Raw genomic sequence first — 72,089 nt, 5'->3', positions numbered from 1 at the left:
TGATATATTCATTCATTAGTTCTGCAAATATTTATGAGGCACATGCTATGTGCTGACACTAGATGAAGTTGTTTCCACTCAACATCAAGCTGGTACTGGAGATAGACAACTTATAATACACTGTGATCATGCTATGATAAACCAAGTATCACAAGGTTCTATGAGGGTGCAAAGCAGAGAATGAAAAAAAAAAAGAAGAGAAGGAAGTATAAAATTAGTATGTCTTAGAAGAGCTTTTCAACTTAAGTTATCAAATGCACAAATTGCTTTGCTGTCTTGCTCACCTTGTCGTTTTACCAATAATCATATATTATGGTTTATGCCTTTCTTAACCACTTAGAGCTCAATTTTGCAGGTAATTGGGAGCTGGTGAGCTGTTCTCTAGAGAATGCTTCACAGCAGATACTCTCCCTCTGTGAGACTCTCCCTATGTGAGAGTCGTTGGTCATTTCACATATTGCTGCTGGGGCCGGGAGAAGTTTGGGTTGTAAGGTATTACATTTGTCACCATGTGCCCCCCAAAGCCCCCTCCTCTTCTTGCACCACCTTATTGCAGCTCAAGGTCTAAAAATCCATTAATTGTGCTATCTTCCAACAGCCCCCTTCTGTAACACTACGACCTGTGCAAAATTAGAGCTAGTAATTCATACCAAAAGGGATAAAAATCATAGATCAACTGGCTTGCTTCCAGAGGCCATGGAGAAGCAAGCATCTTTTTTTTTTTTTTCGTCTTTTTAGGATAGCACCTGCAGCATATGGAAGTTCCCAGGCTAGGGGTCGAATCGGTCAGCCCACGCCACAGCCACAGCAATGCTGGATCTGAGCCACATCTTTGCCCTATACTACAACTCATGGCAATGCCAGATCCTTAACCCACTGAGCAAGGCCAGGGATCAAACCCGAATCCTCATGGATACTAGTCAGGTTAGAAACCGGCTGAGCCACAATGGGAACTCCCTGAATCAAGCACTTTAAGCAGTGCCCTTTGTGAGGCAGAATTCAGTCTGTTTGTGCCTCAGTCAGGAGCCCTGGATTCTAGCTGTGCTTCTGCTGCAGACCCAAGGCAAGCATGAGGCCCCTCTGGAACACAAGCCCCTCATTTCTAGATGTAGGAGGCCTGGATGAGGAGATGCCCTAACGTAAATGTCAACTCCAATATTCTGTACATAAGTATTTAAATAAACTAGACAAACTTTTTGCTGTTTTAATGTTCAAATCCTTCATCTATCCAAAGTCCTTAAAGAACATTTTTGGTAGAACCTCGTGTATCATTCTAACCTATGCAAATGGCTGAGAAATAGCACACACTCCACATTTCTGAAATAAAAATTCTGAAACCCAAAGAGATTAAGCCATTTTCCTAAGAATATATAGTGACTCAGAAGAGGAATAGAGAATCAAATCCCTATGCTCTCAAATTTTAAATGAGACCAAAATATTCCATAAGAAAAGGAAATGTTTTTTTCATAATTTCCTCTCATTCAATTAATAATCTGACCCTCGGTATGATTAAGTAAAATACTAACTATATTTGGCTTTCTGCAGATAAAGTTGTTTCATTGGCCAAAATGCATAGTTAAAGGAATTAGACATTCATTAGAGAGCCAAATGGACCATGCAAAAGACACAGATTGAAGCTCCAGTGTCTATATTTGATGATAACAGGCACCACTGGCAGGCAGGAAAGCCAGGCCAGAGGTGTTCTGTACTAGCCCCTCTCTCCTTCCCTCTGAATGCTCACCATACAGATATCACCATTTGGTCTGCATGCTTGGAAGTTTCCCTGGACTGCCTGGCAAAGAAACAACATATCTTCCTAAAGATCAATAAGTATACACTCAACTTGGAGGGTCTCTAGCCCTCGGTGAAACACGGGCTATTTTAAGTGTCGCAACATGATGACCACAGAATCCAAAGCTCCGAAGTGGTAACACGGGTAATCTGGTAGAGTTTCCCATCTCTTTGCCTTAATCCTGCTTTCTGCACATTTTCAAAGTGCATCAATCAGTTAAAACCTGTGCTAGAAACAGACTTCTGATAAACACTGTAAAAGCTTGTGTTTAGGAAATGAGGATTATGGAGTTCCCATCACAGTGCAGTGGAAATAAATCCGACTCGGAACCGTGAGGTTTCGGGCTCGATCCCTGGCCTCCATCTGGTGTTGCCATGAGCTGTGGTGTAGGTCAAAGATGTGGTTCCGAAGTAGCGTTGCTATGGCTGTGGCGTAGGTTGGCAGGTGCAGCTTCCATTGGACCCCTAGCCTGGGAACTTCCATATGCCATGGGTGCAGCCCTAAAAAGCAAAAAAAAAAAAAAAAGGAAATGAGAATTAGATACAATATGTTTCTCTCGATGTTCTGCTTAGTAACTCAGTCTTTGCATAGTTGCCTTTTCCCTTAGTTAGAATTCAGTCATCTAGAAAAGGTGACAGCCTAGCATTTAGAAGTTCAATTTTTTAAAACATATTCTCAGTGGCAATTTTCATGTCACTTATGTCAAACGTAACCATTTTGTGACTAGTTCAAACCTCAGAGACTATTTTATCTTTTGTGATTCAATTGCTGTCCTGTGCTTTTGATCTTGCCAAGTTCCCCTCTCCTAATCTGTACCAAGATTAAAGCTTGGTAATGCTTCTCTGTAAGTGGAGACAATCAAGCAATAAAATCAAAAGAATAAACTCTCTCCACTTCAATTTTTCTCAGGTAAACAAGACAACAAGACATAAGATAATCAAATATATTAATTCTTTTATGTTAATTATATATGGGGTCTTAATTTGAAGCATAATTCTATTGTCATTCCCAGAACAGACATCAAATGGAATTTTGAGGTTTCCTTTACTGAAGTTTTTTTAAAAACAAGGTCTCACTTTTAGGAACAGAAAAATGTATATAATTACTTAAATAATGTATAGAGTATCCTACACCCTGGATACATACTATTCTAAATGCTTTATAAAATTTAGCGTATTTAATCCTCATGAAAACTCCATCTGGTTCTATAATTATCCCCATCTTACAGAGAAGGAGACGGAGAAACTGAGGTTAAGCAATTTTCTGAAGGTCAACCAGTCAGTACATGGAGGAGTTGGGATTCAAACTCAGGGAGGGTGCTTCCCGAGTCTACAGTCTTAGCTCTCAATAAGATGATTTAAATATCAATAAAAATGTAAAAACTGGAAGTATTTCTTTTTCAATGAAAACTGGAGGCATCACAGTTTACTGAACCTGATGCCATCAGCCCTGGAGCCATGCTTTATCGTGATACTTTTTCAAATATTTGAGAGAATACTCCGAAAAAAAGCCCTCTTGTTTCTCCAAAACAGTTCTACAGTCTTTCTCCAAATTTATAATTAGTACTTGTGCAGCTTTTGCCAGTTGATTTTTGAAACCAGAAAATAAGGGGGGAAGCTGACTTTCTAGGAAGAGGAAATAGAGGACCTATTATTATTTATCGTCTTAATTCATGTGGTCACAATAAGGAAAAACAAGAGAGTGACGTAAAGTGAAAGAGCTGTGCACAGCAAACAAACTAAATCCGAATTCCACCATTCTGGGACTCTGTGCTATTTGCTGAGCTTTAATTTTTCTTTTGTAAAAATATGGTTAAAATACCTTTCTCATGGGTAGGTATTGACCAAATGAAATAATGTTAAGTGCTCAACAAAGTTCCAAGCACTAAAAAGCCCTGGATAGACACTCAAACTCCTCTCTCTCATTGTAGAAATTAGGGCTTTCTATGCAAACACTTAAGGGAGAATTATCAAGCTTTAAAGATGCAGTTGAAGAAAATAACCACTCAGTAAATATTTTCAGACACCTACTATGTTCCAGGTACAATTATTATTTCGAATATAACAGGTTGGAATTCCAGAAGGTTGAAAAGGTTCTAATTTCTTTAGAAATAAGTGTATAAATGGATGATTCCTCCATCTCTAACTGCTGATTCTTTGAAAGACCTATTTAGTTTAACAAAACAGAGTATTCTATGATTCCTGTGTTTGTAGGAAACACACTTTGTAGCCACAAAGCTGAAAAGAGGCATAACATTTGGTCTTCAGTAGCAGCTATGAAGCCCTGAGAAATAACAGGCCAATGAGGAGTCAATGCCTTTTAATTTCTGTTCACTCCAGGTAAACAGTCCCTAGAGATTAACATCAACCACCTGCAAACCCCTTTGTAACACACACTGTCCAATCTGATCTTAGGTATTAAGACAGTGCCCTTCGGTTTGGATCTATTTTGCTAAAACCTCAAGAATATTTACTTCCTTTTTAAAATGATCCAGATTTATTATTTGAATTTCTAATACAACTGTTAATGCACTTTCAGTGCCTTATAAAGGAAAACAAAGCAAATGACTTCAGACTTGAGAGCTGTTTCTTCCACTTCTCTGACTTGCCCCTAAAGAAGGAGGCCGAGGCTACCTGCATCACCTACCTGTGTGGAACAGAGACAATTTGATTCTCCTGAGGTTGCGAATTCTTAGGTTCCCAGCCACAATGTCTGTTGACAGAGCCTGACACTATTACTATATTAATAGCTCAGTCCTTCCCCTCACTGTCTTGCCATTTTCCTCTCATTTCTGACTGTGCAAAAGTCAAAAGACGCAGTTCCCTTGGTGGATTCCCAGCAGCCCCTCACTCGTCACTCTACCAGTAGCTACTGGGCACCTCGAAGGTGGGAGAATGCTACAACAGTGCCACAGACAAAAGGCTAAATCCACTCTGAAGATAAGACCTCAGCAGATCCAGTTTCTAATCACAACACAAGAGGCAAATAATTAAGAACCAGTTCTCACCCACGCTGCCTGTTCTCCACTGGCCCCTCTCACTCAGAGATCTCCAAGAGTGCTCCCCAGAGACACTCTCAGGACCGGACATTCCTCAGTACATCACCACAAACAACTGCTCCCTTAGAGTGATGCTGCTTTGCAACACTTTATATTCTATCCAAATTCCTTTAATAATATAATTTCTCTAGGAGTTCCCGTCATGACTCTATGGTTAACGAATCCGACTAGGAACCATGAGGTTGAGGGTTTGATCCCTGGCCTTGCTCAGTGGGTTAAGAATCCAGAGTTGCCATGAGCTCTGGTGTAGGTTGCAGACACGGCTCGGATCCCACGTTGCTGTGGCTCTGGCCTAGGCCGGTGGCTACAGCTCCAATTCGACCCCTAGCCTGGGAACCTCCATATGCCGTGGGAGCGGTCCAAGAAATGGCAAAAAGACCAAAAAAAAAAAAAATATATATATATATATATAAAATTTCTCTCAAAGTTGAACCAGGGTTTACTACGTCTTCATCTGAACTCCAAAATGAACCCCCTAGAATTTATTCCTGCTACTAAATCTGTCAGTATTTTCACAGATTCCTTGGAGAGCTATATTTTGGTTGTACAATCGCACTTTGGGTGAAGAAGATTCTAACAGAAAAACACCACACGCGTGCGCGCACACACACACGATCTTTGATTGCCTATTCAATGCAGAGGAAAACATAATAATATACAAAAATCTAAGATGTTAAGAGCCAAGATAGGTCACAAGAAATTACCTAAAATAACTTTTTAAGAAAATTATTGGCCCTATTTTACAAAAAGAGTTTCAGAGGCTCAAAGAGAATGGGGTTTGTCCCAGTTTATAGATCTCTAGGATATTTATAAGAAAATATACTTATCTTCTTTTATGTATACTACATCCATTTTTAATATTTACACTTACCAGACACTCATAAAAGTTAAAATAGGCAAAATTTTTTCCAACCTACTTTTTGCTTTTCATTTCTAACAGTTTTCCCTGTTTCTTTGTAAATATGGAAATGTGGGTTACTGATGTCACTTCTGACTTTAAATAAATTCAATTTAGCCAAAATTTAATGATTAATTATGCTCAACCCTAAAAATTCTCATTCTATAGATTTTAAATTCCTGGTCTGAAAGATCCTGGCAAATAAAAGAGTTAACAATTTGTGAGCAAACATGAAGATGCAAATAGTCAATCTAAATGGTGCAGAAAATGCCTCTACTTACCACCTGGTCTGAGATCTTACCATATTAAAATACTCTTTCTAAACTGTACTCTATGTAGGAATTATCAAGGAAATATAAACATAGATGGCCTCAACCCCTCTGATCACCACCCTCTGGAAACTTCTATTCCAATTCTGGAGACAGGATCAAATTACTTTAAACATTAGCAAATAGTAATGGATAGCAAATAATTAAATACTGCATTGAGGGCTACAAACTATACAGTGTCACATAAATAAAGAGTGAAATGGGTAAGGTCTGGAGTTTCTGAGAAAGCTTTAAGGAATCAAGGGGACTTGAGCTTAACACTAGTATGAATAGAATAAAGGTAGGTAGAAGAGAGAGTAACAAAAACTACATGGTTGAAATCAGGATGTTTGGGAGTCTACATTTCAAAGTAATCCACTTGGAGGAGGCAACTTTTCCAAACAGTCCCTGAATTCAACCATGCTTCCAACCTTAGCGCTTCCTTTTAGAGTGAGATGATGGTTTGGGGTGCTTTTCTGATGGGGCATAACTGGCATATCTATCAAGATCTCCATGGACTCAAAATCTAATTAGAGTGAGAAAATTTTTAAAGAGAAAAAAGAAGAAAAGAGAGAGAGAGCACCAATGGGAAGTCAACACAAACTCCATAGCCTTTTAAAAAAATGTTGAGTTTTTGGTTTTTTTTTTCAGGGCAGTGGAATTATTTTTTATAACACTGTAATGATGGATCCATGACAATATACATGTGTCAAAATCCACAGAATAGGGGTTCCCATCATGGCGCAGCAGAAACGAATCCTACTGGGACCCAAGAGGTTGCGGGTTCGATCCCTGGCCTCGCTTAGTGGGTTAAGGATCTGGTGTTGTCGTAAGCCGTGGTATAGGTCGCAGATGAGGCTCAGATCCTGCGTTGCTATGGCTGTGGTATAGGCAGGCAGGCAGCTGTAGCTCCGATTCAACCCCCAGCCTGGAAACTTCCATATGCTGTGAGTGCGGCCCCAAAAAGCAAAAAAAAAGAAATTTTTAATTTAAAAAAATTTTTTTAAAAATGCACAGCCAAGCGGGAGCTCTTCCATTCCAGAAAATGCCTTCAGTTCAACAGCACAGGTATCTGTTTTCTGCTCTTAAAATGAAATGCTCATTTTATTTTTCTGTGCTCATAAAAGTAGTTCATGTTCATGGTAGAAAATTTGGATATAGAAAGCTTTTTTAAAAATATCATTTCACATGAATATATTTATATACATGAAATACATAGAATGATATATTATAGTCTAGAATTTCTTCCTAGGAATTTTAACGTGTTAATAATATTTTAAATATTTTAACATATTTGTGATCATGATTGGCAGAGGTGTGGTGGTTTTTTTAAATTACAATAATCTAAATAAATTGCTTAAAACTCCTTTTCCTTACTTTGTCTCCAGTTTCCCTGAAACTGCCTCCCAGTTTCACTTATGAGTAAGAGAGCACAAGACAAATCATAGGATAGCCTATGATTAAAGAGACTTTTGCAAATATGACAGCTCTCCAAGACGGCTAAAGTCAACTTTTCAGCCATATAAAAACTCTACAGCTAAAACCACATTTGTCTAACAAGGAACTGGCTTCTTGTATCAGGTGAAAATTTTGTTTTATGATTAGAATATTTCTTTTTTTAGTATATAAAAGCATCTTGGACCAGAGCACAATTTGGAACATGTCATTATTTCATTATTAGTTGTTACCATATTTTTTAATCCTCTAACAAAGTATCTAACCATCATATAAAATACGATACAGTGAACAAGTTTTTTTAACAAACCAAAGATAGTATGCTGCAGAAGCTGAACTGGAAATGCAGCAAGATCACCAAGTGCCACGTACATCCATCAGGCCCTAGAACAACTGCAAAACTGTTTATGATAAAGGCTATTGGGGAGGACCCAGCCAGGACCAAGAATTATCCTAGCAAGTTTTCACCATGGTGGAGTCTAGGAAGCAAAACTCATTAGAATCGGATGGTCAAAAACATTAAATAATGTGAAAAGCCAGGGAAGACAAAAAAAATGATGTTGATCATGTCCAAAATACTCCCCTCTGAGTGTCCTTTGTCTGCAGAACTCTCCCTCAGAAGGCTCTTACTTGGGAACATGCTCTTTCCCCACAGAGTCTCTGGGGAAAGGGGTGAATGGAAACATACCTTTTGCCCTTCTCTCTCATTAATACTGGTAGAGGGGGCAGGACAACTCTGAGGTATGACATGGTGTGTGTTCAATGAAGCAGAAAAGAAGTGGAGAAGGACCTTGTTCTAACTGCACTGTCATAGGAAAATTATGCAAACTCTCTGAGCTGCCATTTCTTCATTTGCAAAGGACACATCCTGCCCCACTTTTCTCCACCCCTATCCCTCGACTGCCTTCACTTTTCTACTACCCAGTGAACTACCAGGTAGTGGAAACCACCAAGTTTTAGTTTTTTTTTTTTTTGCATCCACCATCCCCACTGCCAGAAATGCTCTCTGTAACCATTCAACTCCTCCACTTAGCTAATGCTTACTTACAGTCTGTGTCTCACTTAGACATCATTCACCCAGGAAGGCATCCCTGATGCCCTGGGATTGGCTGGCATGTACCTGTTCCCCATCCCCCCACCCCAAGTACCCCTGTACTAAAACTCCATCTCCTACTTTGCTACAGACTCCTATGAACTTGGCATGGACTAAGCACTCCAAAATACAGGTAGAAGAAAGAAAAAGAAAGGGGAAGGAAAGGATAGAGAGGGAGAAAGAAAATATAAGGAGCAAGGAAGGAAAGGGCTGCCCAGGTAAAAGAAAACTGCCAGTTTTTCTTCATAGGCTTATTTTTTTTGGGGGGGGGGAGTCTATTTAGGGCCATGCCTGCAGCATATGGAGGTCCCCAGGCTAGGGGTCGAATCAGACCTGTAGCTGCTGGCCTACACCACAGCCATAGTATTGCCAGATCCAAGCCAGGTCTGTGTCCTACACCACAACTCAAGGCAGTGCTGGATCCTTAACCCACTGAGGAAGGCCAAGGATAGAACCTGCATCCTCATGGATGCTAGTCAGAATCATTTCCGCTAAGCCACAATAGGAACTCCATCATGGGTTTATATAAGGACCAAATGAGACAATGCTAATGAAGACAATACAAAAACTCTGCATATCAGAATTATTTATTAAATGGGACATTTTCTGTTCTCTAAGAATTTGGAAATTTCTCCTGAGGCTCAAAGCTGAAGACAGCAAATGACTGAACTGACCACAAATCATTCATTCAAATATGCAGCCATCCTGTATCTACATCTACGCTCTTTCCCATCAAGCACCATGCAACACTCAGGACACATATGTGAACAAAGCAAAGACCATGGCCCTTGTACAGCTTCCATTCATAAGAAGAAAACAGACAAGAAAAATAAACATGTCAAATTGGAAACCTGCCTAACATATGCAACAGGATAAGTATTGGGAAAAAATAAAGAAGAAAATGAGAGCACCATTAAGACTAAGAGGAGTGACCGGGTCTGCAGGTTTGTATTTTAAAAGGATGATCAGGGAAGATGGCCTTGGAGAAAAAAGCCTGAAGAACAGAAGAGTTAACCTGGGGATAACTGGAGGGAAGATCACCCCAGGCAGAGAAAAGAGCTCATGCAAAAGTCCCAAGGAGGCTACTGGCCTGTCTCAATTGAAGAATAGCGAGGAGGTGACTGGGACTGGATCAGGGGACTGAAGGCTTGTAGGAGTAGGAGATGAAGTCAAAGGGGCAAAGGGAGGGAGCCAATCAAGTAATGATTTGCAAGCCATTGTAAGGATGTTTGAAATTGAGAACCACTGCAGGCCTTAAAACAGAAAAGGCTCTCTATCTGACATATTTAAAAGGACCATTCTGATTGCCATAATGACAACAGATCCCAGAGGGGCAAGAGTAGATTCTGGCAGCCAGAAGGGCCATGGGAGGAATTCAGGGAAAAGATGCCAGTGCCTTGGACCAAAGTGATAGCAGTAGTGGTGGTAAGGTTAGATGTTAAATATATTTGGAGGTTGGAGCTAACAAGATTTTCTTTTCTTCTCAGAGTCTTTGATGCTGCTGAAAGTCAAAGACCTGAGACATCTTGAAAGGATTCTGCCCAAGAAGGCTACCTGGAAGGCTGCAAAGGCACCTGGTGAGAGGGCAAGCACCTGGAGTATTCCCCAAAGGATTCTTCGAAGCACCCTATATGAGAGTGACAGCATCAGACTCTTAAAGTGACAGAGAGTATCCAGCAGCCAAGAGACTCTATATCAACAGCACAGGTGAATCTGCCCCTCTCCTGTCTTCCCTTCTCCCAGCTCCACAGAAGTCAGAAGCAGCTTAAAGAGTGGGAAAAGAGAAAATAATAAGGTGGAACAACAGTGCAAGAAAAGTCAATTTCTGGTCTGCAGACTCATGGATCTGTCCCGAGTTGGGAGGCAGGGAAAAGTCTGAATTAGATAAGAGACTGATGTTTTAGATTGACGTGAACTTTTCAGTTCCTGAAAATTAGATACTTTAATACACATGAAGGACTGGGAAAGAGATGGGATGCAAGATACAAGGCGTAAAGGAGGGAGATTTATCAGAGCATGTTTCAAAATAATGGTGGAAGGGGAAAACATATTTTCTATTTATATACTTATCAATTCAGCCTGGTTAACTAAACTAGTTGGTTATATACATATATATTGTTAAGACCAGCGACAACTAACATGTACTTAAAAATTACCATGAGCCATGTTCTTTACCAAGCACATTCATGTACTGATTTTTTTTATCCTATCCAGTGGATACTACTGTCATTCCTAGTTTGTAAGTGGGGAAACTTTGGAACAAAGAAACTAAATAATTTGCCCACGTCACACAGCTAGTAAGTCACATAGATATAGATGCCTCTAGTTGATGCCTATTTTAATCAGCTCAGGCTGCTACAGCAGAATACTGTTAAGCGGGTGCTAAGACCAGTTTCAATGGGGGAGAGGGGCTCCCCCAAACCAAATGGAATTCTCAGGTGTTAGCAGGGTGTTGGAAAATTCAAATCAATTCAACTCAGTTCTGACATGACCTGGAGATTGCATCAGATTGCACAGGTTAAGGGCTCAGTCCTATAAGAGTGCCACCACCAACACCACCATCACCTCCCCCCACACATACACACAAACACACTTCAGATGCCAGTCACAAGCCCAAGCTGTGGGCTTCTGACCAACTGGCTTCTGATCCTAATGGAGGTTCCTGCAAACTGCTCCTTGCATTTAAGTAGAGCAGCACACAGAACTCAGAAGCATTTCACTTGCTAGATTACCAGTTTACCATAAAAGGATATACCTCAGAAACAGCTGCATAGGACAAGGTATGGGGAAAGGGAATGGAGCTTCCACTCCTTCTCCAGCTGGGCCACATTATCCACATATCCACCATGTTCACCAACCCAGAAGCTCCCATAATTCAGTCCTTTTGGGTTTTTCTGGATGCTTCATTACATAGACATGATGGACTACATCACTGGCTATTGGCAACTGATTTAACCTCTAGCCTCTCTCCCCTCCCTGGAGGTCAAGGAATGAACTTAGACTGAAAGTTCTAAGCTTCTAATCACAGGGTCCATTCCCCTGGCAACAAGACCCCATCCTTAGATTATCTAAGGAGTTTCTGAAAGTCACCTCATTAATACAGCAAGGCACCTTTATCACTCCTAACATAGGAAATTCCAAGGATTTTAGGAGCTATGAACCTTCTTGGATACGGATGAAGACCAAATACAGTAGTCCCCCCCAGGCCCCACTTTGCTTTCCATGGTTTCAGTTACCCTTGGTCAGTCATGGCTCAAAAATATTAAATGGAAAATTCCAGAAATAAACAATTCATAAATTTCAAATCATGCTCCATTTAGCGTAGTGTGACGAAATCTTGTGCTGTCCCACTCCATCCACATCTGGGATGTGAATCATGCCTTCGTCCAGCCTTTCGAAACACCCGTTAGTAGCTGGCTTGTGTTTGAGGAGTTTATTTTACTTAATAATAGCAGAGTGATGATGCTGGCAAGTTAGATATGCCAAAGAGAAACCCTGAAGTGCTTCTTCTAAGGGAAAAGGTGAAAGTTCTCCACTTAATAAGAAAAGAAAAAAAATGTATGCTGCTCTATGGAAGGAACTCATCTTCTATCCATGAAATCGTGAAGAAGGAAAAAGAAATTCATGCTAGTTTGGGTGTCATACCTCAAACTGCAGTTACTGCCATGGTGCATGTAAGTGCTTAAGATGAAAAAGGCATTAAATTTGTATAAAAAGATATTTGTTCAAAAAAAGAGACCACATTCACATAATTATTACAGTAAGTTGTCATAATTGTTCTACTTTATTATTAGTTATTGTAGTTAATCTCTTATTCTGCCTATTTTATAAATTAAACTTTATCATAGTATGTGTAGGAAAAAAACGTGTTTCAGGCACCCACTGGTAATTCTGGAATGTCTTCCACATGGATAAGGGGGAAATACTATACACGTGAGAAATATCTTTTGGTCATCTGAATGACCCAATACATATTTCTTATAAATCACAATGTTATAACCATAGACTGGATGATTTATAAACAGCAGATATTTCTCACAATTCTGAAGGCTGGAAAGTCCAAGATCAAAGCACTAGCGGATTCAGTGTTTGTTGAAGGACAAGTTCCTGGTTCACAGACCGCCATCATTTGGCTCTAACCTCACATGGTAGAGGGGACAAGGGAGATCTCTGGGGTCTCTTTATCAGGGCACTAATCTCATTCAGGAGTGCACTGCCCTCATGACCTGATCATTTCCCAAAGACACCCCTCCAAATACTTCACCCCAAGTAAGGGTGGGGACCATTTTCATTCTATAGCAATGCCTCCAGAATATTTGTTTGGCTCAAAAAGCAATTTTTGTCTGTTTTCGTTTAAATAACTTGAAACTTGACCTGGTACAACTTTCCAGGTCAGCACAGTCCCATCATTCCTAACTGCCTGCCCACTTCATTAATTTACATCACCTACCTCACTCATAGAGACTTAAGGGTTTGCAACTCCTGCCAATCAACCTAATCTCTTCCTGTCCCTGACCCCCACCTTTACCCATCTGCCTATACTCGTCTTCCTCAAGCTGGAACATTCTGCATAGCCTCTTTTCTAGATCAGCTATCATAGTCAGATCTAGCTCAAGACCTAGTTCAAACACTCTCTAGATTAAACTCAGTAAACAATAGCTTTTCAAATCCTCTGCATTCCAATAGCACTCGCCAGTTGTGGATTATCCTCTTGCTCAGTTGCTTCTTGAATGCATACCTTATCTCCCCCTCCTCCCAAGCAGAGTGTAAGTGTAGTGTGATTGCTTTTTTGATGTGTCAGCTTTGCTAGGCTACAGCCCCCAGTTATTCAATCAAATGCTAATCTACATGCTGCTGTAAAGGGACTTTGCAGATGTATTTGGTGTCCCCAATCAACTGAGTTTAAGTAAAGAAAATTATGCTGGATAATAGTCTAGATGGGCCTGAGTTAATCAGCTGGGAGGCCTCAAAATAAGAGCTAAAGATTTGGAGAGGGAGGGGAGGGAGAGAGGGGGAAAGAGAGAGAGCCAGGGGTGGGGGAGATTTTGCCTGTGGATAACAGCCCTGGCCTGTGCCCATTGAGAACCATCCTGCCCATAAGCTTCCCCTCCTGACTGCCTGCTCTGCAAAATGTGAACTTGCTTAAGCCAACCCTCACAATCATGTCAGGCAATTCTTTGTTTTACACGTGTACACACACATACATCCATCCTATCAATTTTATTTCTCTAGTTTAACCCTGACTGATACACACAGTAAGTGGAAGCAACCATCCCTTCTTTTTTCAGCTCCCACCACACGAAAAAAACAAACACACATACACATAAACTCACATTTGGGCACCTACTTGATAACAGTGAATAAACCTAAGACATTAAAACTGTGACAAAGTACCACAGGCCCAGAGAAATACATAGGATAAACCAGATAAACAAAAATGCTGATGAGTATAGAATAAAATTATAAGAGTAAGCCAGTAAATCATGGACCATATGGAAAAAAAAATTGAATAAAGTCACTAAATGAAATAAAATAAAATAAAATAAATAAAACAAAGTTTTGAATATAAACCAGTAGTGATACCAGTAGGGAACAAAACGAGAAAAATGCTTCTGAAACAGTGGCAGTACAAGTAAACAGTGAACCATATGTATATCCACATATTTCAGCAGAATTCCAAATAATTAAAATGCAAAAACACGTATTTTATCTGTCTAGTTTCCCAGTTTTTAGGCCATTCTACCAAGCTGTCATAGTGATAGCAGTAACTGATGTTTACCATTTTAATATTAAAGTTTTCTCACTAGTGGTATTAGATATAAATGACTTTGATTTGTGATTTTTTTCCCCCAACACTATACTTTTAGAATGCATGACATGATTATGTATGAAATGGGAATTGAAAATTCCCTTAATATCCATAAGCATGTATTTATGCAGTCTTAAAAATTTAGAATTATGTAGGTTGCCTAAGCACTAAATTCGAACATTCAAATATAAGCGATTACATATATATGGTAATCGTTCCATAAATGAAGGAATTGTGGGGAAGAGGGAAAGGAACAGTGAGTACGAAGTTCAAGGTTATAACTTTCTGGATATCCGTCCATCTACAGAACATTTTTTAAGTACTCTAAAACTTCCAGTTAGCCATGCAGTGACTCAGAATTGGCACACATCATCACTAAAACCAAAGGATATGACTTGGTTTGAAAAATGGTTTCTCGTGTCAGTTAAAATTCAGAAACACATTTGTTACTCCATGCCAACCTCATTCTACAGCCCCTCTGCTATGTAAAATTATTTTAATCAAAGGAAACTATGTAGATCAAGCTTAACTTTTCACCAAGTTATAAACCTTGAATGCAAGATGTTATAGAATGGAAGTATTGATATTCCACCAGGAAAAGAAGGAGAAGCAGTCTTTTATTACATTATTTTTAGAGCTAGAGAAACAACTCCCACTCCCAAAATATTAAATTTAGTTCAAATTCAATTTAGCGAACATATATGAAGTGTCTACTATTTAGCAGGTGCTGAGTTGACAAATGTGAATGAAACACAGTCGTTGCCCTCGAGATGATCACTGTGTAATGGAAACAACATCTACAAAACTATGTGATAAGTACAGTAATAGAGATCTATACAAAGCATTATAGGACCAGAAGAGAGAGTCTCCTAAGCTTCTGGACAGGACAGGAGTATCGGGGGTGACTTCCCAACGTGGAAGGTCATCAAAAGATGATCTGGAGATAACCAAGCAAAGAGGAGGAAGGAGAGCCTTACAAAAGTTGGGGGGCCTCTTGAGGAGTTCCTGTTGTGGCTCAATGGGAAATGAGTCTGAATAGTATCCATGAGGACACAGGATCCCTGGCCTGGTTCAGTGGGTTGGGGATCCGGTGTTGCTGTGGTGAGCTGTGGTGTAGGTCACAGAAGCAGCTCGGATCTGGCATTGCTATGGCTGTAGTGTAGGCCAGCAGCTACAGCTCCAATTCAGCCCCTAGCCTGGGAACCTCTATATGCCATGGCTGTGGCCCTAAAAAGACAAAAACAAAAAAACAAAACAAAGGGAGCCTCTTGAGTACAGAAAAGAGCAGAGCTAGCATTTTAGGTTTAGGATACTGTAGCTGATTCAGAGTTGTTAGAACAAAAGGAATGAGACAAGGAGGGGCAAAGAGTAATAAATAACAATATACCAATTTAAGTCCATACCAAACTATACGTATGATGGATAACAAAGCCTTTCTGGATACAAGAGAGGTATTTGGCATCTGCGAGTGTGGAGAAAGGGAAAACCAGCACCAAAAAGAAGCTTAAGGCATTAAAGACAAACATTGCTCCTTTGTAATTTTGGTTAGGTGGGTCCTAAGCAGTTGTAGAAGCAGATAAACAACTTCCCCACTAACATCAAAAAGCATCATCCACAGATGGTTAAGCTTGCTTACAACATAAACAATGAAGCCACAAAAACACTCAGACAATCTCAAAAATATCAGCAATGTTATGATTAATCAAAACACTATTTTGACGGCTGTATTCATTCTCATTACAGGAAAAATGTCCAAGGCATATAACATCTCATATACATCAAGTCTTCATAATAACACATATCTCCCTTGAAATTAGATTCCCTGATTGTTTTTCATGTAAACAAACTAAAACAATGACAATGCACATAACAAGGAATGCATTCCTCCATGAGACCTGAACTATGACATTATGTCTAGGGGTCTGGGAATTAATCCTGGCAGGACATAAAAACATGACAATCCACAAAAGATTCCACAGGAGATCAAACCTATGTCTGATAATGAAAAATGTGTGATAATTTTGCTCTTACCTTCCTTCTATCTTCTAGATAGGTGGGTTTTGAATAGGCATGAGTTTATCATAAGGAAAATATGCAATATAAGTGAGCACTATAGCCTGAGAGTTAAGAGGAAAAGGCCTCGGGAGTCACCCATACCTGAGTTAAAATCTGCCCTCTGCTTCTGCCCTGTGACCTAAGGAGCTATATTGAATTTCCCCAAACCTGGAGGATAACGGAAGAGATACATTTCCTAACACCCCCCAAAAGTTCTGGTAGGATGAAGCCCCAATCCCCCCTGCATGACTAAACAACAAGGCACCCTATTTCATCCCTGATCATTCCCTGTATCATCCCCTTGTCCTCAAATCTGGCTCTCTGAGATGAAAATGCCCAAATAAAATACCTCTATCCAAACTCCTGCCTCAGGCTCTGCTTTCAGGAGAACTCAGGACAGCAGCCTAAGGTAACTGAAGCCTGGGCACCTTAACTATAAAGTGAAGTCAAAATTTTCTGGTTTCTCACCAAACCAGTCAGGTTCTCCCAAAGAAACGAGGTCCTTCTTCAACTGGTTGGAGGGGAAAGTGTACTCTGGGATTGGATACTTCTTGTGCCTTTTGGGACATCTGGTTTCCTTCAGCTCTTTCCTAGGGGCCAGGAAAAACCTCTCCAGCAGCATCACGCTGCCTTCTCTGCCCATCCCCTGCCCCCAAAGAGTGCCCCTCCCCAACTTCCAGAGGGTGTGTTGGAAGCACTCAGCCTCTCTCACAGTGTGCTCCTGGAGTAGAAGCAATGACCACTCCACTGGCAACTCAAGACCGATGGGGTCCCAAGCAGCAGGGCATATGTCCCTTTCTCTCCTTCTGATGCATATAGTTGTGATCATGACCGTTCCAGAACACACCTTTTGGTTGGCTTTCCCCTCTTCTTGATTTCTCACCTTCCAGTCCTCCACTCCTTTTCCCCTGGGTTCATTTTCCAAAATAAATGACCCCAAACAAGCCCTTTCTCAGTCTTTTTAAGGGATACCGAGGCAAAGGAAATGTCTGTCAGTGGATTAGAGTGGAGCAAACACACTTTGGGAGCAAATCCCAGCCTCAAGCTGACCCTAAGGGTTGGCCTGTTGGTCAATCAGTTGGTTGGAGCCCTAAACATCCAAACCCATGAAATGTTATTATCTCTTTAAAATACATAGAAAAAATCCACAGAGCGAAAAGCACACTAAAATTGCAAGCACAGCATGGACACCATACTTGAGTGGTTGCATTTTATAATCAAATTATACATCAGCCAGATTTATACTGAAGGCCTCCCGTCTTTAGTTATGTTGGGGGCAATCTATTCCCCAAAATAAAAGAAGTCTCATCATAAGTGGCATTGGTTTGGAAGACCTCAGCCTCAGCGAGGTGTTATCCTTCTCCCATCACCAAAACAAATCCCTGTGTTTTGATCTGTGTTTAGATAGAGGGGCCTGTGTTTATACAGAGGAAACAAGAAATAAAATGTTTTAGGAGTTCCATCGTGGCTCAGCGGGTTAAGAACCCAACTAGTATCCATGAAGACGTGGGTTGGATCCCTGGCCTCGCTCAGTGGGTTAAAGGATCCAGCATTGCCGAAAGCTGCTGTGGTGTAGGTCACAGATGCAGCTCAGATCTGGTGTTGCTGTGGATGTGGTGTAGGCCAGAAGCTGCAACTCCAATTCAGTCCCTAGCCTGGCAACTTCCATATGCCACAGGTGCAGCCATAAAAAGGAGGAAAAAAAAAATTTTTAAAGAAATGGGAAATGGTACCAATCTAATTCTTTAGAGATTATAATTTGTACACAGTTTCATATATTTGTAATTATCAATATAAAGTGTGTAAAGGTGTAATAAAATCTTTAAACGAGTTCAATAACAGAGTGAAACAGAAATATTAAAACTTAAATAAGGAAAAAAGATTAAAAAAAAGGATATAGTTTAGCAGGTGGTGGGTTCTAGGTTACCCTTCTGAACCACTCATTGAAGTCCACTTAGAAAGAATAATAGTGCTGTATAACCAACAGCAGTTGAATTAGTTTACACCCCTCAGGACAGAAGTCTGTGGCCTAAAGAAAAAAACTAGAAGAGGCAGGTGCCAATAAGAAACAAAAAAGGTAAGAGATATTAGGGGCTCTGCCCACCAAAATGGGGGTGCCACACTTCAGAGCCAAATATACATGCTTGCTAACACGATTCTTGAGTCAACAATTATGGAAGAAACACTTCTATTAATGTCAGTGCAGTTTTCGTTCAGAGGATAGAGGGACTGGAGCAGGGGGAACTTGCTAAACACGCATTGATTTGAATTCTGTAATTTGCCAGGCATTGTGCCAAGTGATTTTTCCTGCCTACTCATTTAACTGTTCAGAATATGCCCATAAAGTAAATATTATAAACCCATTTTGCAGATGAGAAAGCTGAAGCGTAGGTTTTAAGCACTTTTCCCCAAGACCAAACAATTAGTAAGTGACAGAGCCAGACCGGCCTATCTGACTCCAGGGTCACTGTTCCTTTTCACTACCCAAGGCTATCCATCTTTCTTTTTGTCTGAGTGAGGGCAAATTATTGCCAAAATTTTAATTTACATCACAGTTTTCATTGCCAAAGAAGTAAAGTGTTTTCTATACATGATGCCACAAGTGTTAGATACAGTATTGAGTGAGCTTAGGAGCAAGTATAATTCTTGTAGTTTCCAATATTAACACCTATGGTTAGAAATGTAGACTGTATTTCTGAATTGAAGTGAATTACACAGAAATTGAATTTAACAGGCCTGACTTACTGACTTTTGAATACAAAGAATTTGGAGTTAAAGAATTAAAATTTTCCAGAGTCCCCTTGTGGCTCAGTGGGTTAAGGAGCATTGAGTCACTGCTGTGGCTCTGGTTACTGCAGTGGTATGGGTTCAATCCTTGGCCCAGTGAATTTCCACATACCACGGGTATGGCCAAAAAAATAAAATAAAATAAGAAAGGGTTAAGAATTTTAATTTTGTATGGAGTTCCTGCTGTGGTGCAATGGGATCAGTGGCATCTTGGGAGCACTGGGTCGCAGGTTCGATCTCCAGCATAGCTTAGTGGGTTAAGGATCCAGTGTTGCCCCAGCTATGGCTTAGGTCGTGACTGCAGCTCAGATCTGATCTCTGACCCAAGAACTCCATATGCCGTTGGGCAGCCAAAAATGACCCCCCAAAAATAATAATTTTGTAAATTAAAGAAACTATTTGTAGAGGAATAAATAGCTAAGGCTGATATCTTTCCTTGAAAAGAGATAAAGCAAACACAAAAGAGAGAGTGCCATTTCCAGACAGAGACTGAGCTGGGAAGGAAACCTAAGCACCAGGTCTTTAAGGATTCTTTCTGCTCTATGACCTCTCTCCAGAGGATGATCTGGAGGGCTCTCTGCTCTGAGCAAATCTCTTTGGAGACAGTTCGGCATCGTCCTGCTTGGCTTCTTCCCTTTCTAAAACTGTCTCAGCTTGTCTTTGAAATATTTGTGACATCAAAATGCAATTCTGTCTTTTCTCTTGCCTTTTCTCAGAACAGCAATCCATAATTACTCCCTCTACCACCACCCATAAACCCCTCGAATAGAGGTCTGCATGTATAATATATCATGCATGTGTGCAACAGAATGTGTCTTTTTTTGCATAGGGAAAGCCTTGGAAATCTGACAAAGTCTTCAAGTTTCTCTAACAGAATTTTAAGCACAGTGTCTTTTTTTTTTCTGCATTTAATATTGACCCCAGGCATCTTCTGTGGCTTTAAAGTCTACAAAATTATTATTCAATTTACATTCTTAGGGTTACATGAATTCCAGTTCCTCACAGGCATTGTGGTTGGCTTGTCCTGGGATATTCAAGTTGCCTTATCCCTACTTCTCTTGCACACTCAGTCAAGATTTTAAAGGTCATTTTAAAAAGCCTCTGGGATGTCATGTTTCATGGAGTGCCTCGACCATGGTCTGGAGTTCTAAAGAGGTTGCACAGTCACCTGCATCGCTGACAGGAGCTACTTCGCTTAGGGTGTCGCGCCACTTGGGAAAGCTCCAGGTAGAGGAGAATTTATCACAATAGTAATATAGTATGAAGTTATTTGCAAAGAAATATATTAACCAGATAAATATCCAGCATGGATATCAGGGTAGATTAGCTCTGCATGCCATTTAAAGAAAGAAAACTACTCTGTAATAGTAAAATTATTTTTCTATCTCTGATCTCACCTGCCGCATTTCCCTTCCATTCTGCTGATAATTTCATACACTTTTATGAAGAGCAATTCCAGACCCCATTATTGTTCCAAGCTCTGACATAAATGAAAAACTGCCATAACCTTCCCTCCTGCTCATAAAGTCCTCAAAGAGGTGGATCAGACCAAAGAATCTTCTGACTTAAGGTAAATTTTTTATTCTTTTACAAAAATCCCCCAGGCAGGAATAAGGAAGAAGTATTTCAAACCCAATTCCAAATATTTCACTTGGAATCACTCCCTGAGAAGAATGGAGCAGCTGCCAATTAGCATATCTGTAGATCTTCTGAACAAACTCAGTAATATTTTCATTAATAAGTTGACAGAACAGAGCCCCCAGCTGTCACCTGGGTACATATCCCAACAGGAGAATAAAAAAGTTAAATAAAATATAAAAAGGTCAGATGATTATTATTTCTTTAAATACCTTTGTAAGGCATGGAGAGACAAGGTCTACGAAGTCCAACTGGTCTACCCCAGCTCATTCATGTTACAGGTGAAGAAACTAAGGCAGAGGAAGTTAGGAGAGCTGTACGAGGTCAGCTATCTACTTAGTGCCAGAGCCAGCACTGATGCCCGGGTATCCTGACCCTGATCTAGTGTTCCTCTCACTATAAAACTGATAAAACATAATCTCTAATGTGCTGTTTAACTATTTCCATAGCTTAGAGAGATGACCTGGCAGTTTGTTTTGTTTTTCTCAAAAGCTTAGTTGCACCTAGTAATCACCTATCGCTGTTCTTTCAGATACCCACTGAAACAACTGTAACATCGCTAAAATACAAATGATATGCTTGCATTTCCTTTTTTTCATTTTTATCCAAAATTTGTTATTGGGATGGTTTTCTCCTCATGTGATTCAGGGTGCTCTTTTATTCTAGCGACTTTTACTCTAGGTAGTCACAAAATGGTCTGCTATCTAGAGCTGCCCAGGGCTCATCGTGTGGCCATGGATCCCCACTTCTAAAATGCCTGTGACAGGGAGTTCCCATCGTGGCTCAGTGGTTAACGAACCCCATTAGTATCCATGAGGAGGTGTGATCCATCCCTGGCCTTGCTCCGTGGGTTAAGGATCCAGCGTTGCCATGAGCTGTGGTGTAGGTCACAGACGTGGCACAGATCCCAAGTTTCTATGGCTGTGGTGTAGGCCGGCAGCCACAGCTCCGATTTGACCCCTAGCCTGGGAACTCCATATGCTGCAGGTGTGGCCCTAAAAGACAAAAAATAAATAAAAAACATATAAAATAAAATGCCTGTGATAGGAGGGGGAAGCCAACAAGCCACAGTATGCACCTGACTCAGGTGCCCTCAAAAATGGTACCAGTTTTAAATGCTAGTGTTTCTAGGACATTTGAAACATGGGTTGAGATCAAATTAGGCTAATAACCAGAGGTGGTCTTTCTGAGCCCCTTACATGAGCCAGGGAGTTAGGTAGAGGCTGGTGAGATACAATATCTGAGGTACAAATTTGCCCATATTAGAAGGAGGCATTGATTCAGGCCTCAGGTTTAAAAGGAAAAGGGGTTTTCTCAGGGAAAGTCTTAGCTCAGCCAGCTGTGAAAAAAAACATCATGGACTATATGGTTTGTAAACAACAGAAATTTAGTTCTGGGCCCGGAGGTACAAGATCAAATGCCAGCATGGTTGGGTTCTAGTGAGACTCTCTTCCGGGTTGCAGACTGCCAGCTTCTATCCTTAAATGGCAGAGAGGGGCGCAAGCTCTCTGGTCACTCTTATAAAGGCACTAATCCCATTCCTAAGGGCTCCAACCTCATAATCTCATAAATCCTAATACCTGTCAAAGACCCCACCTCCTAATAATATCATTGGGGGTGGGGATAGAGTCCCGATATATGAATTTGGGGAGGGGGGGACACAAACATGTCTGTCCATAGGAGGGAATGTTCACTCCAGTATGCATATACAATATGAGATTTAAAATACTTCAAATGGGAGCTGACGTTGTGGCTCAGCAGGTTAAGAACCTGACTAGTATACATGAGGATGAGGGTTCAATCCCTGGCCTTGCTCAGTGGGTTAAGGATCCAGCGTTGCCACAAGCAGGTTGCAGATGTGGCTTGGAGCCAGTATTGCTGTGGCTGTGGCCTTGGCCAGAAACTGCAGCTCCGGTTCAACCCCTAGCCCAGGAAATTCCGTATGCCATAGATGTGGCCCTAAAAAGGCAAAAGTAAGCAAATAAATAAATAAATAAAATACTTAAAATGAACTTAACCTTATTAGTCACTTGAGTTCTTTGAGGGAAAAGGGTACTCTCAGGAATGAAATCATTACTCTTGAAAAGAATGTACTATTTCGTATTTCTTTGGGTTTCATTACATTTCTGTTTGTGCACCAGGCTTCAGTTTTAAAACATGGCCAGATACACCCTTATTAGCCACTTCAGTCTTATAATGATTCAGATGTTTCACATGGCCTGCTCCAATTTGAAATGCTCTTACTTCTACATGTCAGCAGAGACGGAACTCTTTGCTGATAGTTTTCCTTTCTTTTTTTACATGCACTTGTACCTCTAGGACAGAAAGTCTAAGTTATTCTATAAATATCACAGAAAAATAATTAAATTAAAATATGATTTGACTAATAACGTATTCCCAAAACCTAGAGAAAGGAAATAAAGTTGTACAAAATTTCAACCATTTGACCATAACATATATTTTTAGATTTTTAAAAAATTATATCTGTGAATTCTAATAGTTTCCAAATGACCCTTTGATGACAGACTTCAGAGACTGAATCAGTTGGGTTTTAGTAGCAGTAGGTACTGAGATGCTGTGTTAATAGGCACCGTAAAGTGGTCCCTTCTTTTAACAACATCCTCTCCTTTTAACTTAGTGCCAAATAAACACAACTCCTGGAATGAAGATTTAATAGGGGGGAAAAAAAGGGAAAATTTCTCAACAAATAATAGTTGCAGCACTTAAGCACATGAGGAATTAAGATACATCTCTGCCACCAGATTAGTAATGAATAAATAGGGCCCACTAATTTTTACTGTGCTTGCAGTAAAACAGACCACACAGGCCTTCTCCTCTGGAATCTGTAAGTAGTACTTTAAAATCCTTCTATGGCTTTAGCACCTGTAATGACTTAGGATGTTCAGGGATGTCTAAAGGAAAAGGCACTCCGCATTTTCTTACACATACAGTTAAAAATAATTTCCGGACTGTTAGCTACTAGCTGTGACTCAGAGGACAGCTTCAGGCCCAAACATCTGAGATATTATTTTCTACTCACCTATTATCTACATTAGCCTATTTTTAATGTGACTCATCAATTACCCATATATAAAGGGATCCTCCAGCCCTAATGATTGATATAAATGTTCTCCATCCATGATAACATAATTTACAGTACCAACTCCTTTCATCTACAATTCTGCATAGGTTTTTGACTGGTACTAAGATCCCACATCACTTTAATTTTTCATATTGAATTCATTTCAAGAGCTGCAACCCGGGAACCCCTCACATGACATCTCATTTTCAGGACAATCTGTAAACACTATGACAATCTGTAAGCCAACCTGATAGGAGGCTATGTTTATAGAGACCCCAAGGAACTGCTGCTGCTGAAGGGAGAATCGCTCTTACTGTGTTGCTGCCTGCCCCCCACGTTTGTGACAGTTCCTGCTAATGGCAGTGTTCTGACTGATGCTGGCACAGAGCTAACACAGATACAGCAAAAATCACTCAGGTGGAGGCCTAGATAGTTGTAGGCCTTTACTTCGCCAGGAGAAAGGCAGGGATCAGAATGTTTATACAGAGGCAGAAACACCCCCACATAGTCCCTTTCAAGCCCCCAAATTCCCACTGTGCAGATGTGCCCTGTGTTGTGATGGAAATCTGACAGTAAAAGACTTCAGGAAAGCCCCACGGATTCTGTGCATTGGTCACCTTTTATTTCCTATAGCTCAATTCCGAACCTGCTAGTTTCAAAAACAGGCATGTCTCTAAAGATTGCAATTTGGATCTAGAACCTATGTTGTGGAAAAACTCACTGAGAACACTTAGAAGCATAGGTATGTGACATATTCAAATGGGCATGAAAGAGTTAAACAGCAAAAGCCTGTCAAGGCAACCAGTGAACAGCTTTTAACCAAGGGCTACTGATGCCATGGGGGGTCGTTGATAGCAAAACACAGGAAGTAACAATAAAGCAAATGACTTCTGAGTAGTGGGGGAGACTTTCTTTAACTAGTGCTCAGCCTGAAGTTTGTTCTATTTCCCACCCCTAAAATCCAAGAGAATCTTCACAACCTTTCCATCACTACTGCAAAGAAAAGACATTTATTTCCAGACAACTATGGTATAACTAAACAAGTGCCAATTGAGAGGCTAATCATATGGCCAGCATTAGCATAAATCCATAGAGGAAGAGATAGGAAGAAAATAGCTAAAGCCATGAAAATCAGTCGATCAGGAGTTTGCACTTCAAATGCTAAATTTTGCTGTGGCAGACAGAGGGACTAAGAATTCTCCATAATTCATGTATCAGTCCTGGCACAAGTAAATGACTAAGTCTTATTTGTGGGCCCTATAAGATGGAATGCATCAAAATGGGGCATGGATCAATACGACACCACATGATAACAGAAAAAACAAGTGGCCAGACTTGAACTAGGGTAGTTTTCTTAAACACATCTGCTGTTTCCTATAAGTTTTATCCATAGCTGTGCTTAATTTCATGATTTAGTAAATGAATTTATTTCATTGTACTACAAGCATTTAACTGCTCTTGATTTTATTATGATTGATTTACAGTGTTCTGTCAATTTCTGTTGTACAGCAAAGTGACCCAGTCATACATATATACATTCTTTTTCTCACATTATCCTCCATCATGTTCCATCACAAGTGATTAGATATACAGTTCACTGTGCTATACAGCAGGATCTCATTGTCTGCCCACTCCAAATGCAAGTTGTCATCTACTAACCCCAGATTCCCAGTCCATTCCACTCCCTCCCCCTCCCCCATGGCAAATACAAGTCTGTCCTACATGTCCAGGATCTTTAGCTGTATAAAGAGTCTTTATATATAAATTTAAATAACTCCATTTGACCATTTTTAAAGAAAGGAAACTACCAAAATGTCCCAAATGAGATTTTTCAGTCAATATCTTTATGTCCAGGTAAGCATGTTAAACAAAAATGATGCCTGACTTAGTCACAGCCTTGTGTTTGGATAGATCTTACATTATACACCTTTATGCTGAGGGCATACTCTTATCTCATCTATCAAAAATGTGTGAGCTATACTGTCTGACCAAACTGAACGTTCAAAACTGACTGGCTTTTTGCATTCAATGTAAAGAAATGCAACATTATCCTGGCCTGTTACTCTTATTCGCTAGCGAGAGCGGTTAAGCTATCAGTGGTAGAAACACAGCCCAAATGCACAAGGATGTCCTATCTAGTAAGAAAATGATTTCTCCACTTTTTAAAAACTTTCTGTGTAGAAGTTTTATCAAGTATAATACACAGGTACAGCAAGGACAGAAACAAAGATCTTCCATATACACCCACCTTCACAATTTTTACCACATTTGTTCCATCCCTCCCTCCTCTTCCTCATTTCCTCCTGAACTGAGAATCAACTGAACACATCCCACCTTTTTATCAAAATCAAAAACTTAACATTGGAGTTCCCGTCATGGCTCAGTGGTTAACAAATCCGACTAGGAACTACGAGGTTGCAGGTTCGACCCCTGGCCTTGCTCGGTGCGTTCAGGACCCAGAGTTGCCATGAGCTGCAGTGTAGGTTGCAGACGCGGCTCGGATCCCACGTTGCTGTGGCTCTGGCGTAGGCCGGTGGCTACAGCTCCGATTCAACCCCTAGCCTGGGAACCTCCATATGCCACAGGAGCAGCCCAAGAAATGGCAAAAAAGACAAAAAAAAACCAAAAAACCTAGCATTAATGCAATGCTAGTCTCTAATATACTGACCATATTTACATTGCATCAGTTTCCCAATAAATCCTTATAGCAATTTTTTCTTTGAGATAAATACTTAATTATAAATTGCATTTAGTTGCATGTTTCTTTAGTTGTCTTTAATCTGAAACAGTCCCTTGGCTATTCTTTTTCGTGACCTTGACATTTTTGAGGAATGTAGGCCACTTGTCATGTATATTGTCCCTAGATTTGGGTCCATCAGATATTTTCTAGTGATCATATTAAGTTTAAGCATTTTTTGCAAGATATCAAAGTCCATAGTGACACTGAAAGTGACATTTTCTTCTTCTTGGGGAATGACAACAGGAGGCACATGGATTGGTTAAAACAGAGGAAGCCAAGTTTCTCTACTGATATATTAAAGAGTTTCCACTGACTTCCTCCATTCATTTTCATTTCAATAGCAACTCCATCTCATTGTCAAAGGCACAAAGAATATTTACCTATAGATACCTTCCCTATATCCAAGCAAGAAATAAGCAGAAATCATCCTATACACTTTGAAAATCATCCATACTACATACTCTTTTACCTGTACTTGTTGGGGTTTTTTGTTTGTTTGTTTTTGTATTTTCTACGGCCGTACCCATGGCATATGGAGGTTCCCAGGCTAGGGATCTAATCTGAGCTACAGCTGCTGGCCTACACCACAGCCACAGCCACAGCCACAGCCATGCGGGATCCCAGCCACGTCTGCGATCTATACCACCACAGCTCACGGCAATGCTGGATCCTTAATCCACTGATCAAAGCCAGGGATCAAACCCTCAACCTCATGGTTCCTTAGTTGGATTTGTTAACCACTGCGCCACAATGGGAACTCCTCTTTTACCTGTATTTAAAAGTTCAAATTTGAAATAGAGAACTGAAAAACTTTGCCTGAGGTCAAGGAAATGTCTGGCATCAAAAATCAACTAGAAGAAACACTAAGGAGGAAGTTTTTTCTTGTCTCAGAGTCTTTTTAAATGTTCAGCTGACTCTAATTTAAATATAATATTCTACGGTCCTAAATATCAGGCTTTCCATGAAAAAGAATAGTGGTATTACCACCATCTCACTCACCCACCCATTCCTTAATCCACGCTTTCCTTCATTTCTCATTTCAGCCTTTCTGCCTTGGTTTTCTTTCTGTTCTTCTCTTCAATCCTTCCTATGTGGATAGCAATTTAATCTACTTTTTGTCTTCCTTTGCACAAAGTCCTAGTGGTTAGATGCCAGAAAGCAGAGATAATGCTCATAAGGTGGTACCCTCCCTTTCTCCTGTACCATTGCCCTTGACCTCCATACATTCCTACTTTGGTTCTAGATAATTGGAAACGCACACACACTTAAAGTTCTTCTGGTTCATTCTTTCACTTTCACCTAAATTATCGTGGTACAATTAATAAGTGTGTTTTTCTGTTGTTATCCAGAGGACACTGGTGTGACAGGATGTCCTCTGCCAATTAGAAGGCTTCCAGAGAATCAGCTCAGAATCTCTTCATTGCTTGTCACTGGACAAAGCCTATTTACTTTCTCCAGCTTTCTTTTACTCAGTGAGATCTGTCATATTCCAGACAACATGTTGCAGGGAGCAGGGTAAGTGAAACAAAATACATACACTATAAACTGTAAAAAGCTAAAAAATATAAACTACTGTTTTCACTATACTTCTCAACAAAAGATTTTCCTTGGAATGTGCTTAAGTCTAATACGCATGCTTATGCACTGGTTCTGAAGACACCAATTAGAAGGAAAAGACAGGCGTGGCGCAGTGGTTAACGAATCCGACTAGGAACCATGAGGTTGCGGGTTCAGTCCCTGCCCTTGCTCAGTGGGTTAACGATCTGGCGTTGCTGTGAGCTGTGGCGTAGGTTGCAGACGCGGCTTGGATCCCGCGTTGCTGTGGCTCTGGCGTAGGCCGGTGGCTACAGCTCTGATTCGACCCCTAGCCTGGGAACCTCCATATGCTGCAGGAGCGGCCCAAGAAATAGCTAAAAAGACCAAAAAAAAAAAAAAATTTAAAAAAAAAAAGGAAAAGACAGAGTGTCTTAACTGAAATGATAAAACTTCAAGATAGAAAAGTACATTTGATTTCCCCTATATATCTCCCGGGAGCCCTCCATCTGAAAATGAAGATCTGATAGGCTCAGTGATCTATTCAAAGGAGAAGAAGAGGAAGAAAGAAAAGAAGGTCATTTTGTACATTTATACTTATGTCTGTCTTTCTGTATATCTATCTAGCTATGGGGATTGGCGGGGGAGGGAGATGGAAAGAGAAAGAGTACACATCTTGGCTTCACTTATTAAAACTCTTCCAAAAAAAAAAAAAAGAAGAAGAAGAGAAGGAGGAAGAACACCATGAAACAATATCCCTGGGTCTGGCAAGTCTAACTAAACACTCTGAGGAGCTCTCATTAGCTAACACTAATGCTGCTTCTATAGGATACCTGATGACCCAGTGTCCGTCTACTGATAAGCCTGAAGTGTTAAGTTGCTTTCTCGTCCCTAAACAAACAGTTCAACGGATTGTCTGTGCTGTGGCTTCCTTAATGCCACTATTGTGCAGGGATTCGCCCAGCAAGCTAGGGAGATAGTGTGTGGATACCGAATACAAAGAGGCAGTAGGTTCTAAGCTCAGCATCCAAAAGACAAGGCCGCCCCTGTACCCTACATGGGATGGAATGAAACCGTGTTTTGTCCAAAATTAAAAAGCCTGACCTACGGATCCTTAGAAGAGAAAAAGATCCCCATGAAGGTGACATCTGGATTCTCTCCTTGCTTCTGCTGCTACTGCTGCTTTTATCAGCATTTTCTATATTCCCATTGCTTTGCTACAACTGTCAAAACTTAAGTTTGAAAATATATTTTATCCAGCCCTCTTGCACCAAATTCGGGTGAGGAGGAAGCTCATGATTTCTCAAGCGGATATATTGTAAAAGGGTTTAAAGGCCTCACCATCTCTTCCAGAAATTTTAATAAGCATATAGAAATAGCCAGCTGGCTAATCCTGGGAATATCCCTTCTCCCTGTTCATTTTATAGAAAGATCCTGTGGTCAGGAAATATAAAGCTTTCAACACATTGACCACAGCTAGGATTATAGCCTCATATGGTAGAGTTTTTTCCCACTGTCTTTTTCTGGGCGTTGGCAATATCCAGCCGTCCTCTCCCGGGTGTCGAAGTCACCTTCACCCTTCACTCACCGGGGAGAACTTCAAGATTGACTGCACTAATGAGGGAGTGTGGAATTGAGACATTACATGTAAATCCATCAGTGTGATTAAACTTAGCATGCACACTATGTGTGCTTGGTATTTTCAAAGAGCCTGGCTATTAAATGGCTTCATATTTTTATACCTTTTGGCACCCTAATAAAAGGACTTAAGGAAACAGAATTTTTCCTCCACTGCCACAGATGGACTAAGGCAAATCTATGCTAAGAAGCTATAAAATAATTTGAAACGTCTCAGGTTCATTGGTAAATCAGGTCAGTAGCTCAGCAGAATATTTTTAAATGTATAAAAATATACATATTGGTAAAGTTATAAGTGTATATAAAAGCAGATATATGGTGCAAAACCTATTAAGTTGCAAATAAAGTAAAACCTCATTAATTCAGACTCACTTAAATCAGAATTTCTGAGCTGACAAAGGTCTGGCAGAGCAGAAGTTTTCTTTACCATATCAATGGGGAAAAGACTTGCTGAACAAATGGCCAGGGTAAATACAGATTATAGGGAGAGTATATAAACTGTTTAAAAGAACACACTGTCTTTAGTATTCTTGAGCACTAACAAACACTCATTTACACACAAATAACTGAGAATATAGTTACAAAGCAAACTTACGTATTAATCAGAGCACTCTAAGAGTTTCTAAAAGGATTCTTTAATTACTCCAGGTCCACTTCTGCTAGTTCCAACTTCTCACAAACATATGCCCCTCTTTGTACAGTTGATATAAATTAGTATGTATTAAAATATGTATCATGATACTGCACATTAATATGTTAGCATTATTGTTTTTGCATTTCAAGTACTGTAACAAAACTTAGTATTTGCGTATTTCTGTGGTCCATGTGGACACTTCCTCACATTAAGTATGGCAGTATGGAATGACAGAAAGAGCATGGACCTTTTTTGCTCTGCTGATTACCTGCAAGGTGAGCTGGAGTCTCAACCTAAGCCTAGGTTTCTTACCTGGTAAAATCGACAGGTGCCCTTATACTCACTTTACATTTCAAACTCGTTGCGAGGATCAAAACAAATGATATTACTTAAGTTAATGAGAATACCTCATAAAGTGAAATGCAAATGTTATAACTAGTTTATCTATATAATGGATACTTTGATTTAGAAGGGAAGGTTTATGAAAATAGCCAGATATAAACTTCAAATTCATCATTAACTGAAATGTAGACTGTGTCCTACTGTGGGATGAAACTAGAGTAAAGGAAATTGAAGCAATCTATAAACACCTACGCGTTCTATTTACCATCTAGAGTGCATCATGAGGGATGGAAACCAGAGGGCATTTTAGCAATGTGTTGAAACCTCTTCGATTTTAAAAATCTGAAATTCATTGTGTAGGTAAGTCAGATTTAAATGAAAATTTCACAAATGTACAGGGTTTAGGAAACACAGGATAGGCCAATGCAAGGACAGAGAAAACTATGCCCAAACCAAGAGCCCTACAGCCTGGCTCATCTGCCCCAATGTAACCAGGACCTAGCACAATGGCCAGCACAGAAAAGGCACTCAGAAGTCGTCTGTCATACTAGGATGCCTCTTGGCCAGCTATCAGCTAACCATAGATAGATCCACAAAGGCAGAATCAACATACTTGCCTCCAAGGACAAAAGACTGTAAATTTCGCAAGGTAAAAGCCCAGGTGTCTCTTGTCACTGATGTGTCCCCAGATTCTGCAATTTAGTAATTGCTCAGCAAGAACCTGTTGAATGAATAAGCAAGACTATACATTTTATGTAAGTTGATTGAGACATGGTCTTTACACTTAGAGTGTATAGTATGACGTGACCAGAGAGACACTTTCATAATTGGACAATGGGAAAGTGTCATGTTATGAAGTAAGTGCTCTGAGAACATAACCCATTGATTTGTTATTCCAGCTGTACATTAGATTTACCTGAGGATCTTCTGAAGTAATACCAGTGTCTCAGATCCAAAACAAACAAACAAATCAGAGGATTGGTCTTGGACATCAGGATTTTTTTAAACTCTCTCTAGGTGATTTTCACATGCATCCAGGGTTGAGAACTCTGGGACAAAACTTAAAATGAGTAATCATAACAGGAGGTAAAGGAGTTAGAAAAGAAATGTGTCTCAGACGAGGTGATATTTGTATTGGGTTTCTCTGTCCCTGTGATCCATTGAGCTCAGAAAAAATGCTAAGATGCCTTCCCCTTACAGATTTCCAACAAACTGTCTCTTCTCTAGGGAGCATGAAGACCTGCTCCTCCCACACTGCTCTCTCTTCCAGATCCTTCAAAGTCCTAAATCCCAAGGACTCAAAGAGGCATCAGAGTCTTCAGAATCCTAAAGTCACACCTCCCTGGAGGGTGAAATTCAATATCTCAATCTGGAGCAAGACTGGAATAAAAGGCAGAACAGAGACCTTGCGATTCTCAAGTGGCTAACAGTGTCTACTTTACTTCACTCTGAGAGTTCTTCACTGTGGTCCTACCCAAGATGTGTGGTTTCAGATTTAATCGGGTCTGGCCTAATCTGAGAAGTCAAAGCAATACCTTTATCTCTCGCGAGTTTCAATCATGCTCACACTGAGTTATGTTAACTTACACTCACTTTTACTTACAAGTCCCGCACATTAGAGGGAAAACAGTGGAGTTCCTTATCTTATGATCCTAACCCTTCAAAACCAACTAAGTTGGTTTCCACCCTCTTTCTGTAACCAATACAAAAAAACTGTGACGCCAAGAGTATCTGCCATAAGGGACGTTTTAAAAACACTATACTTCAGTCCTACGGGGTCAGAAATTTTTAAGACTTCTGCATCAAAACCACTGAAAAGATATGTAGGAGTTCCCGTTGTGGCTCAGTGGTTGACGAATCCGACTAGGAACCATGAGGTTGCGGGTTCGGTCCCTGCCCTTGCTCAGTGGGTTAACGATCCGGCGTTGCCGTGAGCTGTGCTGTAGGTTGCAGACACGGCTTGGATTCAGCGTTGCTGTGGCTCTGGCATAGGCTGGTGGCTGCAGCTCCGATTCGACCCCTAGCCTGGGAACCTCCATATGCCGCAGGAGCGGCCCAAGAAATAGCAAAAAAAGACCAAAAAAAAATATATGTAGAAAAACAATTTGACACGAATATCTAGAATAAAAACCAAAGTCCTAAGATCTTTTACAGAGGAAAGAGCACTTGGGAACTAAATTTCTAACTGCAGTTCTGTCAGGAGCTACACTCGCTACATACCTGAGGTTAGACAAGCCATTCTCTAGGCATCTATAAAATGAAGTGCTCAGGTCAATGATGCTAAAAAGAAACTTTTCCATGTTAACATTCTGTCCTACTTTAAATCTGACATATTAACAATAGTTTCCAAATTCATCCAAGGCAGGCAAGAGAACATATCAAGGTAAGAAAAAATCAAGCTTCTAGTGCTTTCAACCTTTGTTTACAGATTCCTACATTAAAAATCATTCGAGGTTTGATCTCACCACCACCACCTTTGGATGAGGCCTTTTATGTGTCACTATGTGTCAGTATCAAGGCAGTTCTACCCTGACCAAGTTCTGAAGAATCCTCGAAGATTAAATCTGTATTATTTTTAGGAGTATAGGCAGCCCATGTGGACTTTATTGGTCCCTAGAAATTTTTTCCTACACAGCTATTGCTCATCTAAGTGAAACAGCCACAGCTCATGTGCTTTATTTCTCTGTGTAAGGTAAGCTGTGTGTGAATAAAATGAAGGGGCTATTAGGGAATAGAAGGCAACATTAAAAAGGTACTGTTATCTGGAGTTCCCATCATGGCTCAGTGGAAACAAATCTGACTAGCATCCATGAGGACACAGCTTCCACCCCTGGCCTTACCCAGTGGGTTAAGGATCTGGCATTGCTGTGAGCTATGGTGCTGGCTTGGAAAAGGCGTTGTTGTGAGCTGTGGCTAGTCCAGCAGCTACAGCTGGATTCACCTCTTAGCCTAGGCACCTCCATATGCCACGGGCACAGCCCTAAAAGGACCAAAAAAAAAAAAAAGTACTGCTATCATTACTGTTTTCTGTCTCATCATACTTATTCAGAAACTATACAGCAATGAGTAAAAAGAGTTTGGGGTTAATACATGTAAACTATTACATTTAAAATGGGTAGACAATAAGGTCCTACACAGGGAACTATATCCAATCTCCTGGGATAGACCATGGCGGAAAATAATATTAAAAAAGTATATATAATGTATGACTGAGTCACTTTGCTATACAGTAGAAACTGGCACAACATTGTAAAACAACTACATGTTAATAAAAAATGGAAAAAGAAAGAATAAAAAATTTTTTTAATTTAAAAATTATCCGTAAAAATTACTTTAAAAGGATAGGTGAGCAGAATGACAGGATGGAGCAGTTCTAGAGACAGTCATAGTTTCAGGTCCCTCGCCAGTGGATCCAACAAGTGTATCTGATACAACTGTGCATTTACAGACCCAACAGAGCTGGAAAGAACTCATGACCACCCCTGCCTGTGTAAACGCCAAAAAGGTGCTTCTGGGGGAACATACACTTTCCCTTCATGCCTATTTATTTCATAAGCCCTCCTCTCAGCTTAATGAAATTTTAGATGCTCCCTACAAGATCTTTAAAACCCTTGCCCTATATATTTTTTGTGACCAGGTGCTTATGGAGCCAAAGACTTGTTAAGGAACCAAGCGGAGAGAAAGGGAAAGTAACATGCATTTGATCAGCATCATGAATTATCTTATTAAACCAAAGCAGGGTATGAATGATGGCAGGTCCAAAGGAGAATTAAAATCACCCACATCTCCCTCATAGCCAAGAAGGGCCACAAAGGACCTAACTGATTATATGAGGTTAGAAATGATGTTTTCAAATTCCCATCTGGAGGCATGTTTGTTTCTTACTGTGTGAGTTTGCTCCTGAGTTCTTCAGTGGTCTGTTTTGAAAGGGTGAGACTGACTGAAACAAATGCCTCTGTCTTCAGGACTTAAAAAAAAAAAAAAAAATCATTGAAAACAATGTAGGGATATAAATGTCTGTGCCCACAGCCAAGATAAAAAATGCAAAGTCTGGGCCACCTTGCCTTTAATTTTCTAACTGCTGTTTTGTAAGGCTGTGTCATGCTTCTCAGTTCAAACACGCTTTGGCTCTTTATTATTCATGGACCTTTTTCCCAGTCAGTGGTGTTGAATAATAAAACAGCCCAGGATCAAATGGGCCAATTCTCCACGCCTGACACCAACTGCTACTGTTCGCTGGGCTCTGCCAAGCGTTGCCTCTGATAATGAGTGGGATTTGGTTAAACAGTAAATTAATGAATAATGAAATATCCAGGTTGATCAGTTAGAGAGCACGCTTGCTTTGCCCTGGGCTAAACGCTTGGGGCAGAAATTACTCTCAAACGGCACTTGCCTGGCTGCTGGTCTGGATAACTATTTTACAGCCTTTTGCTTGACAGAATGCTGGGGAGGGGGTAACCCGTGGGGGAGAGGAAAGGAAGAAGGACAGAGTTATTAACAGCCAAAAAAGAAAAAAGAGAGAGAGAGAGAAGAAGAATAACCTAGTTATCACCTTGTAGGTTTCTAAACTGCATGTGTGAGAACAAAGTCACAAATACGATCTGGAGAAGTCTGAGTTCCAAAATTCCCAACACATGTTTGACATCAAGGAGAAACGATGAATGAAAACAGTCCTCTGTGTGTGCCCGTGCACATGTGAGATTAAATGCACAAGGATTCAACTGCAAACTCACGTTCCCGTGGACGTTAGTGGGAGGACACGGGTGGAGGCACACCAGTGGCTAGAGGTCAGGAAAACTGCACTAGCATTATGGTCATTAGCAAAAAATAGGATTTTTGCTAATGACCTCCACTAGGAAAACAAGTTTCACTGCCACTGAGCTCCCACATGTGTATGTATGTAGTTTATCACTTCAACTTCACCCAAGAATTTAAAATTATGTCATCTCATGCATGCATTAGTAATACGTTTGTTCATTCAAGATTCGTTATGTGTCCTTTGCAAGACACAAGCTTTGGGTTATCAAAAACTCACAGCAGAGTGCCATGAGGACACCACGAACTGAGACTTTTCACTCTATATTTGTTTGGGAGATGAATTTTTTGAATTGAGTGTCTCCTAATTATGTCTGGAATATGTCATTCTTTCCGAACTTCAAGGGGCCTGAGGATGGGTGGACTTTGAAGTTTTACACAGTGGAAGCTGAAATACTTATCGATAAATTAACACATGGGTGTTGTGTGTTGTCCAGCTGTTTGGGTTAGGTTTGGTTTGAGTTGTTTTTAGATGGAAGAGAGAAGAGGGCCTTCACAAAAGTGGGGAGAGAGGGCACCTCATTAACAGTCCTCACAGCTGGAAGTGAACTTAGAACAGGGCTGGAGAGAGGTGCACATCACCTTCTTTTGGTGCAGAGGAGACAAATGATAGGACTGTAAAAAAAAAAAAATTGCCCACAGACTCATCTAGAAAGGAGCAATATGACCGTGGTTAACAAACCCGACTAGTACCCATGAGGACACGGGTTCGAACCCTGACCTCGATCAGTGGGTTAAAGATCCTGCATTGCCATAAGCTGTGGTGCAGGTCACAGATGCAGCTTGGATCTGGTGTGGCTGTGGCTGTGGTGTACGCCAGTGTCTACAACCCCCATTTGACCCCTGGCCAGGGAACCTCCATATGCCAAGGGTGCAGCTCTAAAAAGACCCCTCCCCAAAAAAGGAGCAATATGAATTACCTATAGCTTCAGGGTACATGATCACCACACTCAATTCCTCAGGGCCTACAAAGCAGCAAGGCCTAGTGACTGTTATTCCCTAGGTTCATCCTGCAAAGCAGTATCATAAACCAAGTTTCTACCTCTCCTCACTGGCACCCACACCCCTCTCCTCCAAGAAAAAATAAAATGCTCTAATTGTCTTTATTACTTTCAGACACTGGCCACCAAACACAGATGTTCACTATTGAGAAGTTAAGGAAGGGTAAAGGTCACAGGGGACCCAGATCAGCTTGATCCTTCTTTGGATTATTTGACCCCATTGTCTAGAATGGCCCTTATCTTTGAAGCAAAAAAGAATATTTAGATTGAACATAAAAGTGAATGAAATACTCTGGGTGAATCACCCAGGGAATGAATCAAATCATTTTGTTGGTGGGGCTCAAGCCGGTGCCAACCTCCTTCCTAAAAACAGCAAAAGGGAGTGTATGAAACAACTCATAAAATGAATCAACTGTGCTTCTACCTCAAATTGTGTTAGTTTCTTATTTTTAGAAATCTCTGGCAAAAAATAAAGAGAATTCTCTTGAAAACAAGAGCTCTAAAACCTAAAGAAACAAACAAAAAAACAGCAAGAAAACTTTTCCTGATTTCCTTAACATCTGGGACTCCTATGGAAAAGAAAATTCACATTGGTAAATGTTGTTTTGTTGTGGCTGTGTTTTCAGTCCTATTGGGGAATTCCCATATCGTGATTTTGTGTGTGTGAATGTGTGTGTGTGTGTGTAAATAGTCCTAACTGCAGTCCTCATAAAGGTCTCGCACCTCGTATCTGGTAGAATCATTTATCAGTGAGGATAATGTATACACAAAATTCAACCCGGTCCAAGATACTTTGATCTCCAAGTCAGCTCTGACACCTTTGGTGGGGAGAGGGCGGGTAGGTGGGACCTGGCTAATGGGAGTACGGAGATCTGGTTTGGTTTTACACTTTTCTTTGTACTGACTAGGCTTTTCCCAGCCATTTGGTGCAACATCTCCCCGCCCCCTTCCAAACCTACAAGGGTTGACAGTTTAGCAGTAAAATCCACTGCTGTGCAGAAGCTATCTAAAATCTTATTTCCTTGGAAACTCGGAGTATGGTCGCACTCACTTTGCCCACTTGAACAGCCACGGGACCTTCCGGGTCATCAGGTGTCTCCCAGCTGCCTGCCTCTAATTGCGCATCCGGACGCCAGGTTCTAGCGCTCAGGACCCGATGGTCACACGAGGAGCGCTATAACTCATTGGGTTGACTCGATCTGATTCACCACCATACAGGGGTCTCATTTCGGTCTGAGTTTCCCCCTGCACGACTTGCATGCACCCCTTCCACGCTTCGGTACCCCGCTGTTCATGTGCCAGCCTTTCTCCAGTCATTTGATAAATGTCTGTACAGGAATGGGCATTTGACTGTTCCAGAGGGCAGACTCTGACCTCTCCAGAAAATTCTAAGCATAAACGCCCTGGCCGTGCCCTCCTCCCAGTTAAACGCGTTGGCTAATGACATCTGACAGCCACATCCTTGAAACGTTTGCTAACAGGTCCGCGATCAGGCACGACCAGAACGTTAACTGGTGGTCGAGTCACAGATGACTGCCAGGGCTGCCCTCCATGCGGCCTGGGCAGGTCACGCTTCGCTAAGTCCTTTGGCTATTATGCTGCTTTTTGAAAAATTTAAAGAACATTTTTATGCTGAGGCCTCTCCCAGCAGCAGGTGTGACCCCTATTTGCGTCTGGACGCCTCTTGCCTGAGTCAGCTCCAGAAGGCTGCAGCCCTTCGGAGAGATGAGAAAAAGCGAAACGAAGCAGAGAGGGCAGGAACAAGTCGGTTTCGAACAAGTGGACCAAAAATCGCCACCTGACCTTGCTAGTTGGGGACCAGGGTGGAACGTGTTGAACTTGTGTGACAAAACGGCTCCCTCAATCTAGCATAAATAGTTTGGGGGGGAAAAAAAGAAAGAAAAAAATAAGGAAAATAGGTTTCCCACGCGTCAGCCGTTTGCAAACTTGATTCCAAGAGCACGCCGCAAAAAGCCTCGTAAGCCGACAGCGCCCCAGGCAGTCGCGAAGGCCGGAGTTACGCTCCGGGGCGCCGCGGCGCGTGCGTGCGTGCGCGTGCATAGGCTTCCGCGCGTGCGCGCTCGTTGACACCCTACCCTGCCACCCGGTCAGCGCGCCTAGATGCGAGCGGCGGCGCCGCGTGCGTGAGCTCTGCGCGGGTTGGGGCGGCGCACGCGCGGTACGTGCTCACGCAGACTGCGCCCGCGGTCTTAGTGTAGTAGCTGCGCTTGTGCCTAGTTTCCGCGTCGCTTTTCGCCGCTGCGCCCTGGGAACGTGGAGGAAAGGCGGTGGGAGGGGGTCAACCTGTGATCTGGGGGAGGGGCACGGAGGCATCCAAGTCAAGAAAGTGGCCCCGGGGAGACGTTTGACTGACCTCATCCTCCGGAAGCGCTGGGGTTATTTATGAGGGCTGATTTAAAAGTAGTGGCTGCCAGGGAAGTGAAAAAGGAGCTCACCCCGAGCTATGGGAGAAGTTATGGTCGCAAGAACGCTGTTTATGACGATATAAATCAATGTGGAGCTTGTGATGGGAAATACGGAGGGCCTGAGTTTGGGATAGACACAAGGAAACACAGTCAAGAAGGAAAAATGAGTTTTTGCCTTCGGTGTGCAGCCCCCGCTCAGTCTCTCCGTTCGAAGGAGCCCAAGATTCCTGCGGGGAAGTTGGGAACCGGTGAGCCCACCCCCGTCGCGGGGTCGGGTCGGCCGGGTGTTCCCCAAGTTGAAACGAAACTCGTTAGAGGGCGAGGGAATACATGTAAATAAACAACTTAGAAGATTTATGGGAAGGAGTTCAATTTTATAGGACTGTATTTATAGAGCCAGCGCTGGCTCACTTATAAATAGATTAATGGGAAGCGAAAATTAATGGACTTGTGAGCTGCACGTTTAATTTTTGAGGCTTCAAGATGACAGGCAACCGCCTTTGAAGCCCAATCGTGGGAGGCAGACTGCATAGGGAATCGTGAGCGCCCCCAAGAAGACACATGTCCCATGGGGCCAGAATCTCTCCCTCCGTTGGCTCCAAGCTCTGACTGCCTGGGGTCCCTAGGGAAGGGCGCAATGGGGCTGTTATTTGCAAGTGAAGAAAAAGAATGTGGCCTCATAAGAATAATCGGGTCTTCCTGCTAGCAGTTCAGGGTGAGCAGGTAGGCTTCTGGGGCGCTGGAAGCCGCGCTCCCGGGCTGGCTGCCTCCAGGCAGGCAGGGGCGGCATTGAAACCTCCTCCAAGGCTATCCAGGGTTCCCCGCCTGGGCCTGCGGTCAAGGTCCGCAGCCTAGCAGTTCCAGCTGTCTTTCTTTCCTTACTCCTTCCTCTTTCTGGTTAAGTTGGTCACAGAAGGCGGAGGAGCTGTGTGTGACTAGCAGCCCAGGGCCATTTTGTTAGGCAAGGCTCTCTGGCTTCCTAGCTCGTTCCTTCCCTTTCCTCTAGTTCAATCCTCACATTCGGGCCCCTTGGGACATTGGGTTTTGCCTGGTAAAGGTGATTGTCTCAACTCTTTCTCAAAAGGTGGCAGGAAGAGGGGGTGGTCTGGAATTTACCTATGGAATAATAGGTGGCAAGCCTTTCTCCAGAGCTGGAGTTAAAACTTCTGTAGGAAAAATTTGCCCTGGGATATGAAAATTAATCCCTACCACCTTAGTATCATCCCAGTGGTAACCAACCCCTCACTCTCCAAAAAACAAATAAAAAGGAAACTCAGTGGAATTCACTTGAACCAGAGACAAAAAGCATATACCCATTTTCTTTGTCGATAACTGGATTTCCCACCCTCTTAATCACACTTCCCTTGTTTTCTTTTTTCTTCTACTTCCCTTCCCTTTTTTTTTGGGGGGGGGGTGTGTTCTTTGATTCAGTCAATTATGGTTCTAGCCTTGAAAACCTTCCCCCCTTTTTTAAATTAATAAGTAAGCCAAAAAGTGGGAAATCTCACATAAAGTAGATTCCATTGTCCTTTCTGTCTTTCCCTACAGGGAAATCCAACTGAGAATGAGTTCACCTGAAAAACAGAAAATTGATATGGGAGGCATATTATTCATTACTTGAGTACCAACTGTATGCTAAGCACCCTCATAATCTGGGGTTATCAAGGTTTGACTGTGCCAGTTATCCTCAAATATGTATACATATTTCTGTTTCTGCTTTTTATAATTTAAACTAGGCAATGTTGATGTTGGAAAGGACCTTAGGAGGCCTACGTTTTAAAGATAAAGACCTTGAGGTCCAAAGAGAAACAGTGACTCGTCCAAACTGTGTAACATCTTGGACGAATTTACTTTCCTAGCCTCAGGAAAGACACCCAAGCCTTGGGATGAAATACAGATTGAGAAGATGTTTGATCACTGCAGCCCATTAGAGCTGGGCTGTAGCCCATTAACCCAAATGAGAAAATCTCTGGCTTCTCTGGGCATCCTCTGAGCCTAAGGTAAAAACCGACCTCCTAAGACAGCCTCTTTCTTTGGTCAAGAGAGCATTTCCTCATTTCTTTATGGATGGCCCTGCAGTGCTGGTGAGGTCGAGGTTGGATTCAGTCCTAAAATGGGGCAGTTAAGTCTTCCAGATCACAAGATGTGGGGTGCAGGAGCCCATACCTGGTCCTGTGGGCTTCTCTCCTGTACCATCTCCTTCAAAGAGCATCATGCCAGAGTGCCATCCCACTAGCAACATGAGGGGGCCATCATCTTTGACTTGGACCCAGAAGCCCTTAGTTCCTGGAACACAGAGTCTTTAATTACCTTTTAGTTACCTGGGAAGTAAATCTGACAACCTCATTTTTTTTTTTTTTTTTAGAGCAAAGTAAACCAAGAGATGTAGTTAACATGAGCTTGTATTGCAATTCTGGTTAGAAATAGGAAAGAGTGTTGATTTGGAATTTCAAAAAATCAGAAACTCCTCCTAGTGAAAACAAAAGCATCCATTCTTCTCAGAAGCAAAATTTATTGTATTTATTGTAAGGAAAGCACTGCCCATGTTTAAATAATGGGGGTATAAAAAGAAAGAAATTCTTGGCTGTACTTTTTTTTTTCTGTCTGTAGAACTAAGCCATATCTGTATTCAAGAAACTGAAGATGAAAACACAACAAAAACACAACAATCTTTTTATTTATGTAAATTAGATCAACACTGGACAATAAACCAATTTCTACCCATTACCATAACAGCTTGTCTATAAAGAACAGAAAAATTCAGATAAGATTCTACCTAGGGTCAAGCGTTTTTTTGGTGTTTTTTTTTTTTTTTTACCACCCATTCACAGAGGTATAGATTCACAGATAAATAATCCCAAACTACTTGCTCGCCATATTTACACATTCCCATTAAATTAAGCATAAATAAATATATACAAACTTAACATGGATACCCTCCAGAGCTCTTCTCGTGAAGAGTCAATAGATTATTTTCTCGATTGTGTGGCAAAACAATGTTAGTGAATTAGAGACCAACTCAACAGAGGAGTCGATTTTGGCATTTTAAGAAGAATGGTGTTCATTCTACTTTTTAAAAAGAAAACAAAACGAATTTTGGTATTTTTTTAACCCCATAATTTAACACACATCAGCACAGGAGGGGAAACACTGTTGGGGCTCTTGAGGCAACATCAGGTGGTTCAAGGTTATTTCCTTTCCACATAATGTGTTACGAATACCGGGTATCAGAGGTGATGACAAATTCTCTACAAACACTCTAAGTAGGAACGAGTTGCCCTTTTAAGTAAGGCTTTGTACTGGAGGAACAGGGTGTAGATAAGTTTGGAGTTTCGGGTTTTCCATTCGACCATAGTTTTCATAGGATATGAAATAATTGCTTGAGAGAAAGTGGTTTCCTTGGCCAAAGAAAATAAAACAGCCAGGTCTTTCAGAGTTTCTTCAGTTCTTTCTGTAGGGGTGGGGAAAGCTAAAGATGTAGTTGGTGCCAGAGAGAAGGAAAGAAAATGCTATCTAACTTGGGGTGGGGGGAAGAGAGAAAGTTACCTTCTCGGGGGGAGAAGTAAAAGATCACTTCGATGTAGGACTCCTCGTCTAGAACGGTCCATTTCCTCCCCTCTCCCCTGCGCCCCTTTTTTGCTCTCCGAAGAGCCACAATACACGTAAGAGGAGGCAGGTTTGGACAGGGGACGGTCAGAAGACCTTTGAACCTCCAGAGGAACTTGCAAAGTGGAAAGTGTGAGGGCAGCGCTCCTACCTCCTGATTCTTCCTTTCTATTTGGGTTTGGGACCGAGCACTTAGGAGGGGGCACGCCGCTTGGATTTATTGTCCAATGAGTGCATGGGGGCGGGAGGGTATGGGGTAGCGAGGGGGAGGGAGCTGCAGCTCACCTGTTTAGTTTGAAAACAAGACTCAAAGGGGCTTGCTTTAAACGTTTCCTTTGACTTAAAAGGCAAACTCTTGCGTTAATCCCACTGTTTATTGATTTATGGGCCCAAGGAAACCAAATCTTTTAATAACTCAATTATCAGATAAACGTAGCGGGCCTGGCTAACGAAAGCAAGGGGGCGGGGGTCATACATGAAAGGAGAAGGGAGGGAAGAAGAGGGGGCGCTGGGATCTCTCCACGTGTGTGGGGGGGGGGGGGCGTGCAGGGGGAGGCGCGCGGCTCTGCTGGGCCAGGCGCGGTCCGAACGCACGAGGGAGGGCAAAGGGCGTAGAAGGAGCCTGCGTAGCCCAGTAAGACAGTTCCAACCCCGTCACCCGCCTTAAGGAGCGCGAGGGTGGAGTTTTCCTCCTGGCAAAGGTGGGGGTAGCTTCCGATCCCCTGGACATTTCTAGGCCACTGGCCCTCGGGGAGCGGGCGCCGGGAGGCCGCCGCCGGCAGCAGGGGGCTCGGGCAGCGCTGAGACCCCTCCCGCCTGCAGCCCGCGGGGCGCCGCCCCTTTACCTACTGGAGCACCGGGCTTTCTCGGTCGCCTTAGCCCTTAAGGTGAGACCGAGAGCGGGAAGGGCCCGCGCGGCCCGCGGCCCCTCCAGCGGCTGATTCTATGTCCTCAACACGACCGGGCGCGAGTGGCCCCCGCGCTCTCGGGACCTGCACAGTAAGAGCAAGGCGCGTCCATCGCGTCTCTCGCACGTCACACGCGTGGGGCGCGTTGCCCTGCAAGGAAAGGAGACGATGGTTTTCAGTGCGGTTTCTCCTGGCCTTTGACAATCAATATGTCTAATGCAAGTGGCCAGGCCCTCGGACAAAGGCGCAGGCTTCTGAGCTGGGGAGAGATGGAGTGTCTACACTCTCCACGAAGTCTAGTTCCCGGCCTTTGTACTCCTTCAACTCATCTATGGCTGAACCCCGCACACCCAGAGGCCCCCAAAGGAGCTGACGGTGGATGGACAGGGGTCTGACATCAATCTTTACTTGGGCCCTCCTGGTGACCTGAAACCAACTCCCTAACTCCCTCCCCCATAAAGATGACTGCGCAAAGCTCTCAGCAGGTTCCTAACCTCCCCCCGCCCCCGACCCACGCCCGACCTCCCAGGCCAAGGCCCATCCTGCCGCAGGCCTGAGAGTCCCAGTGGGTCCTGTGTATCCTGCAGAACCGACCTCCGGATCTTTGGCTTCGAGCGAAGTTGCAAAGGTCCTAATGCCTACTTTGTTTAAAGAGGTGCTTGCACCCACACTAAGTTTAGAGACCTGTCTCTCCCACTCCTACCTCTTGGGGATTTCTCACTGCTTTAGGGAAGGTGGGGGACAATGGGTTGCAGGTCTTATTTCATGATAATGCTCAAATGAAGCCCAAGAAACGGAGCTGGGCTGCCAGAAGTGAGAGATATTAAATACATGAAACTTTATCCACTGGGAATAGTCCCAGTGTATCCAGACGGTAAAATTCAAAGCTGAAATACATCTCTTTTCACTTTGCATTATTTTACCATTATTGCCAAAACAAGTGCACGTCTGGGAGGGGGGAAATACGCCTCATTCATAAAGTATCTTGTAAGGAAGCAATGGCCGCTGAAACACAGAAGCTGGCACCACCTTCCTCCCACACCGCCAGACCACTGGCAAAGCTGCTGCTTTTCCCGTGATTGCCAAGGAGCCCAAGGAAATGGAATCCATTTTAAAGGCAAAGCAATGTTAAAATATTGGACTCCAAGAACCCTTCCTCCTTTCCCCTAAAATTCTTTTAGTAGCTCCCCACCTTCCTGGAATTCCATCTTGAGGTATCTGTTAGCAACTAGACTCAAAGCTGCTTCAGTCTCTTATTGGCCACTTTCTAAATTATTCCCTTTGAGCTTCTTTAAAGAAGTGCACCTGCAGAATTCTGACACACAGGCTTTGATTAAAAAGGGATCGGATTTTTTTTTTTCTCTGTACCTTATAGATTGTGTAGGAAGCCCAAGTCCTCTTTGAAGAAGCTCATAAACCATGCGGGCAAAGCTTTGGAAAACAGAAGAGAATGAAATGGTACATACCCCTCCGAAGGAATTACATACTAATCAACGTATTCATATTGTGTTTTGGTTTTACTATTGTTCTTAAAATTGGTAGATGACACAAATATTATAACAAATGCAAGATGCTCTGTATGCAGATGCTGGCAAGGCTGGGAACTAGTAACGATTCTGAAAGGAACTGATGATGAGTCTGAATCAACTTATTGGTCCGGATTTTCCTGGGCCGCGGGAGCCTCTGCTCTGCCGGCCGCCACCGAGAGCTGCAGCCACCGCCTGAGTCCCCGAGGGCCTCCCGCCCCGCCCGCCCCCGCCCTCCCTAATTATGCAAATGGCCCGGGAGCAGGGCACCGGTGAGTTAAGGACGCAGGGCGGGCCGGGGGCACCGAGGGGACCGCGAAACCTCGCCAGAAGGCTAACCACACTCCTTTGCATCCCGGAAGATTCCCGTGACAGCCGAAGGAAGGGAGGGCAACGTAGAACAGGGTGACTGGGAGAGGGGTGAGGTGAGGTGGAAGGGCGGGGACTGCCAGAGAGTTTCCTAAAAATATATTAAAAATTTAAAAAGTTCGTGCGTCTCAGTCAACCAGCTCTCAAAGCACTGACACCGACAAGGTTTCTCCGATTTTCTTCCAATAAGTTAGCGTTTTCTCACGTTTAGTCTTATGTTTATTTTCCAAAGGGAAAAAAAAATCATGGTTTTCTTTTTATTATCAGTATTACTAAGCTCGAAAGAATCGAAGTGGAAAATCCGGACGGTTGTCTCCAAGTGTATCTTGAAATAGACACTGAGAACCGATACTGTTGCTCCGTGGTGCGCCTCAGTTTGTTTAAGTTATTTAACTTTTTTTTTTAATTTTGATTGTATGTGTATTCTACCTAATATAATTCTTCCAAAGCCAATCCAATATTTTAAAGCTAAAATTAATGTTTTCTGTTTTCCTTGTGTATTTAAAACATTTCCTTTTTTTTTTAATTTTTCATTTCCTGTGTTTCTCCTCCTTGTCGCCAGTTTTACTACCTGGGCCTTCCCCAGACGTGTGCCTGTTAGTGGTGGTGGTGTTCAAGAACATCTTGTCCATGCCTTTGAGCGCCTCGGTGAGATAGTTCTGCAGGGCCGTGAGCGCGGCGCAAATGGCCGGGGCGCCGAAGCCGTGCGTGATGAGGCTGAAGTGCGTGAGGCAGCTCTGGATCCCCGGCTCCAGGATGGGGCTGGGCCGGCTGTTCCCGATGGGCGTCCGGTCCTGGGCCAGCAGATCCGTAAACTCTTTACAAAGTTGCCTGCAGAGGGGCGGGAAAGGAACAAAAACAAAACCAAACCAAATCCACCCTCAGTGTCGTGGTCATTGGCATTAGAAAGGAGACGCTCACACAAGCCCAGAGGCGCCCGGTCACCGGAGAGCCAAAGAGCGAGGCTAATGTGGGCGATTCCGCTCTGTTTCCTTTCCCAGCGCGCTCTCTGCTAGAGCAGCTGGGACTGGAAGGCTAGCGGGGGTGGGGAGGTGATGCACCCCTTGCATCCCAAAGCCGGGCCTTTCTTCTCTCTTCCACCTTTCCCCCTTTGCTCCTAGATGGCATAAACCCTGCCTTCGGAAATCCGCTAGGCTTCAGCGTTTGCTTGTTCCCTCTCACCTGATAGTTCTTTTTAAAACCCTTTCCCCCTCCTGGCCCCTGCCTCTCCAATTCTTGGTGATCAGATTCAAAAAGCCCTGAAAGATTTAGGGCCCTGGGCCACAAGCCTGTCCCTGGCACAGAAGCAGATTGCTGGAGCCTTGCATGGCCCAGGGCAAGCAAATGTTTATTCCAAGAGAGAATGCTGATTCCATTCAAACCAAAGAGCTGTGTACCTGCAGTATTTGGGAAAGGAGGTATTCACACACATCCACACCCCCTTTTCTCCCTTTCTTTTAAGTGTAGGCTACTGAAGATCTTTGTACAACAGGATTGTTGTCCATATAAAATGATTCCCATATTGTTTAGATAAAACCTAAAGGTAGATGGTTAAGACTCCAGGGAGGGTAGATTTTTCATTTGTTGAAGGTTTTTATTTCCTCAGGGCAGCTACAATTTAGAGGAATCTCCCAGCCTTAGAAAAAAAATCTGTGCCTAACTATGGATTGGGTTTATTTGACAAATTTTTAATATAGGAGGTGGACAAAAGGATTTTAGCCCTGAAGGTCCAATGGTTTGTTTCGCCTCACGGTCAGAGGCATGGCATCCCAAAGGTCATAGCCTTTCACAGACTGCCAGGCTTCTGTCAGCCTGCCTCCACCTGGTCTCTAGGGTGGCGAGAAAAGACAAACTATAGAATTCCAATCTCAGGCCTCCCTGGGATGGTCTGACACTTGGTGACAACTGGCCTGGCCAACAGGTGAGCAGGGCAGACACCTGGAGGCCCATATGAGTGACCCTGGAGCATCATTTCCCAGGGTATTACTCTTATGAGGAATAATGGCCAGCTAGAGGGACAATACCTCCTCCCCCAACCTGCAGCAGCCAGAAAAGGCTCTGGGGTTTAAGATTGATGGGCAGAGGACCCTAACAGACATCCCCTCCCCACTGGATTCTCTGTTTGAAATGCGCTCATACATCTTCACAACCAGCAAGAAAGAGATAACAGTTCCGACCTAAATAGGGCAGTTCTCAGAATCACCTGTGGGGTTCAAATACACACATCCCGGCCTCCGCCCTTACTGATTCCCATTCAGGGGGCCTGGGGCTCGGTCCACTAATAATTATCTTGAAAAAGCTCCCCAGATGATTCTGATATTCACCCCAGGTTAAGAAGTGCTGGCCTAAGAGAAACCACAAGGCTTCAAGGGGAAAAGTTACAAGCACTCCTTAGGGAAACGACAGAGTTGGTGGTGGTAGGATCCTGTTATCTAATTTATCCACCTTGGTTTTATTTTTTCCCCAACGTACCTTTACTCTTTTATAAAGTACCAACAGTTCCCCTGCCACTAGCCACCAGAGCAAGGGACAATTTACTGACAAAGACCTATTATATTGCTAGTTTGTACATCAGAGGAAAATCTTCTAAAAAAAGAGGGTGGGTGCCAGGTTTTGATAGTTTGGAAGTGATGGTTAAAGGCTTTCCTAAAGTTTGTACTCATTACCAAAGTGCCAAAAAGGAAATTCTGAACTGGAGAGAACAAATGCTTCGAGTCAAACATTTTAAATCTTCAAAGCCCAAACCAGGATCTGTAAGCAATTAAAGTTCTGGGACATTAATATTTTTTGACCCTGCGGAAAGGGGCAATCAAATTCCAATCACGTCTCAAAAACATCTGGACAAATTTGAGCAAATGATTTTTCAGCCTTCCATATATTTCTTTAAATTACGCTGTCAACGGAACAAACCGCGTCCTGGAGCACTAAATAAATGAGCGCCGCTGTTTGGGCCGCGCCCGCGAGAGAATCGTGCGGGCGCACGCAGCGCCGCCCACTGCAGGCCTGAGCCGGCCGTAAAACACCAGCAATCTGACATTGAAGCCAAAGACAGGAGTAAATCAAATAAATAGAAAACCCACTGTAAAAGTTCAAATGAGCTCTAGACCTAAATTTAGCCAGAGATTTACTATTTTCCCCTCTGGAGTTGTAGTAAATTCTACGTCTGTGGAAGATGCCAAACAGCAACGTTGGAAAGAGAGTAATTAGAGCTGCGGGTAGAGATGCGTGCACGTGGGTGCCCACAGAGACACGCTGACCGGGCACACGTGGCTGTGTGGATAGGACAGGGAGATGGGGAACCCAGGTGGGGTTTGCGTCCAGGGAAAAATTGGAACAGGGACGCACCCCGGAAAAGGTCTGCCTGCCACCCCCAGGTTGGGGATGTGAACTGTAAAAAGCCTGGATTCGGATTAGCAAAGCCATCCTTCCCCCAAACTTGGAAATAGTGAAGACAGACACAAACATACAGCCCATAATCAATGCTAAGGGGGGTGGGGGAGGTGGAGCTGGGAGGGTCCCTAGCCAGCCAACGACGGGCTGCAAAGGCTTCTTCCACCTCAGAGCAGTGGCTTCCCTGCCCCACTGCGGAGGTCGGCGCTCCCAAAGCCTCCCCCCAATCGAGGTGGCTCCATTGGAAGGGAGTCTGGGATGAGGACCGGGGTCTGGGACACTCACTTGGTGGCCAGCAGCATATTCTTTCGGGAATGCAGGTCGCTGGGGTCCGTGTGCTGCCGGTTCAAATACTCAGAAACAGCTTTGGCGGGAAACTCTGTTTCACAAATGTACCCAAAATCCCGAGCTAAGTGAACAGCTTCTCCTGAAAAGACAGGCACAGAAGACATGATCAGCACCCAGTCTCTAAGCATCCCAAGGCCAAGAGGCACTCCCCGGTCAACTGTTATTATTTACGCAGTGGAGGGCATTAGCAAAGGTGAAACAGAAGCCCAAACCAAACATGGTTCTCAACCTATAATTACAGTTGATGGGACAAACTGTTCCTGCCACTCCTTCCAGCCTCTCCCTGGTCATCTGTCCAGCCAAGTCCTAGCTAGACATCCCCTGAACGGTTTGAGGTCTCCTACACTCCGTGATTTTTTAAGGGAAAGGTGGGCTGACCTGTTCAGGAGCCACCTTACAATGGCACCTCAACACAGAGCTGGATATTCAAGCCAGATTCCCCTTCTCTTTTAAAGCACCTGTTACACCTGCTTTAAATAACATCTAAAAGTCTTTCTATCTTTTGTATCTTCCTATAATAACTGAAATATACAACTATAAACCCATGTGTGTCTATGTCCACATGTATGAAAGAATGTGGAAATTGTATATGGATCAGTTTCTATCCTGCAATGAAATATTCATCCTCCTTGTCAGTTTCCTGCTTAGGGAGGTTTCATGTTTCTCCCCTTCAGAGGTTCCTGCCATCATTCTCCTACTTAAGGACTTTCTACTGCACAAAGATGACACAGAAGCTATAGAACAGATAGCCGGACAGCTGAGATATTCCTTGGCTTATGGGGAAGCCCCTTTGAAAAAGCATTATTACCCTTTAAAGCACAGCCTTAGGGGTTCAAGGGAAGATCCTGACATGAAAAAGAGATATGTTGAATTATCCCATAGCTAGGTTATTTTTAAGGAGCATGACTTACTTTTAATCATCATTAGCATAGTAACCATGAAAGACTTCAGGCATGGTGCTCACAACAACTCATAACACTGAAAACTGCCAACTGAGCATTAGCATTTCAGTGAGTTTTCCAGTTTCCTTCCTTTTCCACCCAAATCTCTGTCTTGGACTGAAATTACCTTGACTCCTTTTCAAAATGAGGATGGTAACATTAGCAATTTCCCTCAAGGGCAAAAAGTAAAACCCCCAGGTTGAGAGTCAACCACTAATAAATGTGGTCTAGAAATGCGGTGGCTACTGCCCCTGGAGGGTGAGTTTGGTCTAGTCAGCCCTGCCTTAAAATGGCAAAGTGCAAAGCCTATAGATGTGATGACTTTTTGGTTGCTGCCTAAATATCCTAAAATCCCCTCCTCCAAAAACTAACTCCCTACAGAAGTGTTGTAATATCACATCCATAAACACAGAAGAAAAAAACAAGACCTACATGTTAGACTCTAGAGAAAATGCTACAACTTCCCCCATTAGGTCCATCTGGCTGTATTTCCTATCCCTTCCACATCTCACAAATTCAAAGGCAGATCCTCTTGTTCTAGGCTGTGGAGAAGATCCTGTTTATGACATACCATAAATATCACCCCCAACTCCAAGATGATGAGCAAACTAGAATGTGCTTGTTATAAATATGGGCCTTTAAATTCATAACTGGAGATCATACCTGACTCCTCTCCATGTTTCGACTCTACCCCCACTCCATAGTTTTCCTAGGTCCTTGGTCATAAACAGCTATATCTCAATAACAATAAGTCCCAGGCAATCAGCCAGGAGATAGGGGCCCTGAGAGTAACCTGAGTTCTAAAATAATCATTAGAGGTCATGAATGCAATTAATAGTTTCATTAAGTTGACAATGTGTTTTCTCCTACTGATGATTTGGAGGTGAAATCTAAGAAGGAGGTGTGCAGAATGGATTGCCGCTTACAGAGTTACTCTTGCAAACATTCAGAGGGTGTTTCAGGCACTGTGTCCTGCGCCCACCCGCCTGCCGGGTGGCAGAGGTGACCCCTGCACTGGCTTAGAGGCCAGATCTAAGCACTCTTCAGAGCACAAGGACCTCCGCGCGCGTCCCTTGGCCTCTGGACAACTGCTGCTCCCTCTAAGTAAAAGGACCTTTGAACTTTTCTCAAGCAGTCGCTTGACGTCCAACTCATAAGGGCACAACAACCGCAATGATTTCCAGTTAATCATGAAACGTGTAAAATGTCAGCCTTCAGCCGACAGTTAAGCTCAGCCACTTCATGAAATGGCCACACGTCTTGCTTACCTTCCACCAGGGAGGTGAGTAACGTGACATTTGCTGCTTTGCGCCTGCCCGCGGGTAAATTCAAACCGATTTTTTCTAGCCTTTCTCGCAAAGATCTCCCCCCATTTTTCGATTTGGCTCTGAAATTGCAAGAATTAACATTCTGATTAACCTCAGAGTGTTCCTGAAACAAAGTTTAGACTTAGCAATCTAAAGCCCAGTGGAGCTTGAAGAGGTTTTAACTTGAGGTTAGCACATTTTTTTTTCTTCCTTTTGGTTATTTGCTGATAGTTTGCTGAGGTTTGCTTAATTTCTGCAATACAGAGCATAAAAAAACTGAGTCGTTTTCTTTTTTTTAATCTCATGAGAAAAAAAAATATGATACCAGATGGGCATAATTAGGATGTAGGTTGTGCGTCCAGGGAAGGTAGAAGTTGCTCATACACACACGGAGCTCTTGTCATGGAGCCTGTGAGGTGAGCAGAAACTGGACAAGTACAACGTTGCTGAATAAAGGGAAAGAACTGGGAGATTCAGAAGGCACGGGCCGAAACCAGTGGGCTTTGAGAGGAAGGGGTTCAGAATTGCTATAAAACGGAGTTGGGTTAAAACGGGAAGGAAAACTGAAACATGAAACTAATGATGATGGTAATCATAATAACAGGAAAACTGGCACTTGAGGGAGTTTAGTTACATGGTAAGCGCTTTATATTGATTATCTCTCTTAATCGCACAGTAAGTTTTATACACACACCCTCAATGACCTCCCAGGGGTGAGGTGTGAAAGAAACTTCCACATTCTGGGGCTCAAAGGACTCACTTGAAAACTCTACTCACAAAGCAGAGCAGGGCAAGAAGATTCCGAGTGAGACAAGTCTGTGGATCACACCCTTACATCCTCCCAAGGATTTCCCCCTTTATGTGCTAAGGTCTGGGCAAAAATACAAGGAAAACACTCAGTTCTTCTGACCTCCTGTATTCTACGGTTCACCCAGCCACTTTTAGGAAAGAAAGGGACTTTCATCTCCCAAAATAGGCTAACCTGAAAAGTTCACCTCCCACAATGTCCCCTTCATATCAGGGACACTACCAAAGGGTTCAGGTGTTGGCAGGGATCTGGGGGGAGGCTTTGAATCTGAAGAGAAAAGCCCTAATTTTTCCCAAGGAGCCTCAGATTGTCCTTCTCCAATATTGGGGAGCAACTGAATGGCCCCAAGGAATAGCTGTCAATACTTCTCTTGTGATGTTACTGTTATTATTGGTGGCCGTACTGAAAAAAAGGAGTCTAGAGCAAAGCCCTTCAAACTGCGGGGCACAATGCATTAGTGGGAAGGTATCAAGGCCGCCAAGTGCACTTTAAAACAAAGCAGAGATCAGAGACATGGCTTGTACGAAGGAGGTTGCTCCACAAAACTCCTGTTTTAGCTGTGTGTAAGATGTGGGTCCACTCAGGCTAGAGAATACCCCAGGGGTCCTGGGGGTGGGAAGGCGCTGGGAGCCGAGCGCAGGGCAGGGAAAGTGGAAAGCTCCCAGGCCCGCAACTGGGGCGTTGAGCACGTGGCGGCCGCTGCACTAGCTTTGGATCCGGTTGCTAGGCAACCACGCTGCAGCAAAAATGGTTGAGGGTAATTTACCTTCGGAGGACGCCACCGAGGAGAGACGCGTTCAGGCATTCTGGGGGCGACAGCCGTCTCTGAACTTCCCCCACAGTTACTTTGTACTTTGAAGTTGAACTGAGCAGAGACAAACGGCCCGGGACCGAGCAAAACACCTCCCCGGTGTTGACGGACATGCCTCCCAGGAAGCCATCTTTATTCATCATCAGAGAAGTCACAGATTTGGGAGGAACTGGAACTAGAGCAGAAAAGAAAAAAAAAAAAAATGCCATAAAGGTGACCGGGTTTCGATTCTGGTGACCGGTCGACAGAATGTGTCCCTGCAAGCGCAGGGACAAGGCCGCAGGAGCAAGGCCGCAGGACAGGCGCCAGGCGGAAAGCTGCAAGCAGGAAGTATGTGTTTCCATGGGGCTGCGGCGCGATCAGAGCACTGTGTACAAACAAATGCAAAAACCATCACTCCTCTGGAAACTTACCCCATGTGTCTGGACATAGGAAAGTCTCTTGCCACAGTCCGGATCACTATACAAATCAAGAAAGACACGCAACCCAGAGTTTGGACTGCTGTGAAACCTGGCAAATCTGATTCTATCACGTGCTGGCTGTGTGACCTTAGACATCTTGCAGAACTTCTCTAACTCTTAGTTTCCTCATCTGTCTCCTGAGGATAATAATCACATTTGGTGCTGAAGCCTGAAGGTGATCACCCCTACCAATAATTTAAAATAGTAACACCAATAGTCTTTATGGGAGACTTTTCCTCCTTCCTATTGGGCACAAATCTATGGTCATCACTGCTAAGAATCAGGAGAGTGGGCCCCATCAGTCACTGTGCCCAAGAACCGCCAGGCAATACCATTAAGCTGGGGAGCAGGCCCCAAAGAGTTGCTCATTTCTCTAAAGTGGATTCCATTCCTTCCTCCACCCTAACAACAGATTCATGTAGAAATGAACCCAAATGCTCTTCTCCAGTGAAAGCAATCCCGCAGTGCCATGAATTTTGCTTACAAATTAACATAGAGCACCGGCTGGTGATTGTTTGAAACAGTTATGATTTACAACAGGTGCCCTGATCAATCAACCAATCACTCTAATTCATGTGAGCGGCGGTCTTGCCTTGCCCCAGTTGTTTCATTTCGGCAAGTAATTGATAACAAACCGCACTCAAGGTATGTTTTATGCAGAAGTTAATAAGACCTGACAGCTGGTTGCCACTGCTACCCAGGCGCTTTCGGTCTCCAGCCTGTATCTCTGTTTAATTGTGTTTCAGTGTCATCTGCACCTCAGGAAGAGGCGGGGCTCAGGAGAACCGAGGCTGGGAATGAGGAACAGTGAAGAGCCAGCCTCCCAGTTCCCTGGCAATCTCGCTCCCTTGGACTCCCACACTGCTGAAGCCCCTTTTCTTTCGGCAGGCTTAGAAGCCGATAGGCAGACCACTTCCCCTCCTGATTTGGCCTACACCTTAGCTTCTTCCCCTGGACTATGAAGCCCCTCAAACAGTGTTTGTTGATCACCACTCCAGGGGGTTTATTGAAACATGCAAGAGATCTGGCATGAAAAAAGAGCCTTCCATTTCCCTTCTTGAATAAGGACTCTGTCTCACTCTGTATTCCTGGTAAGAGAAAGATATGCCCTTTCTACCATCTGGAGCCTAGAACCCTACACATCAAACAAGTTATATAACCTCCCTTGTCTAGAACAGACTAACCACCCTGAGGGTTTTTCAAACAGCTAATTCTCTCTACTGGATACCAGCATGCAGAATTCCATGATTGTTTAGAGACTTAAAAGCCAGACAGGTCCCCAATCTTCTCCTTACTATGAATTGCACTCAGCTCTTCACAGACACCAGGGGGAAAGGGCTTTCTAAGGGAAGTGGATGGGGAAATCGAAGCATTCCCTTTTTCTGCTTCTTGGTAAACAGTTTTGGATTTCTGGATCTGTCTACAGAATGTCCCAGGGCAGATGGATGATGTTAGGTAACAGAGTGGATCTTCTGCATTGTCTGGGGGCGGGGGGGGGGGTGTTTAGAGAGGGGGCTTTCTTCTTGCCGATTCCCCTCATCATAGTCTCCTCAGTGAAGTGCTTCCCTTTTGAGAGTGAACGAGGCAAAGTCATAGTGGGAGTATTAATTAAATTTGAGTAAAATACAGATTTAAAGTCACTTAAAAGCAGTGACTGGGATGGGAATGCTCTGCCATTTAATTCTCTCACACAATATCCACATCGATTTTAAGGTCTTATTTTTCTTTACCGGAGTCCTGAATTCTGTATTTCAGCTTCATATTTGAGCACTATAAACAAATACTTTAGGACTGTGGACGTTGGTATGAAATAACTTTGGGAAAACTTTCCCCTAAAATATAGACAGCCCTTTGTAGTATAGAAATAAACTGTGTAAAAATATCTTTAATCTTCAGCAAACACATTTTAGATTTAAATACCCTTTAGAAAGAATATTTAATGGGGGGGAAAAAAACCATTAAGCTGGAAATAGTACGTTCAGTTCCCATTACCCCTACCTGACAACCAGGTATCTACTGACAATTGGTATTTTACCTGCTTTTCAAGGTCCCAGGCATCAAATCTCTTGAAAAGCCCAGCCTTTAGAGACACTTTATAACCTGCCCTCTAATTTCACTATTGTTAATTGCCTGATTTACCTGACAAGAGCTATTTCCTCTGGGGAAGGTATACTGATCCCTCCCTGGGATGGATGTTTTTGCATATGCATTGTTACCTAAATACCACGGACGGGGTCAGCGCTCCTCTGCCCACTGCTGTCTGGGGGAAGGATGGGGAGCATGGTGGTGTTTTAACTCCCCAAAGATGAAGACTTATCTTCAAGCATGTGGTTCAGGTTATAGTTCCTTATTGATCTCGTTCGAACCCTCTACTCTCTCATCCTCTGGATCTAAATCTCTCTCCTACTCTGGCCTTCGTACTGGTCGCCTAGGTAAGACTCTCCCCATTTCTTGTCTGGATATTCCTCAAAGTCAGTCCACGGTACCGTGTGCACTCAGCTTCCCCTCCACTGTCACACCTGCTTTTTCCTCAGCTGATTAACCCCATATTTGATTCTCTTTGTCTTTTCCCTTCTGCTTTCCTCCAGCTTATCAATAAACCCAGGGAGCAACAGGGCCCGGTTGATTTGTTAGTAATTATGAGCACGCTGCTCCTGCTCACGGAACCCAGAGATGCCTTCGATAGGTTTAAAGCGACAGCAGGAAATGGTAAGGAAATGGAGCATAGCAAAACTCAGCGTGAAGCTTTCAGTTCTTTACATGTTTACAATTTTCTGTGCATACATTAAAACTGGGTGGGTTTTGTTTTTTTTTTCGTCCCCCTCTTCAGTTCTCAGTTGGAGAGCATGGCCAACTTCTGGATATAACACCCACAAAACTGGCTCCCCTCCCTTTTAACCTGTATTATATTGGGGGGAGAAGAAGGAAAAAAAGGTTTAAAAACCGATCAATATTTCATTACAGGGACTGGCGTTTTATTTAAGAAAGAGGAAGGAAAACTGAATGGCGAAAATCTTATTCATTAGTAGACTGTACAGCGTCAACGTGTTAATAGGTTAGCTCTTAATCTGTGCTCTTTAAACTTAAGTGTGAAATCACAGCTTTGCGATCTTTGTGTTTGGCTGGAGGCAGGTCCTCTGTGGGCCTGATCTGCTGTTGGAGGAGAAAGAAGAAATGAGCTGATCTACCAGATTCAAGGCGAAGTCCCTCTGAAAGGTACCCGGGCTTATATATGGAAACCGAGAAGCCACAAGGGGTTGAGGATTGCTTGAAATAATTACTTCTCACCAGCAGATCACCCTTTTCCTCATACTTGCATTGTTTCTCATCTACCTGGGGGCTACGTGTTATTCCACATGTATATGAGAACACGTGTATGAATGTGAGCACTGAAATCCTGAAAAGAAAAATAAAAGGATTTCCACAAAGAAAGCCAAAACATAATGAAACTACAAACATCCGGTGTTGGCAACCTTTACGGGCCAAGTCTAAGAGGCTGGAAACTAAGTTGGGTCCCTTCACTTTCTCAAGTGTGGGACCTTGAGAAAGTCACTTATCTTCTCTCTGTCTCAGTGTCCACACTGGGGAGTGAGGATGGGAGCTGGAGCAGAGTGTCTTTCCAGCTTTGAAATTCTGTGACCTCTGATGACTCCCTGGGTGGCTGGAATGCATCTGAGAGTCTCTAGTTGGATAAATACTGATTGGGCTCCAAGTCAGCTCTGGAGATGTGAACCTCTCCCTTCAAGAAGAAATTCATATCCTTCTCAGGGGCTCCAACAGACTCTGGGGGCTTGTGACCGACTAGGTCAGAAGGAGGAATCCCAACAGAACCCCTTGTAATAGAAATTGGCAATTCCTGTATCTCCCCCACCCAAAGGAAACCCACACCAATCAAAGTGTTTATGTGGGGAAGGGGCCAGAACGAAAGCGAAAAAAGTGGGAGCAAACCGGAGGTTGAACTGAAACTAACCAAACAGGATATTCCTAAGACCAATGAAAATGCCCCACAGTCACAACATTTGAACCTTGGACTTGAGCCACATGAGCCTTTCCAAGAAATCCCAGCGTCTTTTCTGCTGTCTAAGGTGTCAAGCCGATTGCACAGCAGCTTCTAATTGCACCAAAAACTTGTTGGTAAAGCCTAGGTGAGCCTTCTTTAGATCAGGCTGTAGAAGGATGGCGGTGATCCCTTTTGGGAGCTGGACACCACCCCGCCCCCTCCCAGCCCAGATTCCTAATCTTAATGGAACTGAGAGTTCAGAATGATTTTTTAATGTCTCGTTGGATTTTTAGACTGTTAATGTACCGAATCCTTCTCATTATTACTTTATTGATTGCTCATTGACCAGCCCCCTTCAAATCGTATTAACCACCCTCTGCCGGTTTAGATTAGGAGAGTTTAAAAAGCACCTTTCATTACTCCCCCCACCCCTGCCATGGAGTTGAGACTCGACGGCTTAATGGGAGCTCTAATGGGGCAGCTAAGAGGAGAGGGGCCACGGTCCCTGCCGATTGCATTAATAGCTCAAAGGGGGCCAATACAGAAAATTAGCCGTAAACGAGCTCTGGAGATCTTCAAATGAAAGAGCCATTTATCACGCTGGCTACCTTCACTTCACTCGTTTGCTCTCTCTACTGGGAACAACTCATTTCCTCTTAACTAAATTACTTCAGAAATGTCAGCTAAGCCCAGATAGCAAACATAACAAGAGAGCTAGCCTATAATCTGTAGGGTGATATCAACGTGGGGGAAAAATTGGACTGGTAACATTCTAAGAGGAAGAACTTCCATAATTAGAGATACACAAGCGCGACACATAGAGACGTATGTCCTTTATGTCTAAGTCTTCTGCCTCCAATCCCTAAAGAGGCAGAGACACCTAAACCTGGGCCAGTTGCTGCCTTATTATTAAAGAGGTAGACTGTAAACCTCTCTCCAAAAGCCGATTAGAACATAAACAAAGCGATCAAGTCCCCTGCCAGTTGTCGAAATTTAGAATATTTTGTTCAGAAAAAACGTCCTCACCTCCTCTTTTAAGGAAATGAAATGTCTTGGAGTCATCCCTCATAAAGGTGGGGGAGGGGCAAAGATGGGAGACCAGAGGGCAGGGAAGGCGCTAATGAACCCATAACCTTATTTTAAGTGGTTCACAGTTATCTAGGAAAGTAAATCAACCACTTATTCCTCTTTTGCCCATGGCTCTCTAAAGATTTTTTTTTAAAATATGATATTAGGGTCTTTTCTTCATGTAATAAAGCAAATACCTGAAATATTAAATAATGAAATTGACCTAACACTTCCTATTCATACCACACTCCCTAAATCAATAAAGTCACTGGGATACCACTTAGGTGTTTTAAGCTGCACATCTTCGAAAAAGCTTTGGGGACCATAGAAAGCACTCAGTGTTTCCGAAACAGAACCGGAGACATCATTCAATATTCTCCTTTTCTTGTTCCTGAAGATACTCATATTCATAAATATTCACATTTCACTGACAAACATATACAAGCCCTAAAACCAAAGCATCCTACATCTAAGAATATTTTCAGCTCCGTTGTGTTAGGCAAGCTAAGTTCCAAATATTTTTATTGGCCTGGCTATTACTAACATTTCTGATTGGTCATCACTTGGGCAAGCCCCCACTCCCAGCCCAAAGGCTGTTTCTAGGACACAGAACCCTGAGCTAAGGGGTTCTAGCTTTCCATGAAAAGGCACAGGGAACTAAAACAGAAAAGAGACCCCCAAAAGCCAATGAAGAGGCACCTCCCTTTTCCCCCACCCCTTTATCCCTCACCCCATCCACCAGCAATTAACCAGAAGATAAGACCCAGGAGGAAGTGGTGAAAGTGAGCTGTCAGCACAGTTGCAAATCAAAACACACGAGCTGGGGTGCCCTAGCAAACCCAAACCCTTGCATTAAAAACCGAAAGGATACTATTTAATGCAGAGCGAAGAGCGGGAGAGACGTTTGAAGCAACACTTAAAATAAATGGTTACGGCCACAAACCCTACTCTTCTTCAGAATATTACATTCCAAAGCCAAATGGCATCACTTCAAGTACAGCTCCCCCTCCCACCTCCCAAAGAGCCTTCTTCTGCTTTTGTAAGAGAAGAATATGCAGAGGCTTGACTCCACTTTACTTTCCAAGGCATCCTTTTCCCTTTTAATTATTTTCGTGAAAGTCATCTGGCTCAAATGAATCATTAAGTGACTAGAGCTAGGGATTGTTGACACCAAACAGAAGGACAGAGCCTTCTCCAGCATCTATGAGAAAGGGTTACAGTAGTTAAAATCATAGCCCCAAATACCGGTTCTTGCGATAATTAAAGATTGCACTGTTTACACATTCAAGCTCCTAAATTTGTGGCATGTGAGTGACATTCGGGCCTTTCGGCAGACACACTAATCGCCAGGCATTCTCTCAGTGGCTGTCAGAGAAGAGGGGGGGAAAATTAAGCAGCTGCAATACGCCCGAAATGAGTTATTGTAATTACATTTAATTAGTTTAATTAGTTAATGATTTTGCTTACAGCTGTACAAGAGACTGCAAACATTTGTTAATATCACATGCCCTTTAACAGTATGGGGTGATCCCACAGTCACACTAAATCATGAACGCATATGTAGGAAGATTGAGAAATGTACAGAGGCCGGTTCAGCTTCTCAGGAAGAGCATATTTAGCGACACATTTGGCACAATTAAAAAAAAAGAAGAAGAAACAACTCATAAAACACAGAGAACTGGGAACAAAATTACCAGCAAAAAAGAAAAAAAAAATCAAAGAACAAGGACAGAGCTGTCTCAATGACATAGGGTTTAGCCCAGCAACCTTCAGTTATCAGTGAAATAATCATAGCATATTTCTGAAAGCAGTGATTCCCAGCCAGTCCCATACATGTTGATAGTTCAATTATTTAAGATGTATCTAGAATTTCTACTGGATGTACCAGGAGAAAAATGGCAATGGTTTCTGTCCCTCTGTCTCTCTCATCAGGGTTTCTGCCTGCAGTGCCCCCGCCACCCCATTTCTTCTTCCCTACCTGCCTTCTCACCCAGTTAGCCGCTATGCTATGACTGTGAGCAAACATTTGTATCCTACAAAATAATGAAATCCTTCAAAGTGAAAACTCATCATAAAGGCAGGAATGCACAGGAAAACTTTGCTTACTTTGTTGGGGGGGGGGGGGAGAAGAATCCATACCTTTTTTAATGACAGACTGGTCCAATAGATTCATGCTGCTGTTATTGGCATCTTCAACTGACTGTGAATATAAAAACATCACTATTCAAATCGACTGGATATTAAAGAATCGCACACATAAATCATGTCATTCCAAACAGGAGTTTCTGTTATTTCCATTTATATTAATTCACAAAGGGAGGTTTTATTATTATCATTATTACCTCCAAATGGACACAGAAATGAAATTCACCCAAATTATAAATTCTTCCAATGGAAGAATAGCAAACAGGAAACTGTGAGAGACGTCTGGGGTGCAGGATTGGTTTAGCTCTCATATTAAACATAGATATTACATAGACACATAAACTTTTATATTATTTGCTCTTATGAATTGTGAAAATTTGGCGACAGCTGAAAAAGTCTCACCAATATTAGTAAGAGCAATTTCTCATGTCTATGCTATCCCAGTGCATCTTAACCCCAGAGTCATGTTACAAATACATAATAGTTTGCATTGTAGGATTTTAATTAAAGTCTGAGCAGTTTGGAATGGAATGCAAACAGCAACACACAGGAACAGGTTTGTAGGCTGTCAGGACCGTACACCCACTGCAGTCCCCACACATCCTTGTGCTCTGTGAGCTTCCTGCCACTGGACAATGCCTTGGAGGAACCTGTGCAATCTGCTCCCCCTCCCAACCCTGCCACTGCTGTTGTCCAGCAAGAAGCACACCTGTTAGGAAGGCAGTAGCTACAGACACACAAGTAGGATCCTCGGAGTCAACACCCAGATAATGGCAAAAAAACACTCATCTTCCTTGCCACAGTTTCATCCCAGAGAAGCAACGTTTCAACCCTATGTCTTGGCTGCACTTCTGAGGGGAAAGAGCTGTTAGAATGATGTTCACGCTGTCAGGATGCCCCAGAACAGTGTTCCAGCTGAGCATCCAGGGCATCCAAAAGCAATGGATCCCCACCTACTCTCCAATGAAAAAAAACACTAAGCCTTGCTGCAACGTACAGCTGCTTTCTCGATCCTTAGAAACCCAACTTTGGACCAATCTGTCACCCACTCTACAGAGGAGTGAAAAGCCAAGCAAGGGCTTGAGAAGGAGGTTGTGTTTAGACAGCACCTCCCACCCTCTCAAGCTGCATCCCCAGACAGGGCGTGTGTTCATCACAAGGAAGAGACTGTCTGCCCCAAACAAGCAGCACATTAGAAAGGAGATGATCTAATCACGGGCGCAGGGTGGGGGTGGGGGGGCATGTTAATTTGTTTCTTTTCGTTTGTAATAGTCACTCTTCTGTTCTCAGAAAGAGGAGGAAAATTGTTATTCTCCATAAGAGCCCTTTTCCAAGTTGCAACATGCCGTCTACATCTTAAGACACTGTAAAAAGCTTTTTAAAGAAATGCTTCCTGTAACTTGTTCGGAACTCCCAGGGGACCCCACCATGCTCACGGGCGCACACGCGCAGGATGCACGCCTTGCTGTGCTCACGTGTCCACACTGGCGACGTGTCCACGCAGGACAGAAATATTCGCCTGTGTCTGTGGGCGGGCAGACCCGCGATCTCACGGGCCCGGATGGCGCGCCCCCGCACCTCACCCTCACGTTGGTACGTAAATATGTATATACGCCTCATCAGCGACGTGGGGTAGTTGTGGTAGTTAATGAGAAGGCTCTTGTCTGATTTTCTATCTAATTACGGCCGCCTGCTGGGTTTTTGTACAGGATATTCACGCAGCATGCTGGCGCTTAATCGTCACAGGGAGGATCGTAAAGATTTAATTAGGACTGCATGCGGAAGCTCAGAAAAACAACTCAGACTCGTAATTACTAGACTTCTTTAGTTAAAAGTGATACCAGGGGTTGCTTTTAGACACTAGGGTGTGTTTGAGTGTGTGTGGTGTGTGTGTGTGTGTGTGTGTGTGTTGGGTCTTTGACTGAACATCCTTATGTGTTGATGCTCTTAGGTAGCAGAGCTGATCCGAGTTTAGAGAGCAAAGATGGGAAGAAGAAAAAAGGTGTTCACAGCAACTAAACAAACCCCAAACTAGGTGTCATCATTCTCTTTCTGATGCTGTTTTTCTGAGTTTTAAACACCGTGCCCGCCACCCCCACCCCCCGCGTGCATGCACACACACACACACACACACACACACACACAATGAGTGAAATGTAGCATACCAGAACCCAAACAGCGATTTGCTAGTTTAATAGCCCCTGTGAGTAAATTGAAATAGAAATTGACAGGGTTTTATAGTTTCATTTAAAAAATATTAGAAGCATTTGGTTAATTAGCTCTCCTTTGCTTCTCTCACGGTCGGGGCAGTGGCCCGGCGTGTGTGTCTGGGTCACACAACATCCTCCCCCAACCCTGCGCCAGGTGAGTACCCACAGTCTGTGAGCAGCCCCCACCCCAGCCCCGGCAGCGCCCTGGAATCTGCCAGGCCCTCCGCTGGGTTGGGGTCGGGGGGCATCTGGAACACACACTAGGCCCTTGAGATGGAAGAAGTGACCATGGTCCAGGCCGAGGCACCTCTGGTCCCTTTTACAGACTGGTGGGGCACAGCCCACTCATGTCCTAGTAGCTGCTGGAAACACTGAAACCTCAACCCCTCCTGCAACTTGAGCCCATGCCCCACACTCCAGAACACTGGGAAGTGGGTCCTCCCGGCTTGAATAAGGGGAAGCAAAGCCTCTGAAGTCTGGTGCTAGGTCCATCTCCTTCCCCATCTTTCTTTGTCACCTGCTCCATGTCACACCAAGCACACCCAGGCCTCAGGAGGCCTGTCATCGCCGTGGGGACAGAGATAGCCCCTTCTCCCTCCCGTCATTCCCCTCCTGGGACAGGTGTATAGTGTAACTCCCAGGACCCCTGGCACTGAGGGTCAACCCCAGAAAGGCCCTCGGGCCTCCCCATGTCACCAAGAGACCTGCTGGGGGGTGCTTTAGGGGAGGAATCAGACAGAGGTGGGATGGGCCTGCGCCTTCTCGGCTCTGGCCTCTCTCTGCCTCCGACAGAGGGAGGTCTAAGCTCCGGGACGTGATGCTTGGACAAGGGTGTTCTCCCAAATGCACAATGACCTGGCCCTGCCTTTCTCTCACCCCTTGCATTTGACCAAACACGCCAAACTCATCACAATTTTATCTTAAAATAACAACAACAACAACAACTAAAACCAAAGAAATCTCTTTGGGCGCAATTCCTGGGATCAGTCGCCTGAGCCACTCAGCCTGCAGGGTGGTGGGGACACAGCCAGTGTAGCATTGCCAACAGCAATGCTGATGAGTTGATCTACTTTCATTATCTAGCACTTTGAACCGTACCCAGAAAGGTTAATTTAAAAACCACCCCCCTAGACACATATTACCTCAATGCATTAAAAAAAAACTATTAAATATTTCCTTTCTCAAATGATATTCTGAAAAGACAAGGAAAAGTTGAGCTCTGTTAAATCAACGAAACTACCATTCTTATTACTATGGGTAAATCCAGCCATAACTCAGGTGATGCCATCAGTTTTGGAAATATTAAATAACTGAATTCCTTTGAAATTCCTGAGTTTCCTTTAAAAGTGAACCAGCATAGACTACACCCGGACAGCATTTAATGCTGTCGCCACATTATAACTGTACAAAAATACTTTTTCTTCAGCAAGGTAAAGAAGGACACAGACACCCTTTCTCTTTCCCACTTCCTTTTTCCTTTGCTTAAGAGGTATGTCTATAGCGATGCATAATATACACAACCATGCCAATGAGACTGAAGCATCAATTGTATGCCTTTCAACCATATTTATCTTTTCTGGAGACAAATTAGGGAGCAAAAGGAGACCTGCTCAGAATCACCCAGACAGTTTTGAGAAATCAGTTCTTTGATGTTTCTTTGTTTAGTTTAACCAAGTATTCTCAACCAAATCAGGCTCCATTGTGTAGGTTGCAGATGGGATAGTGGGGTGGGGGGGGAGTGTTTGGAGCCTTTTGTTTTAAGAAACAAACATGTGATGCCTCTTCTACTGGGGTGGTGACCCTGGGGAGAGGAGGGTCTTAGCGCAGGGGGAGGGCTGGAGAGGGGATGTGGAGAATATTGCTCCACAGTCATTTAACGGTCTGAAAAGGTGGAAAAGAATCTCCAAAATGGTATGTCTCCTCATGGATTCCCAAACAGAATGTTGGTTTTCTGGGCCTCTCCCCACAAATTTTCCATTTTCCGGATGATGACTCTGGAACTCAATTATCTTGGAAAAGGTTCTACAGCTCATGGGACATTCAAAGTAAGACCTGGCCTGGACAAAACAGCACACGTTTTTCTTCCAGTGTGCACTGTCATGCTTCAGACTGTCTTTGCAAATCCAGCAGTAGCCACCACAGAGGACCCTGCACCTCCATGCTGCAGCTTCGGCCTCTGGGCAGCTGGGACTCCACCTGTCATGTCAGGGGGCCAGGCCCACTAGGGGACACACATGGGGGTGGGGGTTAGGAGGGTACCCAGCTTGCTCACACAAAGCACAAGAGAACAGGAAGGAGTCCTACAGCTAAGGCCAAACAGAAACATCTAGCTTAGATCCTGATGATCCTAAACTAGGAAAATACCTATATTTTTCTCCTCCTTGATTTCATGTCTCCTGGCTCTAGCTTTCATCATCGCACCTCCAGAAATCGCCATTAGAGAGCCGTCCATGTGTACACACTGACATACGTCTTGTCCAGCTGGTCCCATTCTAAAGATGGAAACTACCTCCCCCAAAGGAGACAGAGCTGTCCCTCTCCCGTCCCTACCCCCTCCCAGGGCATTTGTTATTTGTTTGTTATCTTGTTTGTTTGTTTGTGCGCGGTTACCTGGACGTCTTCCATTCCGGGGTGGCCGAGGCCGTGCAGCGAGAGGCTGTCACCCATGCCCGCGTCCAGGCCGTGGTGCGCTGAGTGCAGGAGCACATCCGGCCGGCGGACCGAGTGGTAGTCCCTCCGGGGGTCCAGGCCCGAGAGCTGGGGCAGGGCGGCCCGAGGCTGGGGCAGGAGGGAGCCGGCTTCTGAACCCACTTCTTGCCGTTGCCGTTGCCCCCAAGGATGCTGCTGGGGCTGGTGCAGGGGGTTCAGGGAGTAGGGGTCGTTGACGTGGGAGTACGGGTCCTGGCTCTGGTGGTAGGGGAGCGGCTGGTAGGGGGGCGGGAAGTAGGGCGGCTGGAAATCTGACGACGGGGTGTGGGACAGCGGCGGGGCGCTGGAATAAGGTCCTTGGGACACCGAGCCCAGCTGGGAGAGTCGCGAGCTGTGACTCGGGACGCCATCGTGCCGGTCCTGGGAGTGGAGAGGACAGAGGGAGAGAGAGAAAGAAGGGGAGGGAAAAAAAATACAAGCGACAAATGGAGAAGCCCGGCTTCCTCATCTTCTTCCCGGGACAGGGGAAGAAGCGTCTGAAACTTCAACTCGCAAGTTGACTCAGAGGTTCATGATTTCAGCGACTCCAAACGCAAGCTTTAGGGGGAAAACGGGGAGAATCACCCACTTAACCAACATCTAAGCCTTCTGTTGGGGTGCAAAGCCGGCAGAAAAGGGTGAAGGTAAAGTAACTATGTGTCTGGGGCGGGGGCATTCTAAATTTCCTAATAAATAATACAGGAGTCTGACATACAGTATTTGCTCTTCTCTGTGCTTTAAACTAATTTTTCCTAACTTTTCCAGAGGCCCAAAGTAGAACAAGTAAAACTTCATACTATTTGCTGTGCCGCTTCTCCTGTTCAAAACCAACTTCTGCCTTCCTGGCAACCCAACTGCTGACCAGGAGCTCCCCACACAACCTGGTCATTCCAGGAGATACAGGAATCTGCCGGATCTGAGGTTCCAACCACCCCTCCCTCCCCAAGAGGAATTAAATAATTTATGTAGTGTTTGATTGAAAGGGATCTCATTCAAAATCATATCCCCAGTCCCTGTGAAGTTGAATTGTGGTTCACAGGAGTTCTTTCTAAGGGTGCTTTTCTACATCTAACGCTGCTCTACTCCAGGCTGTGAAAATGAAGGACCTGGGGTGGGGGTGGGGGTATAAACCCCCAAAAGGCCCAGACAACCCCTAACTGGAGTGCTAAACTCCGTGAAAGGGGAAGGGGGAGGTGTGTGTGTGTGTGTGTGTGTGTGTGTAGAGAGAGGAGTGCTTAAGTTTCTCCCTCTCTGTGGAAATGCCATGGTGAAGTCCCCGAGGTTCTTTTTGGAGAAATAGTCACCTAAATTTCCAAACTGCAATGGCAAATAAAAAGTTTGTCTGTTCGGCCTCCCCTCCCTCCCCAGCTGACTCATGGAGCTCAGGCGAACACACAATACAGAGAAGCAGCTGCAGCCTCGTCCAATTATGGTGCTAAATTACCAAGCCAAAGGCGCTCGAAGGAAGACAGAGACGGGAGTGAGAGTGAGGCACACACACAGAGACAGAGACAGAGAGACAGTTGAGGGGAGGGAGCATGCAGTTCTGTTACAACGTGAATCCAAACTCACCATGGATGAATAGGTGTGGACTAACATCTGGAAAAAAAAGCCTGGTTACTGCTCAAAATCAAACAATGCTTTAAAAAAAGTCAAGGAGTCCAGCAAAGGAACAAGCTGGACACAGGAGCCGGGCTTGAGGTGTATCCAGGACAGGCCATCAAAAAAAAAAAAAAAGGAAAAAGAAAAAAATTACCCCCCCCACCCCCAAACGAGATTGGCGACGCCTGTCACACACAGACAGAGCTCTTGTTCATCGGTCTCTTGCAGTCTTTTTGGTCTTTTTTTTTCTTCTGTGGTTCTCCGGGGCTCCAGATGCAGTCCTCTTCCGCCCGAAGCTGGGCTCAGACTGCTCAGGCGCCCCTTCCTCCCTCTGCTTGCCTACACCGCCTCATAATAATTGATATTCATGACTATTAATATTACACGAGTACTTTAAAGGGAGAATGGAGGACAAATGGAGCGTGAAGCAGCAGCGGGCGCAGAGCTCCCCTACTATTGTAAATGACGTTCATTCAGTGGAGAATTACTAGATGTAATCAGACGAGGGGGCTGGCAAAGGCAGACGGGGGGAAAAAGTTTAGCAGGAAAGAGGCAGAACTTCAATTAACTGAGCCCGGGACGCGCGTAAAGCAGCCCCTGCTCCCTGGGACAAGGCGGTGACGGAGAGAGCATCACTGGGGGCTTGTGCAGTACGGAGGTGTCCTTGTTCCTGGAGAGGGACTTTCCTAAAGGGAAGAACAGAACGGATCGCCCTAGGTGCTTCGCGTGCAGATTAAAAAACAAAATAAAAAGGCGGTTGCCTCCTCCTTTGGAGGGGAGAGCAAAGTAAACCGGTGGGCCCGGTTGTTTACAGTGACGTTTGCAGGCTTTCATGCAGACTGGAGACTATGCCTATTTATTAAAGGACAGGCGCATGATGGGGGCTTTCCATCCCTTGTGCAGCCTTTCCCCCTTTAGTGCTCATGCAGTCTGTACTTTTTTACTTCGGTTTAAAATATATGCTATCAATCTTGTACACTAAACTTATCCTTCCAGGCAAAGCCAGGGGCAAGAGAAACCCTTTCTGGATGCTTCAGGAACCCGTTCAACTGGCCTGACTGCCATTTCTGTTAAAGTTCAATCTTCCTCTGGACTTAAATAGCTCCTTCCACCGAGCTCCGGGCTCTCCTATATTTTTGAGCAGAAAAATTAGGCAGATAGGACTACCCGCAATATTTTCTGCCTCGGTCTCTCTCTCCTCCCTCCCCCTTTATTCTCTCCTCTTTCCCTCTTCTACTCCACCCCTCCCTCTTCCTCCCTCCCTCCCTCTCTCCCTTTCAGCTTTCACCTCTCCCTCCCTTCTTTCCCATTTAGCCAGTCGACTTTCCAGACTCTTAGAAGGAGTCTTATCCTGCTTCTTTTCGGAACCCGGTGAAATCCCACTCTGTAGCCCCCCAGCTATTTATACCTTGGGCCCTGTCCCCGCCCGTGCCAAGCCCACTTCGGGCGCTCACATTCTTTACGGTAGTTCTAGCGCGTTCGACTAGACCATTATCCCGCCTGTTAAAGAAAGAAAAGGAGGACGAACCGAAGCAAACCCCACCAGGCGGAGGCGCGGCTCTCCGTTACAGTCTATACACAACCACAAAGAGAAAAGGAAAACCCCAAACATCATTCCGCAGAAAGACGAATCTTTCTCACTCTCTCTCTCACTCACTCTCTCTCTCTCACTCACACACACACACACACACACACACACACACACACACACACACACCCCAAAATCAGGAAAGCTCCGGGCATGGGTTCCGGGCCCTGCCCGCGAAACTCTTTAGGGAGGCGTCTGAGGGCGCGCGGGTCCCTCGGAGCCGCAGCCTGGGTCACGGGGCTGGGCGGGCGGCGTCGGGAGGAGCCCGTTCCCCGGGTCCGCAAGGCGGCTCCCGGCCCGGCTTTCAAGAGTCCGGCGGGGTGACTGTGTCCCCCGCGGGATGGGGAGTCTCCGTTCGTCCCTCCTCGGTTGCTTCGTCCCACCGAGCGCTGCCCGAGCCGATTGCCCGAGACGTGGCTTGCCGTCCTCCCTCCCTTCTCCGAATTCCCCTCCTGCCGATCTCCATCCGATGCCCGCTCGCCAATTTCCACCTTCCGCTTCTCCAACGCCTCTGCCCCTTTCCCTTCACCTTCTTCGAAAGCTTTTCTTTCTCGATCCCCTCCTTCGACGTCTCCGAAGCCTTAGCTTCCCTCCTTCCCCTTGCGCTAATTCGGGGGCTTCCAGGCGGGTTCAGCCGCAGCGAAGTTCGGCGAGGCCTGGGCCGCCGTCCCTCCCAGTCCCGCCGCCCGGGCCGCGCGCAGCGCCGCAGCCCCAGTGCCCCGCCGCCCCGCCGCTCCGTCGGCGCCGGAGACCCGAGAACAGAGCACATAGCCGGCGCGCCAGGCCCTCGGGGAGGCAGGCGGCCGCCGGGCTGCGGGTAGCCTTCCACCTGGGGGAAGTCTCCATAGCCTCAGTGCTGAAGAGCCGCGCGCACTCCACCCGGGTAGAACATTTGGTTAAAAATGCTAAGACGTGGGGCAGTTTGGACGTCCCGACCCTCAAAGAAACAAAACACGAGAAGACAAAATAATAAAATAAAATAAAATGAAATAAAAATTATTTTTTCCACTACGGCTCCTTGGCTTTTGCTCTCTCTCCATCCATCTAGCCGTCTATTCGTCTGTTGACCACCCGCCTTCTAATTTTCCGTCCTCTGCTTAGATACGTTTGTTACCGATTTCAAAATTTTATTGAAAATAAAAATTAAAAGCCCGCGTCTATTGCAAATGAGGCTTGAAAACCTAATTGTCTCCCACACTCAAAACGAGGAGATCCTCTGCCTTTATCAGTCTCTATTTTCTCTGGCCACGTTCAGTAGCACCAGGTTCCCTATCAGAGCCTAAAAGGGGGGGCGGAGGAAGAGAGACAGAAAAATAAAATAACAAAACAGAGAGAAACCTCCTAAGTTAAAGTAGTCCGAGTTCCACCTTAAAGTTCTTTTTCAGAATAGCAAAGTCTCACCAAGCCAGCTTTTCTAAAAGTTAGAGAAAGCTGAGAAAAGCGACCGGAAATCTACGAGCAAAGAGCTTAAAAATATATATCAGTTAGGGTGTCAAGATTCTCAAATTCTCTATCTGCAAAGCTCTAAGATGCATCTGGGGGTGTTGGCTCACCTCATAGATATCTTCGTACTTGACATTCTCCACGAGCTTCCAGAGCATGATGGCAGCCTGGTCTCTAGGAGGTGAGTGCATTCATGTGAGGAGCAGATGTCTGGCTTCTGAGGACTCCGCTGTCTGTAATGATCCATCTATAATTGGAAATGGGGGATACACACCAAATCCGACGCTCCTCTCCCATCGCAACTTATATCTGTTGTCTCAAACAATAGGCTGGAGAAGTAAGCCTCAGCTGAGAGAAAAACATTATTACACACACAGGAGTTAGATGCAACCCACAGACATATATATTATAAAAACCATAAACACGTATTTACACCCAGACACCCACATTTAGTTATATAAGCACCCCTGGGTCACACAGAGTCTATAGATTCTAAACATGCATTTAAAAGAGAGAGAGTTGGTCAGCGTGATTAATATAAACATATACATTTTAAAACCTCTATATTGAAAATGATGAATCATTGTAGCCACTGACTAAAGTCTTGACAATTCAGAAGGAGAAACCGGGGTGCCAACAGCTCCCCATTTTCTATGTCGATTTTGAAAAGGAGGACCATTATTGAGATTTTTAAACACAAAAGCTCCTATTCTTGTGTGCTCAGCTGGAGGGTTTTGAAAGCTGGATTTGGGAATTTTAAGGGTGATCTGTCTGTATTGGTGACTGCACAACTTTCTTTTAAAAACTGTACCTTAGTCACTGTAGGACAAAAAAGCCAGCTTCACCAGTGACCATTTCTAATATTATCTGGTCATTTTGTTCAACACATTTAAAAACTTAAATATGGTATGGACCACCTCAGTCTGTGCTGCTTATTGCTAAGGGTTGTTTGTATGTGTTTTCAACAGATTCCTTGTGCCATTCTTTTCTTGGCTGGAGTCTCCATTTTATGAAGTTTTTTCTTTCCTTTTTTTTTCATATGTTGGGAGCAACATACATGCACAATCACACAATGTTAATTTCTTAGCAGAGGCATGAGACGTTTTATATTGTATCTGTTGTCTAGAACTTTTAAGTGGTTTTAATCATGGAAAGTCAAAAAGGGGTCACCTGAGCCTTTGGAAAGACTTCAGCAGAATGTTTTTCAAGGCGACAGTGAAAAATATTTTAGGAAGTGTGGTTTTTTGTTTTGATTGTATTTTTTTCTTAGGTGATTTGTACAGCTTTTTTTCCCCAAAGGAAAACATAAACACCCACAAGAACAAAGTTAACCCAAACCTCGAAAATGGGTGCCCTTTAAGGCACAGGGTTTCTGAATTTCACGACGAAGTGACTACTCCTCTCATCTCCCGGTTTCCCACCCCCTCGATTTTTCCACTCCCTTCCAGGGTGCGGAAGGATCCTCACAGCCAGAAGGGAAGTCCAGTGGAGGTTCTCTGCCCCTGGGGCAGAAAATAAATGACAGGAGGGAATGAGGAGGGACCAGGGCAATTTGGGGTGGAAGTTATTAAACCTGATAAGAGTGAATCTGCAAAGGGCGATTGTCTGTAAATCTCAGGACTGCTGAGCGCTGCCTTGCGCTCGGAGCGGGCTCCGGACAAGAGCGGCAGATATCGATTCGATAAAAACCAGGGAGATGCATCGTAAGGTGCAGAATGAACACTTCTGCGGATTTTTTAATCTAAATTTTTAAAAGAGAAGTCAAA

At 43.8% G+C, this 72,089-nt stretch overlaps 1 protein-coding gene across 5 annotated transcripts; it reads right to left on the bottom strand.

Annotated features, from left to right (window-relative positions):
* Nucleotides 1-39,549: 39,549 nt before the first annotated feature.
* TFAP2B (transcription factor AP-2 beta) lies at nt 39,550-70,671 on the bottom strand. 5 transcript variants are annotated; one of them, XR_007137083.1, is made up of 11 exons: nt 70,434-70,671; nt 65,613-66,071; nt 60,787-60,847; nt 53,074-53,293; nt 51,461-51,579; nt 49,189-49,330; nt 46,085-46,344; nt 42,651-45,049; nt 41,271-41,390; nt 40,613-40,678; nt 39,550-39,726 (listed from the first exon to the last, which is right to left on the bottom strand). XR_007137083.1 is itself a non-coding variant. In XM_047796471.1 (9 exons), exons 1-8 carry the CDS (start codon nt 70,512-70,514, stop codon nt 44,988-44,990), a joined length of 1,404 nt encoding a protein of 467 aa, XP_047652427.1. In that variant the 5' UTR covers nt 70,515-70,671; the 3' UTR covers nt 41,764-43,768; nt 44,987. The 5 variants fall into 5 exon arrangements, 4 of the variants coding, with proteins under 4 accessions (XP_047652427.1, XP_047652428.1, XP_047652429.1 ...); XM_047796471.1 differs by lacking the exons at nt 39,550-39,726; nt 40,613-40,678; nt 41,271-41,390 and having other exon boundaries at nt 41,764-43,768; nt 44,987-45,049; XM_047796472.1 differs by lacking the exons at nt 39,550-39,726; nt 40,613-40,678; nt 41,271-41,390 and having other exon boundaries at nt 41,764-43,768.
* Between the last annotated feature and the right edge of the window lie 1,418 nt (nt 70,672-72,089).

The sequence above is a fragment of the Phacochoerus africanus genome, chromosome 9, assembly GCF_016906955.1.
Source record: "Phacochoerus africanus isolate WHEZ1 chromosome 9, ROS_Pafr_v1, whole genome shotgun sequence".
NCBI classification, from domain to species: Eukaryota; Metazoa; Chordata; class Mammalia; order Artiodactyla; family Suidae; genus Phacochoerus; species Phacochoerus africanus.
Note: the sequence above shows the minus strand (reverse complement) of the source record. Positions and strands in the feature narration are given on the sequence as shown.

Bases quoted from the DNA above. Each gene is read 5' to 3' on its own strand.
- TFAP2B (XM_047796471.1), bottom strand. From the start codon at position 70,514: ATGCACTCACCTCCTAGAGACCAGGCTGCCATCATGCTCTGGAAGCTC. The intron at 49,331-51,460 runs GTAAGCAAGACG...CTGTCTTTTCAG, and splicing joins ACTCACCTCCCTGGTGGAAG to GAGAAGCTGTTCACTTAGCT. The intron at 45,050-46,084 runs GTAGTAAAACTG...TGTTTTCCAAAG, and splicing joins CACGTCTGGGGAAGGCCCAG to CTTTGCCCGCATGGTTTATG.